Source organism: Jaculus jaculus, chromosome 2 (genome assembly GCF_020740685.1).
Source record: "Jaculus jaculus isolate mJacJac1 chromosome 2, mJacJac1.mat.Y.cur, whole genome shotgun sequence".
NCBI classification, from domain to species: Eukaryota; Metazoa; Chordata; class Mammalia; order Rodentia; family Dipodidae; genus Jaculus; species Jaculus jaculus.
This window is the reverse complement of record NC_059103.1, coordinates 38,614,564-38,686,652: the sequence shown is the minus strand read 5'-3', so window position 1 is coordinate 38,686,652 and position 72,089 is coordinate 38,614,564. Positions and strand designations below refer to the sequence as shown.

Below are 72,089 nucleotides of genomic sequence, written 5' to 3'. Positions count from 1 at the left end.
GAAGGGCATAGTATGCAGTAGGAAGCAATGGTCTCCAAAGTGGGGATGCACACCTAACAGATGCATTAGATGGCCCTTGGGGTAAAAGGGATAAAAGCATAGTCTGTCTGTAACTGGAATACTGGAGCTCATTGCTGCTCATGACAGGAATTGAATCCTAAAGTTCAGCTTTATTTGGAGAGTGGGCAACCCAGGAAGACAGTGGATTAACATCCTAAAACTCTGTTTTCCAAGTTAAAATTTAGTTGAGAGACACAGTTTAAGCAGACATTTATTCACCAAAGCAAAGCATTGGCTCCGAAGAGAGATTAGGGTAGGCTATCCCAAAGGTGGGGGAGGGAGCATCTTGGGGCCACTCAGTGGTTCTGCATTGTGGATTAAAAAAACAATTATTTATTTAGTTAATTTACTTGTAGGTGTGCATGTGTGTGTATGGGTTTGCCAGAGTCTCTTGCTGCTGCAAATGAATGCCTGCCAGGTTTTATGTGGGTGGCTGGTGAACTGAACCAAACCAGCAGGCTTTGCAAGCAAGTGTTTTACAATTTATTTTATTTATTTTTTATTAACAACTTCTGTGATTGTAAACAATATACCATGATAATGCCTTCCCTCCCCCCACTTTCCCCTTTGAAGCTCCATTCTCCATCATATCCCCTCCCCCTCTCAATCAGTCTCTATTGTATTTTGATGTCATGATCTTTTCCTCCTATTATGATGGTCTTGTGTAGGTAGTGTCAGGCACCATGAGGTCATGGATATCCAGGCCATTTTGTGTCTGGAGGGAGCACGTTGTAAGAAGTCCTACCCTTCCTTTGGCTCTTACATTCTTTCCGCCACCTCTTCTGCAATGGACCCTAACTAAGCATTACTGTTGCAGTCTGGTTCGCATTGCTGGTAGAAATCAACCAACCAAGAGTAGCTTCTGGAAAAAAGAGATTTATTTTGGCTTACAGGCTCAAAGGGAAGCTCCACAATGGCAGGGGAAAATGATGGCATGAGCAGAGGGTGGACATCACCCCCTGGCCAACATAAGGTGGACCACAGCAACAGGAGGGTGTGCCAGACACTGGCATGGGGAAACTGGCTATAAAGCCCATAAGCCCGCCCCCAACAATACACTCCCTCCAGGAGACATTAATTCCCAAATCTCCATCAGCTGGGAACCTAGCATTCAGAACACCTAAGTTTATGGGGGACACCTGAATCAAACCACCACACCTTGAAAGGTGTGAAAGAGATAGTACAGTACTGAGCACTCCTCTGTCACTTCTTTCCAGCACCATGATGCCTTCTGAGTCATCCCAAGGTCACTGCCATCTGAAAAGAGAAGGTTCTCTACCAAAAGTGAGAGTAGCATTAATATATGTGTATGAACATTAAGAGAAGTGCTTACTGGCAGTTTGTTGAGCATAATATATACATTTAGCCAGACAGCGGCAGATGTTACACCCCTAGGGCTCATGACAACCCCTGTTGTAGGTTTTCAGTATTAGGGATGAAACAAGCAAGTGTTTTTTTTGTTGTTGTTTTTGGTTTTTTGAGGTAGGGTCTCACTCTAGCCCAGGCTGACCTGGAATTCACTATGGTGTCTCAGGGTGGCCTCGAACTCATGCCAATCCTCCTACCTCTGCCTCCCACGTGTTGGGATTAAAGGCGTGTGCCACCACGCCCGGCACAAGCAAGTGTTTTTAACCACTGGGTTATCTCTCTAGCCTCTGAACTGTGATTTTTAAAAAAATTTATTTTATTTATTTGTGTGTGTGTGTGTGTGAGAGAGAGAGAGAGAGAGAGAGAGAGAGAGGGAGGGAGGGAGGGAGGGAGGGAGGGAGGAATAGGCAGAGAGAGAGGAAGAGGGAGAGGGAAAGAGTCAGAGAATGGGTGCATCAGGGCCTCCATCCACTGCAAATGAACTCCAGATGCACGTGCTACCTGTGTTATCTGGGTACTGGGGAATCATATCCGGGTCCTTGGGCTTCACAGGCAAATGCCTTAACTGCTAAGCCATTTCTCCAGCCCTGCACTATGGATTTTGTTTTCATTTTTGGAGGTAGGATCTTGCTCCAGCCCAGGCTGACCTGCACTTCACTATGTAGTCTCAGGATGTCTTGGAACTTACAGTGATCCTTCTACCTCTGCTTCCCGAGTACTGGGATTAAAGGCATATGCCACCATGCCCGGCTTCACTGTGGATTTTTTTTTTTAACTCTGTATAGCTATTTATGGGGTGAGTGGTATACTCAGGGGATTTGGTGACCCTTTTCCCTCCCAAACTATGGTAGACAGGATCTCCCTTTCAGGATATTTCCTCCTATGCTCCACTAAAAAAGTCTCACAAGCTCGGGCAGGGATATCAAAACCACAGAGCAAGTGATATTATAATAACGTCAGGTCTTTTGAGGCTGCAGACCCTTCGTTAGTGCACACCGTTTCTAATATAGTGTTGACAACTGTAGCCTCAAGGATATTTAATCACAAAGTGACATTCTCACCACCAGGAGACACAGCTCTCAAGATCAGCTGCAGTTTTCTTGAGTTACCCATCTAACTTTGTGTCTATGCAGTATCACATCCATGTAGACTAGCATTTCATTCCAAAACCAAAAGAGAATACTTGCCTGCAGTGTTGTTGATGCTGATGGACCCTGGAGCCCTAAATTGTGTGGATAGAGGGTCCTAATGACAAGGACATTATAAATGCATGGGGGTGGGGAGATCAATAACCTGCAACTTGTATATCCCCAATAAAAGTCTCTCTCTCTCTCTCTCTCTCTCTCTCTCTCTCTCTTGCAACAACAAAACATCCTCTTCTTACTTTCTGAGAAGGGGATTTTGATAAGGCTGTGGTATGTGAGGGCACAGGAGCTGGCAGCAGGGGTTGAAGCTGTGGGGCAGGAAAGAACTGTAGCCAGTCCATGCTGGGGAGATCTACAAGCAGCCCACTGTAGACCAGGGCTGCTTATACACTGCTTGTCAGGCCCCCCAACCATCTTACTCCAAGGGCAGCCAGGGAAACTGAGCCAGCACCTGGTGGTTTTGAGCAAAGGGCCTGTGCAGAAGTCACTGGCCAGCAGGGTGAATTCCAGTTGGCAGGCATCTCTGCCAATTGCACCCTCCTATACACCTCATGACCATTTCTTTTTCTTTTCATATGTATACTTTGAAAACCAGAGGCAGTCACATGACATCAGATGCAGCCATAATGGCAGAGTGCCCAGTGCCGTGCAGGCCAGGTAGTGAGAGGGTCAGTGTTACAGTCAGGTTCGCGTTGCTGGTAGAAATCACCGGACCAACAGCAGCTTTTGGGGAAAAATGAGTTTTTTTGGCTTATAGGCTCGAAGGGAAGCTCCATGATGGCAGGGAAAATGATGGTATGAGCAGAGGGTGGACATTATCCCTTGGCCAGCATAAGATAGACAATAGCAACAGGAGAGTGTGCCAAACACTGGCAAAGGGAAACTGGCTGTAACACCCATAAGCCCCCCCCCAAAAAAAATACACTGCCTCCAGGAGGTGTTAATTTCCAATTAACATCAGCTGAGAACCTAGAATTCAAATCACCTAAGTTTCTGGGGGACATCTGAATCAGACCACCTCCGTCAGCATCCTTATGGGGGCCCAAAGCATATCTACATGCATCCAGGCCTCTCAGTCCTGAAGAAGGGCCTCCTGTGATGTCAGGGTTTACGCCTGCCTGCTTTGGCTGCCGGTGAAAAATCTTAGAGCTGTAACCTGCGTGCAGCCATGGGGGACTGGGGACAGCCGTAAGCAGCTCCTGCCTGGTCCCAGCACAGCTGCAGCTGGAGCTACAGCAGGGGGGTATGAGCTTCGGTGCCCACTCCCCCTTCTCAGAGCTGCTTTGCAGGGGCTCAAGCTTCGTCTTCAGAGCTCATCATGGTGCTTTTTACTAGTAGGACTTAGTTGCCACAAAGGGCTTCAGAGAACTGTTGGGAGCTGCGGGGGACAACAGGCCACATGTGAAGTCCAGATCTTCCATCACCATGGCCTCCCTGGCCACCATGCTGCTGGGCAGGCAGGCAGGGCTAGTGGATGGAAGCCCTTTTTCATCCAGGCAAAGTATCAGGAAAACCACAGAGGTAGTGCTGGGCCTAAGGGCCAGGGCGAGACAAAGGGGAGGCTGAGCCTGGAGGAGTGGCCAGCATCCTGGTGGAAGGATGATGTTGACGGTCTCCATGGGAGCTGTTCTCTGCATACATATCTATGTGCACTGTGAACCTGAATTTAGGAATCTAGATTCAGACCTCGGTGCAAACTCTGCTCCCCTGCTCTGTAAGCTGCTTTGGTGCTCTGAGCCACCTGTAAAATAGGGACAATTGCATTGTATTTTTCATTCTGTCCAGGACAACTAACTGAGCTGCAGATTGGGTATCCTTTATCTGAAATGCATACAACTGGAAGAAGGTCATATTTTCAAGCTTTTTGGATTTTGGAATATTGATATAGACCTTAGGGAGTTGTGAGCCACTGATTTTCAAAATCTAAAACATCCAAGTTGTAAACTTTTTTTTGGGTTACTTTTTTGTTTGAGAGTGACAGACAGAGAAGAGGCAGACAGAGAGAGAGAATGGGCGCACCAGGGCCTCCAGCCACTGCAAACAAACTCCAAACGTGTGCACCCCCTTGTGCATCTGGCTAACGTGGGTCCTGGAGAATCCAGCCTTGAACCGGGGTCCCCAGGCTTCACAGGCAAGCACTTAACCACTAAGCCATGTCTCCAGCCCAAGTTCTAAACTTTTTGATTATCATGGCTGAAGTCCCTCAAACATCACAGCAACATGGACTGACCTGACATTTCAGTCTCTTCATAGTGAGGCGAGTGCCCTCCCAAGCGGGTGTGGGGGTAGGAAAAGGAGGGACTGGTGCAGCTGTGAGCCAGCAGGGTGCGGCAACATCGGGTTCATCCCAGGCTGGTCAGAGGTTCTGCTCTTGTGAGGTATGAATAGCCCTAGGTGCCCCAAATGCAGTAGCTGCACAGATAGCATAATGGGCAGCCACCCCCTTCCAGACAGTCCCAAGTTGCTGCAGATGGCAATGGCCAGTGTACAGATCCCTCCCCTCCCTGTGCAAGGCATCTTGGGTTCTGCTTTCTTGGTTCCTCACTCAATCTTTACTTTTCATGCTCATGCATGTGTGTTCATGTGTGTGCAGATGCATGTGTATATCCAGGGGCATGCGAGGTTGGAGGACAACCACAGGAGTTGTTCCTCAGGCACCATGCACCTGTTTTGAGACAGGATCTTTCACTGGCCTAGAACTCACCCAATAGGCTAGACTGGCTAGCCAGTGAATCCCAGGAATCCATCGGTCTTTGCCTCCTCAATACTGGGATTACATTCATGTGCCACCAAACCAAGCTTTGTTTATGTGTATTCTAGGATCAAACTCAGGGCCTCATGCTTGCAAGGCAAGCACTTTCCCAACAGATCCATCATCCAAGTTCCTATTTATTCCAGCTTTCATCAGAAATTTACTCTCAGAAGAGCCACAGACAGACTCCACCTTACAGCATGGGTCTGGCCACCTAAAGCCTGGGGTCCACTCCTGGCCCAAGTCCATTCATGCGTGGTCTATGAACTAAGAATGCTGTTTGCACTCATAAACTGTTGGAAAAAAAGTCAATAGAATAGTGTGATGTGGAAATCCTATGGAATTCCAATGCTGGCGCCCAGGAATAATGATTTTTTTCTGTTGTGTTGCCCACTGCAGCTTGTGTGTTACAAAGGCAGGTCGTTGGTAGGGACTGCAAAACCTAGAATATTTGTTTTGGCCTTTGTGGAAAAATCTGGCTGAAAAACAAAACAAAACAAATCACGAAACAGTGGGCCGACCCTGAGTTAGAGTCCTGGCTTCCAGGAGCCTCTGCACGGCTCACACTCGTGCCCTGAGCAAGAGACAAAGCACTGATGGTGGCAATCCAGGCGCATAGCTGTGACAGCTGGCTTCCTCTGGATCACTTTAAAAGGACAGTATGGGCCGGGCGTGGTGGTGCACGCCTTTAATCCCAGCACTCGGGAGGCAGAGGTAGGAGGATCGCTGTGAGTTCGAGGCCACCCTGAGACCACATAGTGAATTCCAGGTCAGCCTGGGCTACAGTGAGACCCTACCTCAAAAAACCAAAAAAAAAAAAAAAAAAAAAAGGACAGTATGGGAGCCATTTGAGTCAGGTAGCAGGCAATGTCAGGCTGTAGAGAGGTCTGAGTCGGGCAACAGGAACCCTGGCTTCTCTTTTCAGCTTTGACTAACAGTGTGATCTTGAGCAAAAGTCCTTGCCTGTGAGGCTTCACTCTGCTATGCTCAGCCACCCAAGGACTACTCTCTTGACCTGAAAAGGGGAGAAAATATGTGGGAAATGTCTTGAGACCCAAAGGGTCACTGAAACATGGAAATTAACTAGAGCATCCTGCTAAGGTCTAGTTCTTTCCCCCAAGGCAAAGATGTAGTGACTCTGTTCTCAAAATCCTGGGTTTGACAACACTATTTCGGATCCTTGGCATTCATGTGACACTTCAGCTAGTCCCTAGCAATTGAGACCTTCATACCCATCTAGCCAAAGTACAAAGCTGAGTTTTCATCCACTCCTAGTGAATGTAGGATTGGACTGGCATCCTGCCCCAGGACAGCTAGGTGTTATGTCCTGGCTATGGAGGACACAGGACCTAACAAGTATCTAAAAATATCCTTTGTTTAAGAGCTCTATGTTCATAATGCTGGCCCTCCTAAGGGACTCTCCATGAATAGAATAGCATGGGCCTATACTCAAGTATTTATTTGCAATAAGGGACCCTGGCTTGTGGCTGTTTCTAGATACTAAGATGACAACTACAGCTCTGGGAGGGGCTGGCTTTTACGGCAGTCTCAGCTCTGGTTCCTGGAAACTGCAGCACCCGATGCCCACTCGTTACCTGAGGGGCCTTGCTCAGGAAAACATAACAGGTACATTTTCTTTGGATGCTAAAGCAAGTTGCAGTTTGAGTTGCAACCACAGGCTGCAAAAGTCCCAAAAAACATTCAATAAAGAGCAGAATTGGAACCTGGCTCTATTTCTGCTGCACTCATGGTGTGTGCGCCCCTGAAAATGCAAATCTGCATCCGAGTTCACACCAAAGACAGCTGTAACAATTTACATCACGTGGATTTTTGTTGTCATTTATAATACTCCACCTATGGTCAGCAGTGGCATCCACCCACCGAGTGCTCTCTTCAACCCTCCTGGCGCTGGTTCCCCATTTTGTGTCAAGGGAATAACACACAGCTGCCCAGAAGGAGGGAATCCTTTCAGCTTTAGCAGTCCTGCTTCCTAAGTCCCTGGGAAGAACTGCGTGGTAGGACCCAGCTAGCCAAGGATCTGAGTCCTGGCTGAATGGGGGGTTCAGCTGACAAATGTCAGTGGGAGGGAGCAGTGGGGGAGTAGGATGCATGGCAAGGAGAGGCCTAGGAACGAGGCGGGATGCAGGGTGGAAGCACTTCCTGTGGGTTCAGCAGGGTCAGAGTTTTCAGCTGCTACTCTCAAAAAGCCCCATCGGTCTGCTCAGCGGGGTCCATTCGTCCCTGGCCTAAAGGGCTGCAGCGCCCAGTCACTGCCCCAGTTCCCGTGCCTGCCCAGAAAGCCTCCCTGTCCAAACTGCTATCACTGCTGCTCTCGGCAGCCAGGTCTGACAGCTGGGTATAAGAGCGCCTGTTCTCGAACATTTCCTGCCTGGGCACTTCCCTCTCCTGAAAGCCAGTAGTTCCACTCTGTGCACAGGACTGGGTTAACACACGCTCTCCACATGGCCTGCATCTCTCCCAGGCCTAAGAAGAGCCATGCCTCTACCAGTGCCAGCTAGTCAGAATGTGCCATCCATGGACCCCCATGGATCAGTCGGTGGCCCAAATGTCCTACAAAAAATGAGGATTCGTTTGCAGTGGCTGCAAGCCCTAGGATGCCCATTCTCTGTCTCTCTCTCTCTCTGCTTCTCTTTCAAATAAACATTTTAAAAAATCAGATAATCAGGAGCCAGATATGTTGTTATGCTTTTAATCCTAGTATTTAGGAGTCTGGGGCAGGGAGATTTCAAGTTTTAGGCAGCCTGGGAAACTTAGTGAGTTTGAGGCCATCCTGGGCTACTTAATAACACTATATTGAAAACTCAAGAGAAAAAAAAAAGAAAATTCAAAAAGTATGTCTGCCACAGGAAACAAACAAACAAAAAAAACCGAGGATAACAGGCTGGGGAGGTGGCTCAGCAGTTAAAGGCACTTGCTTGCAAAGCCTGATGGCTTGAGTTTGATTCCCTAGTACCTATGCAAAGCCAGGTGCATAAAGTGGTGCGTGCCTCTGGGGTCGGCTTGCGGCAGCGAGTCCCTGGTGTAATATGTTTATATTCTCTCTCCCCCCACTCTCTCTCTTCACAAATAAAACAATAAAAATATTTTTTAGAAGCTGAAGCTATCAAAGCTCAGAGTGTCTTCTGGAGGCATCAGCATGGGGTCAAGCTCATCCTAAAAGAGCCCCACGTTGTTTTGTACCTGCGAAGGGGATCAAGCCAAACATCCCAGAAAAATAAGATTTTATGTGTGCAGCCACGGTGCACAGGAACGGTCCACTACTAGAGAACGGCGGACACAAGCATCCCGGAGCCTGATTATAATAGATGACCCAGAACAGACAGCATTTTGTGATCAAATAGTTCACACCTAAAGACTTTTACCATTGTGGTGGTTGGAGTCAGGTGTCCCCCATATATTTAGGTGTTCTGAATGCTAGGTTCCCAGCTGATGGAGATTTGGGAATTAATGCCTCTTGGAGGGAGTGTATTGTTGGCAGCAGGCTTATGGGCTTTATAGCCAGTTTCCCCATGCCAGTGTCTGGCACACCCTCCTGTTGCTGTGGTCCACCTTATGTTGGCCAGAGGGTGATGTCCACCCTCTGCTCATGCCATCGTTTTCCCCTGCCATCATGGAGCTTCCCCTCAAGCCGTAAGCCAAAATAAATCTCTTTTTCCCAGAAGCTGCTCTTGGTTGGGTGATTTCTACCAGCAATGCGAACCGGACTTCAACAACCATGGTTAGTATAAGCTGTGAAATTTAAGTGATTTAAGTGCAGGAAACATTCTGAGAAAAGGTAAGTTGGCTCTGGGTGGGGGTGGCCTCAGCTGCTGACACTACAGGCTCAGGGCTTTCCGTTCAGGCAACTTCCAGAGTCTCATCCCTATCCTATCTGTGGAGTGAGGAGACTGTGCCACCTCATGGATTGGCAGGAAAGCCAGTGTAATGCTATATGGGGTTCTTCCTGGGCTGGATGAACAAGGAAGTGAGGCTTCTAATGTGGAGCCCCAAGTCTGAGAATTTAGGTTGGAAGAGACTCTCCTTGTCCTGGCCTTAGCATCTCCTCCTGATAATGGATGGCAGCCTTTTTCCATTCATGGTTTTTTTTTTTTTTTTTTTCCTGGTGAAAACATTGTTTTAGCCTCATGCTTTTGGGTCCTCTCTTACTTGTTTCTAGAAGTCACTGTAATCCCTAGGCCCTGGCAGGCACTGATTCCAACACCATAGCAGCTAGACATACATAGAATACTAGCCAATGTCTTCTTGTGATAGGCACAGCTTCTAAGGCTGAGGACAGGAGGGCTCTTAAGGAGATGGTCCCAGCTACCTTCAGCTCAAGAGTAACACACACAGGAGGCATACAGGCATCCTCCTAGGTGTTAGTTTTACTCTTGAAAGATTACATGGGGAGTTAAGTAACTTAAGGCAGTTTAATATGAAAAATGGATGTTTAGAAAATGCAAACTGTTCACTGATGGAAGTGAAACATGTTTTTAAAGACATTTCAGGCTTGTGGTCAAAAGCAGGCTTGGAGAGGTGACACCCTAACTCCCATAGTCCTGCCAGGACCCCCCATGACTGAGTTGAGACCTCTTGAGGGTAGGCTCCAGTCCTAGCTGTTGAAGGGGCTCCCAGGTGATTTCAATGCTCAGGAAAGTTGGGTGGCACTGGCTCAAGGGGTTGTTTGTTCCTGGGATTTTGAAGCATATGTCCTCAGCACTGGGTCTGTGCTCTGTGTAGGTGACATAAAGTGGTTTCTTCAAGATCTGATACAGGGCAAATCCACCTGGAGCTTGGCTGATCAAACCTAGGTTAAAACCAAAAATCTTAAGAGGATAATCTGTGAAGTTAAGTCCACAGTCTTGGTCTCGCCTCTTAGTGTGTCTTGAGACTGGGTGAGAAAATCTGGCAATGAGGTCAAGGGTTCACATGTGGGTGTCTCCATCATTTGACAATGAAGAAGTAAACTAAGGGTTTTGTGCTCAGCCACGGAGGATTTATCCAAAGACCTCTGTTCCTTCCTGGGAAAGAGCCAAGGAGAAAACCAGAGGAAAGTGAGACTTCCTAGAAAAGTGCAGAGATCCCAAGTTTTAAGATGGCTTTATGGACAAGCTCATTCTTCACTGTTCCATAAGCAACATACAAACTGGGGGCAACTTGATGGGCTGCAGCTGCCAGGAACTGGACCTGTCTCAGGCAGGGAGTACAGCGGGTGGGGCCTGACTGTAAAGGCTCACCCTTCAGGGGAGGAGTCAGTCAGCTTGGCAGCAAGGAGTTATCCAGAAAGTGCAAAAAACAGACTGCAAAGGGAGCCCCAGGCTCAAGGCGCATTGACTGCAGCACATCATGAGGTGAGTAGCATGAAGCATCAGAATCCCACAGACCTGGGCTGAATGGCCTCCTAGCTAGTCACCTTTCAATAGTGCTGAAGACCAAGCCTTCAACAAATGAGCCTTTAGGGGCATGAAACATTGGAACTACATCATCATGCCAAAAAGCAGGCAAGCCCATCTCTTCTGGAAGAGGGCGTACTGCTTTCACAGTTTAAGGATTTTATGTGACAGTATAGGAAACATTTAGTGGCATCCATAATTGAAGTAGTCAAAGTGGTGATTTCAGCCCATTGAAAATTGTTTTTTTCACTTATCCATGTTTCAAAGTGACTATTTAAATGAGGACTTGATTTTCCATCGGATTAAAGTAGTAGTTCTTGGGGAGGGGTAAATTATCCTTTAGGGAATGACAGGCGTCAGGCTTTTTTAATTTTTATCTTTTCATGAGAGAGAGAGAATTGGCACACCAGGGCCTCCAGCTACTGAGGTGGAACTCCAGATGCATGTGCCACCTTGTGCGCATGTGTGACCTTGCATTACCTTGTGTGTCTGGCTTTTATGGGACCTGGAGAGTTGAACATGGTCCTTTGGCTTTGTAGGCAAGCACCTTGACTGCTAAGCCATCTGGCCAGCCCAGAAGGTAGTTTTGATAGCCATACTGACTGTGTGCTACTGACATCTAGAGGGTAGAAGCCAGGGATGCTGGAAAACCCCTTCTCTATACAGGACAGTTCCTGCCCAGCTCTCTGCCCCAACAAATTATCCAGCCTCAGATGTCAGCAATGTTGAGGCTGAGACCTAAAGTGCTGACCAGATGGGGGGATGTGGAAACAGGCTTTAAGTGCAGGATCTGCCAGCATCTGAAAACTATACCCACCACCCCAGGAAGAGGAACCGTCTTCTCAACTGGGATACTTTAATCAGCTCTAACTCAAGGCTAAGTGACAGACATGAGACTCAAGACTGGTCAAAACTGATTTAAATAGCTTTTTGGCAAGATGTTGTGTGTACGTGTGTGTGTCTCTGAAGGCTTGGTCTCTAGCTGGTTACACTATTGAGGTGATTGCTGTGGCAGGCACTAACCTCAAATGTACCTTAACCTGCAGATGAGGTCACAGTTGATGGACTTTTGGGAGGTGGGCTGGTCAGGAAAGCAGGCATTCTAGGCCGGTCCTCTCACCGCTTCCTGTCTACCATGAGGCTGGATGTGCTTCACTGGATGCTATCTACCATGTCTGCCTCATCATTAATTCGCAGAAGAATCAAGTGACCTTGGGCTGGAGATGGCCTAGTGGTTAAGGCACTTTTCTGCAAAGCCAAAGGACTCAAGTTCAATTCCCCAACACCCATTTAATCTCAGATGCACAAGGTGACACATGTCTAGAGTTCATTTGCAGTGGCTGGATGCCCTGGTGTGTACATTCTCTCTCCCTCTTGCTCTCTCTCCCTCCCTCCGCCTCTTTCTCTCAAATAAATAAAACATGTTTTTGAAGAGAGAATCAAGTAACAATGGACTAAAACCTTTCAAGCTGAGCCAAATGAAACTTTTCCTCCCAAGTTGCCCCTCCCCGCCAAGGTAGGAGCTCACTCTCGCCCAGGCTGACCTGGAATTCAACTATGTAGCCTCAGGCTGGCCTCAAACTCTTGGCACTCCTCCTACCACTGCCTCTTGAGTGCTGTGATTAAAGGCGTGAGCCACCATGTCCAAGTTGTCTATGTTGGGTATTTTGCCATGGCAACAAAAAGCCAGTTAATTACCAGAGACATGAAAAAGCAGTACAGCAGGGCGTGGTGGCTCACACTTTTAATCCCAACACTCAGGGAGGCAGGGGTAGGAGTATCACCATGAAAGGCCATCCTGAGACTCATAGTGAATTCCAGATCAGCCTGGGAGAGTTTAAGACCCTATCTCGAAAAACAAAACAAAACAACAATGACAAAAAAACAGTAGAAAATTGGAGGATCAGACTAAAAACAGCTAGAAATTGAAGTGTAGTCTAAGAAAAAAAAATCGGGCTATCAGTGGTAGTCTACTCATTCTTAATTTTTTTAAAAAATATTTTGTTTGAGAGGAGAGGGAGGGAGGGAGGGAGGGAAAGAGAATGGGCATGCCAGAGCCTCCAGTGTAACCAAACTTCAGACACATATGGCAGCTATGCATCTGGCTTACATGAGTCCTAGGGAATCAAACCTGGGTCCTTTGGCTTTGCAGGCAAGCGCCTTAACTGCTAAGCCAACTCTCCAGCCCCATTCTTAACTATCTAGGATAAGGTAAACTAAACTCTGAAATTGAGTCCATCAGAATTTGTATAGTTCTGAAAAAAGACAAATGCCTTGGAAAATCAATAGGTATTTGGCTAGGCCAATGTTTGTTAAAGTTCACCTAAAAGCTGAACTACCTAAAAGTCCCGAATGGCAATTCTGACACTTCATTTGCTTGACAGGGCATTTCAATACCCAGGGAGCTCACAAATCAATTCTGAAACAAGAATGGGTGCCTGCTTCAAGGTAGCACAAGTCCTTCATTGCCATTAGACTTGAGAATACAAATTAACCTTATCATGTTAAAATATGTGCTGAAACCTTTTGATATGTTCAAGAATTAAGAGGACCCCCAAGTTCAATGAAAAAATAAAGTGGCCAGGCAAGAAATGAGTTCCCATGGAATCTTAAAAATGTGCTTAGATTTAGGGATTTTAAATTTTTAAAAATATTATTTATTTGCAAGCAGAGACAAACAAGAGCAAATGGACACACCATGGCCTCCATGAGCTTCAAATCAACTTCAGATGCATGAGTCACTTTGTATCTAGCTTTACCTGAGTACTGGGGAACTGAACCCAGGTCCTTAGGTTTTGCAGGCAAGTGCCTTACCTGCTGAACTCTCCAGCTCCGGGGATTTTAATTTTTAACTTAAATCAGTTAAAATTCTTGAGTCCCAGACTTACAGCAAGATGGAGGTAACAGCTCCCCTGTGGTGGCTTGAGTGGAAATGTCCTCATAGCCTCACGTGTTTTGATTAAGCTTCCTACCCAGTTTTCTGCTTGCGGAGCCTTGCCGGAGTTGTTTCTGAGGAGGATCTACGAGTGAAAGGGACATGGCGTGGATATGATGGCATCTTTTTCCTATGGGATTACACCAGTGTGTCCAAATGGTGATGGTAGTGGAAGGAATGCCAGCAGGATGCTATTCCTGGGAAATATTTAAAAAGTTCTCAATTCCTCGTAAAAGAAAATAAGAGGGGCAAGAATTAAAGTCACCTAAAAGGTTAAAGAAACCAAACAGGAATATTAAGAAAGGCTTATTTGTCAAGAAAGCAAAACAGACTAAAATCAGTACGCTGCAATTACAACTTTTAACATGGGAATGTATTTTACAAAAATAACTAGGATTCACTTGCTTGGGAAAACAAGATATGACACCAGCCCCCAATGACACCAACAGTCCAGGGAAGCACCATTTCAGTCTGCTTTGTCTAAGTCACATGAGAGGGCAGCCTTCCCAGTATGAATTCTGGGAAACCTCAGCTATTTGCTGAAAGATACACCTAGGATCTGTCCAGGCTTTCGATGAGAACATCCTGAAGCCATCACAGCTGAAGCACTTTCTCTGGATGACTTAAACATGGCAGGCTCTTCTCACACTCTCATGCACAGGAAGGAAAGCTGGTGTTTAATTCCAACACAATCAAGAGCCTTCAGAGTTCAATCTTAGTTTTTATCAGTTTCTAGTTATAAGAGAAAGGTCCTTAACAAGGGGCAACATAGGCTGTTTTAAGAAAGTAGCTTCAAGGGCTGGGTGTTTGGCTGGTCTGAGGGCAACTTACCTATCTCTACAAGGTGCTGGGTTCCAACTTCACAGTTGCACAGACCAACCCACCTAGGCAGCTGTAAGCAGAATCCAGTGATGCACACCTGTAATCCTACCACTCAGGAGGCACAGGCAGGTGGACTGAGTTTGAGGCCAGCCTGTTTTTTTCTTCCCCTTTTTCAAAACAAAAAAGTGAGGTAGGTGGAATAGCTTTAGGAGCTGTTTCCTGACACCTATATACTTATTTAAAAATAAATTTCTTAACATTACTTCCAGCAATTTTTTGTAGTCTCCAAGAAAAAAATGAAATAACCTACTCAGTTTTCCTGTGGGTTTTAAAGTGGGTCTTTCAGGAGGAAATTTTATCAGTAAAATGGAAAAAGGAAATCTTATGAACAATATAAACAACTTAATGACTACTTAACTCTGCTGCTTAGGGCTAAGCATATCTTTTTTTTAAGATTTATTTTTATTTATCTATTTGAGAGAGAATGGGTGCACCAGGGCCTCTAGCCATTGCAAATGAACTCCAGACACATGTGCCACCATGTGCATCTGGCTTACATGGGACCCGGAGAACTGAACCTGGGTCCTTAGGCTTCGCAGGCATGCACCTTAACCGCTAAGCCATTTCTCCAGCCCTCGTTTTTGTTTTTTAAGGTGATAAAAAAAACTTATGCTTTAATTGCAATCCAACAAACTTCAGGCTTTCAATGTATGTTTACAAATGCCCATTAGCATTGGGTAAATACTCAAGTTATCAGGCATTCCCTTCAGTCTTTGAGATTTTAGACTGCACTTACTTATAACAGTTTCTGCAGTTCAGCAGTTTATATATGACTTAAGTAACTTCAAACTACTGTCTCATGTGTTTCATTATGCCTTGGTAACCCCCTGAACTAGTAGAGAGAGAGAGAGAGATCTGGCCAAAGTCTTCCTGACTATGATTTAGGGAAATGTTCTAGAAGCAGTAAGGAAACTTGGTGCTTTTAAAAAAAACAACGGCACCTACAAGTTAATTTCCAGTGTTACAGTTTCAGGATGACCATGTAACTGAACAGAACCTCCACCTGTCTGTGGTGGAAGTTGTCTTGTATTTAGGAGGTTTTGTGCAGCCTTTAAGAGGACTTAACTCTTCACATCCTGATGCTATTAATAATATATGTAGTTAACACTGCTGCTAACAGTTGCTGGTAGGCACTGCCCAGATTAATATAATCCTAATCCCTATTTATTGTCCCTTCTTTAAAGAGCATTAAGTTCTTTTCAGTTTTGTTGGAGTGAGTTTGGCTCAATACTGCTCAAGCTTTCCACCTTCAAAAGGAAGGTATTTACATACATACTGTTACAAATATCGAAGATTTTTGTACTTGAAGGCAGCGGTTGGAAGTATTTTTATAATTCACTTAGTCCTAAATTACAAACATTCCCATTTACCAGGAGACATGAATGAGGGTTTTAAATCACCAAGGGCTAGGAATGTGTGCTTTCCTAGAGTCACATTTCCTGCTTCATGATCTCTATCTCTGACCAAAGAACTCTATTTACTTGTTACAAATCTCAGGCCTGGCATGGTGAACCACATGTTTAATCCCAGTATTTGGGAGGCTGAGGTAGGAGGATCTTCATGAGCTTGAGGCTAACCTGGAGCTACAGAGGTCAGCCTGGGCTAGAATGAAACCTTGCTTCCTCCCCCTAAAACAAAACAAAACCAGTATCTGATCACTCATCCACCTACTGAAGTTCTTCTCTTGTGTTGTACAAACATTATCTCATAAAATGAGAAAACATGAGTACAAAGGCAGCAGAAATTTCAATGGCAGGAACAGGTAAAATTTGCAATTTTCAATTATTCCACAAGGTTAGTTTAAAAATCAAGTAGGAATAATATGAGATATTCTAATAAGGAACTAGTCACTGTAAGAAATGTTAAGATATAAAAGTAGAATTTTGTAAGGCTTCTCAATGTCCTTGCACATACTGTGTTCCATTGCTTATAGTCATTCATAAATGGCTGTTATAAAAGTATTACTGCCACTATTAAATTGTTATGGAAGTAGACTGACATGAAAAAATTGTCATTAAAAAATATTTTTGTGTGTGAGTTTTTTTGAGGTAGGATCTCACTCTAGTCCAGGCTGATCTGGAATTCACTCTGTATTCTCAGGGTGGCCTTGAACTTAGATCCTCCCACCTCTGTCTCCCAAATGTAGGGATTTATTTAAAAAAAAAACACAAAACAACTATGTATTGTAACAAATTGACTATGGATACACCAGGGCCTCCTGCTACTGCAAATAAACTCCAGATGTATGTGCCACTTTGTACATCTTCCTTTACAGGAATTGTGAGGAACAGGAGCAGGTTGGCGGGTTTACAAGCAAGCTCCTGTAACCACTGAGCCATCTCCGCAGCTCCAGATACTATAAACACCCCAACCATCATATTTACAAAAGCTTTTACAATTGTGAAAAGTACTGAAGGGGTAGAGGTAGCAGGTTGAGAATGGATGTCTGGTTGGACAGGAGATCATCCACAGAGGACAGTCCATAAGATCACACTCATAGCACCCATTCTGTACTTGCTTTCTAGACCCAATTATTTTAGCCTTTTCTACTTTTGCTAAAAACTAAAGTTTGCATAGGGATTCTAATAACATCTTAATAGAAGTACATAGCTTCAGGGTTTAACTAAACTAGGAGAGGTACACCAAATGTCTTCAATGTACTATACGTACCTACCCAGGTTGTGAAAACGGAATAATGAAAAATTGTCAAGGAGTTTGCTGAATTCCTCATTATTCACACTGGGATTATGTAGGGCAGGGTGGATATTCTTGGTAATAAGGTACAGATTTCCTGGTGTTTTTATTTTTGTCTATATGTGTATGATACATGCACGTGAGTGCAGGTAGGTGCACACTTGTGGAGGCCAGAGAATGTCAGGCACCCTCCTCTCTGCATGCACCTGCACACACACACACAAACATGCACACCTCCCCGACAACATGTACTTCATCTAAGAATTGATTTTATAGGGCTAGGAAGACAGCTCACTGATCAAAGAACTGATTTTACAGATTTGGTAGTAAAGGTTAAGAATCTGTACAAAAGAAGGCCTATAAACTGAGTAGAATCTAAATTAGATTCAGTTAACTTAAATGTTTTAAAAATCATTTACTATTTTATTTATAATTAGACCAGTATGATTATTTGTGGTTAACTACACAAACATGAAACTAAATCTAAAACCAGCTAAATCTCCAACTCATTTTAACATAGCACTCACTCCAATAAAAAGCTAGATGTCACATTTAGCCTCAGCAGCACACAAGCCATTCACAAAGACACTATACTAAAGAAGCCTGAACTGACGTGAAGTTTTAGACAACCTGGCAAGAAGAGCTGCATGGTTTTGTAGCTCCCTTTAAGATCAACTTAACAGTTCTATAAAAAACACCAAGGAGAATACATTCAAGTTAATGGAAACAAGTCTTTATTAAGTAACTTTTAATATCAGAAAAATAAAACTCTTATAATTCTCTTTACAGCAAATATATAATATCAGTGCTTTGGCCATCTTAAGTTAAAGGCCCTTTATCATAAAATATATGGTTTTAAACTTTACTCAAATTGAATTTATAATCCCTATGACTTCCCTACATATACATAACAAAAGAGTGTAGTAAAATTAGCAAATACTAAACTATATTGATAATTTATCATTCTTAGTTTGTGGTTTTTAGAAACAGTACACGCACCTAATATATGTCGACTCCTTGGCTTATTAGTTGCAGTGTACGATGCAACAAAATACAAAGTACATGCTTGGTGAACATTCGTTCATATCTACAAGACGGTAGCTAGAGATTAGGTTTCAATACTGACATTTAACTATCCTACAAGCAATTAGCATTACATCATAATATGCCATCAAGGCAACTTTTTTTATACTGAAAAAAATCAAAATAAAAACCGTTATTTGTAAACTTTTATACGAAATGTAACTCTTCAAGTGGAAATAAAAAATAAAATTTGTCTATTTACTATTGAATACATGTAAGATTTCAATTTTTGTTATACTGAGAAAAAAAGCTCTTTTTGTTGGGAAAATAACGCTTCAAAAAATAATTAGTACAAAAACCCACCAGTAAGTTTGTCCTTTCAATGCCAGCAGAGATTTGGGGACATACTGAGGATGAAGACATCCACAGGTGAAATGTACAAGTGTATTTAAAAGAAATTTTTCCTTGTGATTGGAAACAGTTTTGAAATGAAGTAAACTGATTGGAGGTTGTCACAGCTGCTTTCATGAATTATGCCAAGGGCATTATTATCTCCCTCCCCTTCCCCTAAATTACTAAAAAATAAAAAATATATTTATAATGTGCAAGACAAATATGGATTGAACATAAAATGTTTCACATTTTGATCTATAGTCTAAAAATTATTTAATAGCTTGATCAGACTAAGGAATGGAATGTTCACATCCTCATTTTCAGCCAATACAGATGCATCCCAAAGCCTATCCTGAAATGGGAAAACCCAGGTGGCCATTCCACATTCACCAAGGGAGGTAATGGGCAGGAATTCACCATGGAGACAACTGTAATTCCTGATCCACTGATCAAACCAGCCTGGAGCACTCTGGGTGAGATGAAAGTCAATGTAGCCGTTTTTTCCAAAATTATAATCAGTGATCTAGTCACCTGCCACCAGCCCTATTGTTACCAGTAAGTAATCATAATGCATTAAAAAGTTACTTGCAATCCTGCAGAATTAGGCATAAGTTGTTGTAAATAAAAAACAAACAAACCTGTTTTGTCAAAACTGGCAGTGTAAAGAAGGCAGCACTGGAAGTGTCTGAGTCATCTGTAATGCCAAGTACCCTCCATCAACTCTAATGTGGCTGGGCTTTGGGACCCACTGTCTGGGATCTCAGATGTATACACTGCTCATAGGTCACACAACCTATGGTCTTCATTCAGCCAAGTTCAACTTCAGCAATTCTTACACAAGCTATGTCTCTGAGTCTACAGGATAGTATTAATAATTCAAGAGACCACTTAGGTTTAGTGTTACCATAGCAGCCTTTTATAAGTTTACTAACAACTTTAGCCTAATCCCAATAAAGCCTGATAACAGTCATAAGAATTCATTAGGAAGTTTACTGGGGGTACCATTATACCCATGCCTTTACGAGTCCATATAGAGATATAGTATTTATGTATATATATATAGTTAAGAGTGAATTTGGATTGCCTGAGTAACAGCTGTCTGGCAAACTGGACATGATGGCGTTCTCTTTTCACAGATCTTGTTGGCACATTCCATGCAGAAGAGGTTGTGGCCGCATGGAACTAGGGCAGCAATAACTTCATTTTCAAAGCAGATCACACAGTCGTGCTTTCTTCTTGATTCTGGAGGTGAGCTAGAAGTGGAACCACCATTGGAAGAGGAGTAACTATTGGTACCATTAGAAAAAGCAGGGATATATATTGGAAGGCCAACATGGTTGCCTGTACTAGGCGGGTCGCTCCTAACTCTCCGAGCAAGTGGGTGTTCTATGCTCTCAGGGAAAGTAGGAGACAGACGAGGAGTAGATGGCTGACTTCCTCTACGCTGAGTCTTCATGTTACCAGAAGGATCACTCCCAAAGCCAGAGAGTGGGTTAACTGGTTCAAATGGAGTCCAAATAGTTTGGGCAGATGTTGGTAAAGAGTCAAAGGCAGGAGAGTCAACAGCAAGATCTTCTGAGCCTACAGATGGTAGTGTATCTCCAAACCAAAAGTTTCCTGTGCTAAATGGGCTTGTTGGACTAAAGTCGGCCAGCCTATTGCTTCCAAAGTAGGAATCTGTGGAACCACTTCCTAGAGAACTGGAGCTATCATTTCGATAGTTGGAAATCATTCTTGCACGGCTAGGAGGAACTGGATTGGAAGAGAGCCATGCAGAGCCCAGACTGCCACCTTCAAAGCTCACGTCGGTACCATTGTAATGGAAATCGTTTTCTTCATTGAGCTCTATGTAGTTTCCTGTACGCATGGCAATATGCATTTCTATTTCTTCCCGTGCTCGATCAACATTCTCTGGCATCCCTGTCACTTCAAAGACAGGCTCCTTATCTCTGCTTGGAGTTACAATGTATGTGTGGGTCTGCTGCTGAATTCTCTTAATTGTTGCTCCTTTGGGTCCAACCACTAATCCCACCACACGATAGGGGACCCTGACCTGGACGGTGGTTTGGCCAGGCAGATTAGGACTACATGATAACCCTCCCAGGGCAGGGCCATTTTTGTTTCGAGATGCACGAATCATGGAGAAGTGCTCTGCAGCTGAAAGGATTTCTCTTTTGGCCATGGCAACATCTTCTTTCCGTCCAGTGACAACAAAAATGGGCTCTTCACCACGAACAGGAGTCTTGATGTACGTGTTTGTCTTGGCTCTCAGTGCTTTAATTTTACAACCTGTCAAAAGGAACATATTTCAGAAAAGTCAATACCTACTTACAAAATATATGTAAAGACAAACCACAGAAAAGTGCTTTTCCCTACTTCCACTTTACTGCAGCTAGATGTGGAGGTGTACTTGTCTAGTGGTCTCATTGGGAAGGGGGGCACCTCTACTATGAGGCTGCAACTCAGCATTCTGACTGCTGCTTCTTACTAGTCATTTTAAATGTTGCACAGTCATCCATGCCATGAGTATATTTAATTTTTAGAATACTAGTAATTTATTACGGTGCCAAGGTGTTGATGGCACAAAAACATCTGAGTGCACGAGAGATACTTAATTATTGTGTCACTCGATCTACAAAGTAACTGGTCAAGAACAGGATCATTAGATGCATTTTACTACTAAGGAAACTAAATAGAAGTTCAGAAAACAAGTGTAACATGTCAAAGTTCTAGTAAGTGGCAGAGTCAGAGTCAAGCCCTGTTCAAAATCCATGGTCCTTTCATTAATGCAAGAACTTCTGTTTTCATGTGCTCTATGAAGTTCTTTGTCTTTTACTTACTTATCTTACCATGTGAACTTAGTATTACTTTTGAAAAACCCAACTGATGACAACAAATAAATGTACAGCTAGCAGGCCATCCTACTGCTTTTCCCAGTTAAATTATAGAGTTTATTAAGGATTGTGGCTTATTCCCACCTAGTTTATGCTAGTTTCATTCAAGTGAGTAAATTATTTATGTTAACTTATTAGAAATTAGAAAATTAAAAATCTAAAAAGGCACTTGTGTTTCTATGAAAATTAACTATAGTTTTTTTTTGGTTGGTTTTTTGAGGTAGGGTCTCACTCTGGTCCAGGCTGACCTGGAATTAACTCTGTAGTCTCAGGGTGGCCTTGAACTCACGGCGATCCTCCTACCTCTGCCTCCCGAGTGCTGGGATTAAAGGCGTGCGCCACCACGCCCGGCAACTATAATATTTTTAAAAATATCAATAAAATGTGTTTTAGGAGAAAAAGCTGCTGTTGAATTATGTCTGAAACAAACATAAAAGATTAATTTAAGAAAAGTAACAAAGATTTTTGTGCCCTCTGTGAAGTTCTTGATCCATTCAAAATAAATACTGAAAATTATAGAAAGCTGCAAAAAGGACTAACTACTCTGACTGGCAGACCCAAGCAGACAAATGGCCTTTCCCAAATTCTAAGTGTAAGTTAAAATGAAACGTTGAAGACATACATTTAACTTTTCATAATTCCCAATTTTTGAGTAACCATGGAATAAAAGTGCTAACTATGCAGACTGAGGTCTTCAAACTGCCAAATACAGGGTGGGAATATATGACTCTGGGGTACGGTTTTCAAAGATCTTAACATGAAATTTGGAGAAAAAGTTATTCCACCTTTCCCTCTCCTTTATTTTTTAAATTTTATTTATTTAGACAGAGAAAGAGGGAGAATATGAATATGGGTGCACCAGGGCCTCCAGCCGCTGCAGAGGAACTCCAGATATATACACCATTTTGTGCATCTGGCTTTATGGGGTACTGGGGACTCAAACCTTTGTAGGCAAGTGTCCTAGCCACTAAGTAATCTCTCAAGTCCCTCCCTCCCTTTTATTTTGTGATGTGTGTGTATGTATTTGTATGCTTCTCCTGTGTACACACAGCAAAGACTAGAAGATTATGTCGGGTGCTCCCCTCTACTGCTCCTCTGCTTATTTTTCTCAGAGCTGCCCAGCAATCCTGTTTTTGCCCCTATCAGTACTGGGTATAGGCTTGTGTGGCCTTGCCTTCCTAGGTGCTTCATTTTTCTTATATTTATTTTATACCTTCAGACAAGGTAAAGTATGTTCAGAGTGGTATGGCCATAGGGCATTTTATGCTTTCAAAAATCTTTCTAATGGCTACATAATATAAGGAAAGAATTTAGGGCTGGGAAGACAGCTCAGCTGATGAAGCACCTTCCTTGAAAGCATGAGATTCTAAGTTCAATCCCCAGAGTCTATTGGGCATGGTGGTGTACCATACCCTAGCACAGGGGAGGGAGAAACAGGTGGGTCCCTGAGGTTAGCCAGTGTAGCCTAACTGATAAGCTCTAGCTCTTTCTACAGTGAAAGACTCTGTATCAAAAAAGGTGAACAGGGCTGGAGAGATAGCTTAGCGACTAAGGTGCCTGCCTATGAAGCCTGAGACCCAGTTCAATCTATCTCCAGATCCCATGTAAGCCAGATGCACAAAGGTATCACAAGCCTCTGAAGTTCAACTGCGGTGGCTGAGATCTTGGCTTGGCAATTCTTTCTCTCTTAAAAACCAAACAAACAAAAAAACCCAGGTGGACAGTGTACTTTAAGAATTATACCTGAGGTTGCCTTTTGGGACACACACACACACACACACACACACACACACACACACACGCAGAATTTGAGACTTAAGTTACTAAAACTACATCACACATATAACTTTAGGGCTATATTCCACTGAGAAGATTATGGAGGGGAGAAGAACCAAAACCAGCACTGTTAAGCAAACCACTTATCGTAAGGGCTAATGGGAAGGGAGGTGGTGATGGGAGGTCTATCAAAGAATAACAAGTAAAACTGAAGCTACTATAAAATGAGAAAATGTGAGTACTGTGGTGAACTTACATCTACAATGAGGTATAGGTAATATAATAGGTACTGTAGGTTTTTATTTGAGCAAAAGAAGCGTTAGATTTGCTTTTATTCTACAATAGAAAGTGAACATGGATGTGCTGGAGAGATGGCTTAGTAGGTGCTTGCCTGTGAAGCCTAAGTACCCAAGTTCTACTCTGCAGATCCCACATAAGCCAGAAGCACAAAGGTGAGACAAATGCAAGCTCACACATGCCCACTACGTGGTACAAGTGTCTGGAGTTGGATTATAGTGGTTGAGGCCCTGGCACACCAATTCTCTCTCTAATATAAAACAAAAAGATAAAAAAGCGAGTGTGGACATCACAGTAAGAAGTCTTAGATTTACACAGTCAAGTCTTCCTTATTTAATAAAGTAGGTATTGCCTGAAGCTGAGAACTGAGATCACATTCCTTGGCTAGTGATGTAACTGACAGATGCCTAAGACTGAAATCAAAATGCCTAATGGTTCACTTACTCAGGGAGTTGTGATTATTACTTACTTATTAGAGTTTATACAGCGACAGACGTCAAGAAGACTATCTGCTACATTACTAGTTACAAGGTATCCCTGATCATCCTGTGGAAAAACACTGGGCAATCCCCTTTTAAATTAACCAATTTAGTGCATATATCATGTGTTGGGGAGGGGGTCAGAGGTCAACTTCTGGTTGGGTCCTTGCTTTCCACATTTTGAGATAAGGTCTCAATGTATAGTTGATCCTTCCGTTGAGAAATGTCTGAGAAATTCTCCCTTCTCTGCCTCCCTTTTGTAGTAGGCATCCTGGAATTACAGAAGCCAGTTACTCAAGAGTTGCATGTATAGTGCTTTATCCTTTGAGCCATCTCCCAGCCACACACACTGCAATTTCTTGTAGGCGCGTGCGCGCGCACCCACACACACACAAGAATCAGTTTAAGAGTGTAAGTTTATTTCCTTTCAGCCTTTCCTAATATCAACCAACTGAAAACTGAATTAACAAATCTCTCAAAAAAATACTATTGAGGTCTAGGACCAGAGCTCAGTGTAGAGTGCTTGTCTAGCATGCACCAGGCCGTGAGTTTAACCTCTAGCACCACAAACAAACCAGAAGAAAACAAAACGGACACTAAGTAACTTAAGTACTTGTCAATCACAAGTCAGAGGTGAGGAGGACACTCTCTGGCCAATGACTGGTACTAATAAGTATTTAATATGTGGCTTGTTGAAAAGACAGAACAAGGAAACTCAGGAGGAGAGGACAGGTCTACCTTATCCGAATGGGTCTGGAGGTAGGAAGAAGACAGTACAATCAACCCTTTAAAGGTATTGCCAGTAAAAACAGAGGAAGGTATTTCTCTCTCCCAAAATTGTATACAAGTTTTATATAGTTTAATATAGATTAAAACTACACGAAACTCATAATACTCTTTTGTTTGTTTTTAGAGGTAGGATCTTACTCTAGCCCAGGCGGACCAGGAATTCACTACGTAGTCCCAGGTTGGTTTTGAACTCACAGTGATCCTCCTACCTCTGCCTCCCGAGTGCTGGGATTAAAGGTGTGCATCACCATGCCCAGCCTCATAACACTCAAGTTATGAGTTCCACACAACATATGATTCCAAGCATCATGTCATAAAGTTGCTGACTTTATGAATGGCAGTTCTAAAATAGAGGAGAGAGAAAGAAAGAGAATGGGCACTCCTGGGCTTCCAGCTACTACAAACAAACTCCAGATGCATGCACCACTTTGTGCATCTGACTTCATGTGGGTGCTGGGGGATCAACCCCAGGTTGTTAGTTAGGCTTTGTGGGCAAACACCCCAAGCCAACTTTCCAATTCTGAATGGCATGTTTTAAAAGATGACATTAGAGCCTAGGGAGATGGCTCAATGGTTAGACATGTGCTTGCAAAGCCTGTCATTCTGGGTTCAATTTCACAGCTACCTACATAAAGCCCGACATTCCTGGCACCCACCCACCCCTACACACAAATAAAGTCATGAAGGTACTGTTAAAATTACAGTAAACTTAAAAGCAATCAAATTCACTTACATAGTAACTGAACTGTTATTTTCACTCTGAGCTTGTCAAAGATCAAAAGTTGTATAACACTACAGAGTAGGGACAAAAGCCCTCACATATAACTGGAGAGGTTATGGATTATGCTGTCTGGAGGGAAGTGTATCAGGATAATCTCATGCCCCACAATTCTATTTGTAGAGGTGAACCTGGAGTAACACTGGTACAGATGCAAAAAGTCCTCAGTATGGTCTTACTTATTGATAAACTAAACATACAGAGCTGTATAAAGGAATATTATAAACATACAACTAGTTGACTTAAAGAGACAGGGTTATGAATGAGGTTTGCTTTTTTTTAAATAAATAAGCATAGCTGGGCATTGTGGTGCGTTTTTTTAAAAAAAAATTTCTTTCATTTTACTTTATTTGTAAGCAGAGAGAGGGGTGGAGGAGGGAGGGAGGGAGGGAGAAGAGAGAGAGAGAATGGGTGTGCCAGGGCCTCCAGGCACTGCAAATAAACTCCAGATATTGTGCCCCTTGTGTATCTAGTTTATGTGGGTACTGGGGAATCGAACCTGGGTCCTTTGGCTGGGCAGGCAAATAAATGCCTTAAGTGCTAAGCCATCTCTCCAGCCTTAGATTTACTTTTCACTGTATACTTATAAAGATATATATTTTATTGTTCTTATATCAATGGCTAGTACTACTGCCATTATTTATATGAATTACAGGGCAAACTATTTCATAATCTCAAAGTTGAAGCTTTGCAACTTTAAGATGTATAAACTAATATTTTCTGATAGCTACAGATAAAAAACAACACATAGCAAGCTGTATTTGAAGTAGTCAGTGGACAGAAATCTAGATCCAAGATGTTCTCTCTCTCCACTTTAAAATTTTTTGTTTATTTTTATTTATTTATTTGAGAACGACAGAGAAAGAGGCGGGGGAGGAGGAAGGGAGAATGGGCATGCCAGGGTCTCCAGCCACTGCAATTGAACTCCAGATGCGTGCTCCCCCTTGTGCATCTGGCTAATGTGGGTCCTGGGGAATCGAACCTTGAACCGCGGTCCTTAGGCTTCACAGGTAAGTGCTTAACTGTTAAGCCATCTCTCCAGCCCCATTTTCTTTTTTGAAGCATTACTTTTAAATTTTTTTTGATAATTTTCATATATGTACATAATGTATTTTGATCACAATCCCCTTCCATTACCTCCTTTTGTGCTTGCTCCCTCCAACGATCCCCCCTTTTATCAGAGGGAGACTATCTTTTTTTTTTTTTTGAGGAAGGGTCTCACTCTAGTCCAGGCTGACCTGGAATTCACTTGGTAGTCTCAGGGTGGCCTTGAACTCACGGTGATCCTCCTACCTCTGCCTTCCAAGTTCTGGTATTAAAGGTGTGTGCCACCATGTCAGGCTTGAGACACTTTATTTGAACATAAGTGATTTAGCTTGAAGTTAGTTGTCCTAGGCCACTATTTAACTTCTTGGGAAAGGGAAGAGAGGCAATCTTTCTACACAACCATCTACACTAGGTGGTTTGCCTATGTTCTCATCAATCCTCCGAACAGCCCTGAAGACAGGCATTACTGTCAGGGGAGGCAGTCGGAGGTAGAAAATGAATTAAAACAAAGTACAATGATACATGAAATATAAAAATATGAGACACACGAACATGTATGAAAATGCTCTAACGAAGCCATTATTGTATATACTAATTTAAAAAAAGTAATGAGGATTAAATAAAAGCATGGGCTGAAGAGATGGCTTAACAGTTAAGGCACTTGCCTGCGAGCCTAAGGATCCAGGTTTGATTCCTCAGTACCCATTGAAGCCAGATGCACATGGTGGCACATACATCTGGAGTTTGTTTGCAGAATGGCATGCCCATCCTGTATGCCTCTCTTTTTCTCTCTCTTTAATAAATAAAAATATTTATTTTTAAAGGAAGAAGAGAACACAGAGGCTTAGTTCCCTGGGACCCATGTCTCTGCCCTCAGCTCCTCTTCCATTGCCTACATTTTTTATATCCTTTTATGTTTGTTTTTATTTTTTATTTTTTGAGGTTATGTCTCACTGTCGTCCAGGCTGACCTGGAATTCACTCAGGGTGGCCTCGAACTCAGTTTTCCTCCTACCTCTGCCTCCCCAGTGCTGGGATTAAAGGCGTGCGCCACCATGCCCAGCTTTCATATCCTTTTTTAAAAAAATGATATTTATGAGAAAGAGACAGCGGGAGAAGGAGGCAGAGAGAGAGGGAGAAAGGGGGAAGAATGGGTTCACCAGGGCCTCCAGCCATTGGAAACTAATTCCAGATGCAGCGCCACTGTGTGCATCTGGCTTATGAGGGTTCTGGGGAACTGAACCTGGGTCCTTAGGCTCACAGGCAAGTGCCTTAACCTATAAGCCATCTGTCTAGCCCTTTCATATCCTTTTATAGAAACTAGTAATTTCCTGAATTCTGGGAACTATGCTAGCATAGTAAATCTAAAGATGGAGTTGTTGGAATCCCAACTTACAGCTGGTTAGTCAAAAGCAGACATCCTAACTTGGAGTTTGACTGACCTTTGAAGTGAGGGTGCTATCTCCAGGTATACAGTGTCAGAACTGAGTTTGAGACATACTCAGTTGGTGTGTGATGATAGATATATCAGAAGTCATATGCTGAAGCTGGGCGTGGTGGCACACGCCTTTAATCCCAGCACTTAGAAGGCAGAGGTAGGATTGCTGTGAGTTCAAGGCTACCCTGAGACTACATAGATGATTCCAGGTCAGCCTTGGCTAGTGTGAGACCCTGCTTCAAAAAAAAAAAAAGGAATTGTTATGCTGAAAGGTACGCAAAAGTAGGAAAAACACTAGGTTTTCTTTTTCCTGATAATCTAGACTCCCAGCACCATGTTCTACCTTATTGTTTTGGTAAAAACTACAGAAGTACGAACAAATTTCCATAGCTACCATCGTATCTCAGTTTGGAAGTAAATTCCCCAAAGTTTCTAGCTCACCTTGGCGGTTCAGGAACCTATTTTCCCTTTCTACATCACTGTTGCTGAAGCTGTCTTCTAGCTTAAAACCCTTGAACTGTAGCCAGAATTTGGTCCTCCCCACCTTGCTATACTCAAGAATTCTACCTTGCTTCTTGGGGTTAACAGAGCCTTTCCCAAAGTGTGGAAGGCTAAGACGGGAGTTGAAATGAAGAAAAGGAATTAAAATGATTGTGTCCCTGTGATACTTTGTATGCAAAGGGTCACCCCAAGCCTCATGGTTTGTTATGAAGCCTTGCAGTTGGATCCCCAGTTGGTGGTAATCTGGGAGGTGGAGGAGGTGTATCACTGGGGTGGGTCTTGAGGTTTATTATCCCAGGTCCAAGGCCAGTGCTACTAAGACTACTTCTACCCTGAGATGTGATGCCCAGCCTCTGCTTTCCCCACTACAATAAAAATAAAGCTTCCCCTCCAGACTGTAAACTGAAATAAACTCTCTCCTCTCATAAGCTGTATTTGATTGGGCATTTGTTCCAGCAACAAGAAGGTAACTGCTATATGCTCTCAACTGGTCACCTAAGCAAGATGTGCCCACTAGTGCAATAGTGGTCCGTTATGGGGGTAACCAGACTCTCTAATTGGATTTGGAGCCTACTCCATGGGACAGAATTCATGCCTCGTACTGAAAACCTAGTCAAATGGACTGAGAGGGTCATAAGCCCTAGGGGGAAGTTACTGTAATTGTTTGGCAAAATGGATATACTATGCTCACCAAAATGTGCTCTATACACTGATGTTTGTTGTTCCCAATTGTGGTTAGAGAAGTTTCTTTTTTTCAGATAGTTACTGCTAGGGGAACTAAAAAACAAAACAAACAAAAAAAAGACAATATAGAAGATGAAAGAGGGGATTCAGTGGAGGAAGGTGGGAACAAATTTTTAAAAAGGTTTAGTCCTCAAGTAGCCCATTAGAAGGTGGTAGAGCATTTGTAAAATAGGGCCTAGAAGGAGGGAGGTCCCCAGAGGGGGTTTTCTTGAAGGGAATTGTGGTACCCTAGGGTCATCCTATCTTTTGCTTCGTGGCTATGAGGTAAATAATCAGGATCTGCTACTTGTGCTACCTTCACCCAAGTGCAAACAACTCCTGAGCTTGAGTTAGAGTCTCTAAAATTGTGATCCCCAAGTAAACTTTCTTTTATTAATATTAATTAATGAAATAAAATGATTGTGCCTTTGGTGTTTTTCACAACGTGAATTGCATTATCAGTTTTGTGTTTTGCTATCAGCATAAACAAATACAGGGCTAGAGAGATGGTATAGTGGTTAAGGCACTTGCCTGCGAAGCCTAAGGACACAGATTTGATTCCCCAGCACTTGGAAGGCAGAGGTAGGAGGGGATTGCGGTGAGTTCAAGGCCACCCTGAGACTACATAGTTAATTCCAGGTCAGCATGGACCACAGTGAGACCCTACCTCGAAAAACCAAACACACACACACACACACACACACACACACACAGAGTGTGCATACATGCACCAGCATCTCCAACTGCTGCAAATGAACTCCAGACATATGTGCCACCTTGTACACCTGGGTTATGTGGGTACTGGGGAATCAAACCTGGATTCTTCAGCTTTGCAGGCACGTGCCTTAATCACTAAGCTAGCTCTCTAGCCCTAATCTCTCTCTTTTTAAAAATTTATGTATTTGCAAGTAGACAGGGCAGGGGAGGGAGGAAGGAAGGGAAAGAAGAGACATATAGATAGATGTGCCAGAGCATCCAGCTAGTACATATGAACTCCAGATGCACACGCCACTTTCTACATCTGGCTTTATGTGGGTACTGGGGAATTGAACCCAGGTCAGTAGGCTTTGCAGGCAAGCACCTGAATCTCTGAGCCATCTCTCTAGTCCTACAACTTTAAATTCTTGATCTTTCTGTCTTACCCTGTCTAGTACTAGTACAGGTTGTGCCACAATGCCTGGCTGACAGGCAGAATTCTAATAGCTTATGCCCCAGATTCCTAGCCATTGCGTACACACACTTTCAGTAAATCAAACGCCAATACAGGTATTCCTGGCAAAGTATTTGGTAAATGTAATTATGGTCTAAATTAGCTATTTTACTTTTAACATTTTATTTATTTATGGGGGGGGGGGAGACAGAGAAAGAATAGGCCCAACAGGGCTTTCAAACACTACAAAATGAATTCCAGACACGTGTGCCATCTTGTGCATGTGGCTTTACGTGGGTACTGGGGAATCAAACCTGGGTCTTTTGGCTTTGCTGGCAAGTTCCTTAACCACTAAGCCATCTCTCCAGCCCCATCAGTTTTTTTAAACTGCAAGATTATCCAGATTATCTGGGTGGCATTGACTCATCTTTCTGCGGGTCTCGAGGAGGAGGAAGTCAGAGATGTGGGCCTAGCCCACCACTGCCTATGGTGACCTGAGTGTGGGGAACTTCGGTGGCTTCTAGGAACTGGGAACTGGAAGAAAAGTAGAGACCCCTCCATCCTCCAACCCCAAGGGAATTAATTTGGCTAACAATGGGTTAGCTTGTGTGAGGATGTGAGCCCTTGATGAGGACTACATTCTTGGCTAACACTTTGATTTTAGCCCACTGAGACCATGAACAGAAAATTCAGACACACTTCTGACCTACAGAAACCAAGGAAATAAATTTGCGTTGTTTTAATACAATAAATTACCAATAATAATTACACAGCCACAAAACACTAGTATAGCTCTTAAGCAGTTTAAAGGGCTCCATGACCACAGCCCTATAAGAGCCAATAAACATGCCTGTGCTACACTCAGTGTTCTGCAAGACAGCCTGCAGGGCTTTCAATCAGAAACAAGCAGTAGTTTTAATACATAATCCTGTATTAATAAGGTATCATATAGAACTGTCATTAGTTCAATTAAAGCCAAGAAATATTTTTTTTCTGTTCTTTAATTGACTGATGATGCCATGAGTTAACACAAATGATCGCTTTAACAGCACAAAATTATTCTAAAATCACTTTATATCTGTACACATGTATCTGTTACATAAGTCTGACATGGGTTTCAACGACCTAATGTCAAGGTGTTAACAGGGCTGTGTTTCTTTTTGGTAGCCCCAGGAAATGATACATTTTCTTGCACACATGGATTGGCAGAATTCAGTCGCTGTGGTTCAAGGACTAACTTTACTTGCTGTTAGGGATAGACATTCCTTTATTTCATCCTCACTTCTAAGTCCCTTTGCCAACATGTTCAGTTGTCTCTTGGGTGTGGTGGGCAGATAGAATTGGACATTTTGGGATGTGTAGGATTACTTTGCCAATCACATTACCCTTTTTGGGTACATTTTTAAAATTTGAGAGCATGCTAGAGAGAGAAGAGGAAGATAGAATGGGTGTAGAATGGGTGTGCCAAGGGCTTTAGCCACTGCAAACGAACTCCGGACACATGCTTCACCTTGTGCATCTGGCTTATGTGGGTACTGGGTAACTGAACCTGGGTCCTTTGGCTTTGCAGGCAAGCACCTTACACCGCTAAGCCATCTCTCTAGTCCCCTCCATTTTTTTTTTAAAGTATCTCCTCCAAGTACCAGCTTTTGAAAGAAGTATTGGTTCATGGTAGTTATAGATCCCAATTTGGGAAAAGCAACCAAATGGCCAAGACAGAAGAGATAATGGTCAGGGAGAGTCTCTTTGATGAAACATATATTACAAGAGGATGACAGGATAGTATTATAATTATAGCAATAGAGCTATAAGCCAGGTGTTGACAAGGACTTAGTAAAGTATGTTCATGTTGAAGTGAGTGGGAGACAAATAAAAGTTGGTCTTACAGATTTGTCTGAAGGGCTTTGCCAGCCAAGGCATTCCTAGCTAAGTTATTCTTTCTTGGGCTCCAAGGCCTTTTATCCATCCTGTGATGAAGTTCAGGTCAATGCCTGAGCTTATTCATTCAAATATGAGCCTACCCCCAAAAGGTACAGGTGCTGCTTCCCAAGAGTATATAGAGCTGTGTCATTTCTACCTCAAGGAGCTCATTGACTGAATGGAAAAGTCACATGAGCAATACTGACATAAAATTGGACACTTTCATGAAAACAGGCTTACAAATAAGTGGATGCATACAAAAGGCTGTACTATTCACAGAACATGCAAAGGCATTAGAAGTAAGGCTTGAAGAAAGTGGTTTTGTCAGGTAGAAAGGAGCAGAGAAACTGCAAATGTAAAAGCAGGGAATCAGGAGCACAGGCTGGTACAGTGGGCCAAAGCTAGTTCAGTATTGAGAACTTCAAGTGACTGGGGAAGAGGCTGTACAGGGAGGCAGAAGTCCTCAATGTCAGACAAGAGAGCTAATTTGTAGGAACAAAGAATTTGGGGAGAGGAATAACAATCAGATGTTAGACTGACGGAAGCACTTATAAAAAGGTCCATGTGATGGATAATATTGTGAACTTGACAAAATCTAGATTCAACTAGGAGCCAAATCTCTGGGCATGCCCGTGAGGTTGTTTCTAGGGTAGAAAGACCCATCATATATGTGGGCAGCTAGGGACAGACTGAATCAAAAGAAGGAAGCTGAGGGCTTGGAGAGATGGATCAGCGGTTAAGGAGCTTGCATGCCAAGCCTAATGACCTGAGTTCAATTCCCCAAGTACCCATGTTAGCTAGATGCACAGAGCAGTGCATGCATCTGGAGTTTGTTCGCAGTGGCTAGAGGCCCTGGTATGCTCATTCTCTCTCCCTGTCTCAGTGTATTACTCTGTTGCAAATAAATAAAAAAAAAATAGTATTTTTATGTGCTTCCCTAGGCCCTGTAAGCCAGTTGAAGAGTAACTCAGCCAGGCTTGTTACAGTTTTCTTTAAAGGGTTAATACAGATAAAAGTTTTAAAAAAATTAAAAGATAAAAGAGGAAGCTGAGCACAGCCCACATTTCTCTCTCTCTCTGGTTTCTGACTGTGGATGAAATAACAGCTGCCTTCAGCTCCTGACTCCATAACTTACTAGTCATGGTGAACTGTACCCTAAAACTGTGACTCAAGTATTTTCTTAAGTTTCTTTTGGCAGGTGTTTTGTTGCAACAATGTATTACAGTACACACACAAAGAGACTGGGAGACTTACATTATCTGAAAAAGTATAACAATAATCAACAGAAAAATAAAAATGTAAAACTGAACATTCTATTATGTAGACCACAGCTACATCCTACTACTTATATCTGGTATTGCTGACTTTTGACAAAAATGAGTTTGCTTCCCACAAGTGCGAGCGCGCACGCGTGCACACACACACACACACACACACACACACACACACACACGCACACGCACACGGTGACTTAGTAACACTCAAACCCTTACACACTGTGTCTGTGTGCACATTTTAACTTTTGGTAGTCCTTTAGGTATCTTTCTAAAAGATGATAATTCTTCCCAAAGGTTTTGTTTGAATGAGGAAAAAAATTTCTACTTGAAAATCATTACATACATTCTTTGGCAAAAATGGGTTAAACCTGAATAGCTCATTTTACTTTCAAGAAAAATAGAATCCCTTGGTCTGAAAGTAAATTTCTTTTCCACTCCACATTAAATGGTAAAACTACCTTCTCTCATGTTTCATCTCCTAAATATGCCTTGTTCCTCTTCCATGTCTGATCAGATGTTTTCTCAAATAACCTCTATGACCTTCCCAGCAAACCCCTTCCTTGGTTAACAAAATGGCCACTCTGAAATGTGGAAATTGTGTGTAGTCTCTACAAACTCAAGAATAGTACAAATATAGGAATTACTCATCATAGCTACAAATATGAATCTTCTAAGGCCCAGTTCAAAGAAAGCAGCAGAAACCCTAATCATCCACAGGAAAAAATTCTAACTGCTTCCTAGTTTGGTCATTTAACCTGCAGGTAATTTCCAATGCTAATCCTCTTGGACCAAATTCCTCCTCTAGGAAACCCCTTATCCTTCTTCTCTTGAGTCTAAAAAGCACTTTGGCAATTCAGGTACTAACCATACCTCACATTTATGTATCTATTCTTTTCCTCAATAACTGCTTGTCAGAGTAAAGACTGAGAGTCTTTTGTATTGTAATCTTGGCTCAATTAAGTTGTGTGTAAGAACATTCTCTTATTGGGATATGGATGAGAAATGAAACTCCTTTTGTATTGCAATCCCAGTTAAAACCATTCAAGACTGTAAAGAGACCACCATGAATCAGCTTAAAACAGGTCATTAAACCTCTACCTCTTCTTCATGCTTCATTAATTGTTGAAAAGATTATTCAAAATACTGTACTAAAAATGTTTACTGGTCTGGAGGCACACAATGGTACAGCAAGTCTTAAACCATGCTTGAGGCCCTGGATTCATCCCTAGCACCCTCCCACATTCAGCCTCTGGAATAATTCCTCATACTCCATGTTTTCCAGCAAATACTTGCTTTCAACTCTTTCCCTGTAACAACATACCATTTTACATGCTTCACAATGTAACTAACAAGGTGAATCACACTATTTAATGATTTTATAAGGTCCTTGTCCCCTCAGCAAAGACTCAACTATTCAAAAGGTCCTTTTATGTCCCAAGAACTCAATTTCAACCTATCTTTAAAAATTGATAAATATTGTCAGAGGACAACCTTGTGTGTTGGTCCTTTCCTCCACCTTGTTTGAGGCAAGAACTCATGTTTGCGGCTAGCATTTGAAACAAGAGCTTCTGGAGATTCTCCTGTCTCCAATGCCCATCTTGCCACAGAACACTGGGATTACAGATACTCCCCACTGCTGTGTCTGGCTTTATGTGGGTTCTTGAAATCCACATTCAGGTCTTCAACACTTTCACAGCAAGTGCTTTATCCACTGAGCCACCTCCCAGCCAAAATTCAACATTTTAAATAATAAACTAGCTTAAGAATGCAATACGTTTTGGCTGGGCATTGGTAGCACATGCCTATAATCTCAGCACATGGGAGGTTAGCTAGGAGGAGGGTCAATTGTTCCCAGCCAGCCTGGGCCACACAGTGAAATTCTGCCTTAAAAAGTCAACTTCAAATGCACAATATAGGAATAAAACAGCTTGCCTTTCTAGGGCTCAAGGTTTTTGTTTGCTTGTTTGTTTCTTAAAGCTCTTTTAAGGTCAAAATTTTCTGAATTTTTTTTTGTTCAAAACACTTTATTCTCACTTTAGGGATCACTGTTAATAGTACAGGTCCACTTATATGATTTTAATTTGCTTATTATGAACATTCATGAGGATATTTAATGCCCTTAATCAAGTAGCATCTATTATCCTTCAAAAAAAAAGCTCCCAACCACAAGATCAACAGGTTCCTTGAATAATGGGTTGGGAATAAAGGCATAAAGGAATACAGTATGGAAGGCAAAATGGCAAATAGTAAAACAAGTTTCTAATGCAGCAATTTGGCTGAAATAAACAGCAGGCTACTACTTATCTCAGGTACTTTAACTGGTATTAGGGATGCAAAGATGACCAAGATTCAGCGCTGCTCCCATTACCTTGTATCATCTCCAGACATCAGAAAGATACAGTGTTTGAGATCCATTTCTCCATGCTGGTGTTTGCTGATGGTTTCTCCTTATCTACAGTTTACTGGGATAGGAGCTTGGAAGTCCCCTACTAGTAGCTTAAGACCTTGAGTAAGTTGCTTATATTCTACAGACCTGTTTTTCTACCCTTATGGTAGAAATAGGCATAGATCAAATGAGATTCTGCACAGTGCTGGGCACACTTGGATGTTATTAAAAATAAAGCCAAGGACTAAGGTTAAAACATTTTTAAAGATTTCCTCGATATAAAACATTGAGATTGTTAAAATATGACAAGATGTTATAAACTCTGCAGAGCCCAGCGGTGTGCAGTTGATGTGACTAGTAATTTGAAGTCTAGCTAACTTTTACGTGATTTTTAGGGGTTCTCTGAGCAAAACTCAAAATATAACATATGTACAAGATCAAATACTTCAACCTCATTTTACACATAATGAAAAGTGAAGTTAGAATTGCTCAATGTTAAAAAGTAAATAAAATAATTCCCAACTCCAAAACAATCTGCCTTATTTCCCTAGCTGATTTTAGGGGTACTGTAGAAATAACTACACATATACAAGGTATTTAAAGAAATACAAATTAGTTGGGCGTGGTGGTGCACGCCTTTAATCCCAGCAGTCAGGAGGCAAAGGTAGGAGAGCTGCAGAGAGTTTGAGGCCACCCTGAGACTACATAGTGAATTTGAGCTAGAGTGAGACCTACCTCAAAAAAACAAAAAACAAAACAAAACAAAACAATCTAAAATTCCCCTTTTTTCCCTTAACTACATTTGACAAAAAGATCAAAAACAATAAAGAGTTTCACACTTGTCCTTTATTAAGGCCAAATAACAATCAGTAGAAAATGGAAATCAGAGAGAAAAGACCATTTTCCTGACTAAGGAGTGTGATAATCATGTTCATGCCCTTTAGAAAGTAACAGAAATCTTAGAATTACCAGGCTAGGGTATAAATTCAGTAAGGTTTAATCTACATGGATGAAGTCCTCAGCTCCACCAATAAAACACAACAACGTAAAAATAAAAATTTAAAGTCATCTGTCTAAGTACCATATAATTGAATCAGGAATTTTTAAATGATTATCTTCCAAACTAATTCATCCTTTACCAGAAAATACATTTCTCAAACTCCAAATTTTATTTATCTTTAAAAAATACTTTGTTTGAGGGAGAGAGAGAGAAAAAGAGGCAGATAGAATGGGCTTCCAGAGCCTCCAACCACTACAAATGAACTCCAGATGCATGCACCACCTTCTACCCCTGGCCTATGTGGGTAATGGGGAATGGAACCTGGGTCCTTAGGCTTCGCAAGTAAAGCACCTTAACTGCTAAGCCATCTCACCATCCCCCAAATTTTAAATAAAATCTAACACATCTTATAAACTTCAAAGTCTTCAATAATTTGAGTTTAACTAATTTAGTGGCATACTATAGAAAAACTTACTAAAATTACAATTTTAGATTTCATCTAAAATTTGTTCAGCATATAAAAGAACTGTAGTAGTTATAAAATTTTTTATAAGCAGGGAACAGGCATTTATATGTAGTTTAAGTTTCCGGGGAGCAGGAGGACTGGGCCCAGGAGCTTAATGTCAGCCTGGGCTACACAGAGAGGCCCTGTCACTTTTAAAAGCAACTGAAAAAAACAGGGTTTTAACCTTGATGTTTGGTGCTGTCTAAAGCAGCATTTCTCACTGGTACTAACGGGGGATGGAACCCAGAGCCTTGTACATAGCAGGCAAATGCTTTACCACTAAGTAAAACCCCAGCAAGAAGCATTTTTTTAAACTGCCAAACAGTGACAATCATATTGTTTAAAACTACAATTCCATAGATCATGGTTGTAATGAACTTTCCAGCCCATTTGAAGTTGGTGTAGACAGCTGACTGATTAATGTAATGTAAGTGGTTATGGTATTACTTCTGGGTCTAACATTTAAAGACTTGTGTGTACTATGCAATAGTGTGTCACTGCCTGGCACAAACACTTTAGACGGTGACTGTTCTATTAACCTATATTCCTGGAATTAGTAAAATGAACAGAACCCCTGTGAATGATATATGACTGGTTGTTCTGTTGAAATGTTGGGTTTCTCTGCTAACATAGCAGAAGTGATAGGTATCTCACATGCTCTCTATCACCACTGGTTCTAGTTCTGTGGCACTGGAAGAATATAGTGTGAGAAACTCAAGACTGAGGAATGGTAAGCAGTGCTAAACAGAATGGTTCAAAACATTTGAGATTTATTTTAACAAATGTACTTATCAGTTTCACACGTCAATTTCTGTGTATCATTCAGTCTCCATGATAGGTATGATTATTATACTCACCTGCAGAAGAGGAATCCCAGAAGCCTAGGGGACTTAAAGGGACTGTCAAGATCACAAAGTGAATTATTGGCTCAGAGTAATCAGAATTCAGAAACATCTATGGACTGCTGGCTCCTTTCAGTATACTACTGCTGAATAGGGACCATATACCACTTTGGTATAGTTTTATGTTAAAACATACATTCTAAAATGTTTTTACATTTAGTTTAAGGTGAAAGTATTACGCTTCCCATAAATCCTTCGATTTACATAAGCATCAAAAATACTCAAAACCCAGCCAGGCATGGTAGTGCATGCCTATAATCCCGAGCCTGTAATCTCAGCACTTGGTAGGCAGTCCAGGCCAGCTGGCGCTGCACAGCTAGATTGTCTCAAAAACAAAAACACAACAACTACAAAACAACAACAAGAACAAGGAATATTCAAAACCAAATCAGCAATATATTGGAGTGTTATCTTATATCAAATGCTACATTTTCCTGAAAACTAAACATGTGGCAAATAACAATCTAGAGTACCAATCCATAAACATTATTGGAAATTTTTCTGAGCTGAAATCTCAGAGTAACAATTCTCAATTAGGAGGCTACTTTAATCATTTTTAGGTTGTTTATAATCAAGGAGGCAGAAACATACAACCTTGATTTACTACTTTATTTCCCTTTTCCTGTGGTAAATCACAGTAGTTCATCAGCTAAATAGGGAAGGAAGAAAAGACATTAGATTCCCCATCCATTTGTATATATAGCAATTGGACCCTACTTAATGGCTCTATAGCTAATATACACAAGCTATTATATACAAAATTTAAATTTAAAGCTCAAAAAGTTATAGTATCTAATTTTTAAAGCTAATGTACACAAATTAGCTGAGTTATAAATAGTGATTTTTAATTATGCAAATTAGAACTGTATTAAAATAAATGTGGCTTCTGTAGAAGAAAAACATCAAAAAGTTTTTTTTAAGCAAACTAATGTAGATAGCAATTATGTGTACTAGAAATATGGTTTTCTAACTCAGATGGTGAGGATAGAGCCTACTGTTCCAGAGCAGAACACACTTCAAGATGGAGACAGCAATGAAGAGTGGAAAAAATTTTACTGTTGATGTCAACCAACTGGTGTAAATCCAGATTCCATTATGTGCACAAATTATCTTTTGGAGCCTCAGTTTCTACTTAGTGGTGGCACTGGGGAATTAGTAGTCTCTGGCAAGGGGAAGGTTAACAACACCCTTTCATCCCTTGCTTTCAGTATTATCCTGAAGTTTTCTTCTACAGAGTTGTGTATGTAGTCTTTAAAATTTTTACTTTATTTGCAAGCAGGCAGGCTCCCCCCTGCCTGCCCCAAACACAGAATGGGCATGCCAGGGCCTCTTGCAACGCAAATGAACTCCAGATACATGCACCATGTTGTGCATCTGGTTTATATAAGTGAGTGCTGGGGAACTGAACCTGGGCTAGCAGGCTTTGTAAACAATCACCTTTAACTGCTGAGCAGCCTCCCCGGCCCTGTACATGCATTTTGAATGGGAAACTGAGTAAAGCAAGTTTTCTGTTTCTCCTGATAAAACCCACATGCATTTTATTATTGTTGTGTTTAAGAACCTGAATGATGTGTTCACTACAAGCAACTGAGACAAACTGGTACAAGTATATACTGTAGACACATAGAAATACACACACACACACACACACACACACACACACACACACATATGTATATATGTATATATATATAAACACAAGTCGGGCATGGTGTCATTTGCCTTTAATCCCAGCACTCAGGAGGCTGGGATTGGAGGATTGCTATGAGTTCATGGCCAGCCTGAGACTATATAGTGAATTCCAATCAATGTGGGCTAGAGCAAGACCCTACCTCAAAAAACCAAAAGACAGCAATTTATACTACCACTGAAGATCAGTGGAGCAAAGTAGTTTAATAATTAAGGACCAACTTCTAAATGGTGGAACATAAAATGCATTGTGTAACAGAATTAAACAGGGAAAAAAAACCTCTAACCCCTTTATTTTCAGCTACCTCAATTCATTAAAATTTCTGTATAATGAATAATACCTTAGCATATTTATACATAAATATTCAGACACTGGGGAACAGAAAGTTTATTTTTAAAAATATTTTATCTGACAAATACAGAAAGAGGCAGATAGAGAAAGAAAGGGTGCACCAGGGCCTCCAGTCACTGCAAACAAACTCCAGAAGCATGTGCTACTTTGTGCTGACATGGGTGCTGGGGAATTGAACCTAGACCCTCTTAAGGCTTTGCAGGCAGATGCCTTAACTGCTAAGCCATCTCTTAGCCCAGAAACAATTTTTTAAGAGTATATAATCAAAAACAGCTAAGACAGCCGGGCATGGTGGCGCATGCCTATAAACCCCAGCACTCAGGAGGCAGAGGTAGGAGGATTGCTGTGAGTTCGAGGCCACCCTGAGACTCCTTAGTGAATTCCAGGTCAGCCTGGGCTACAGTGAGACTCTACCTCAAAAAAAAACAAAAACAGCTAGGATAACCTTTCTAGACTTTGAAGTTAATGAACATACACCACCAATTAAAGTTGTAAACAGTTAAAAGTGAACATTTGTCTTAAACAGTTATATAAAGCTTTCAGTTCTAAGTCTAAATTACTCTCTGACAGTTAATATTTATAGTACAGTTAAGAATGGGTCTAGGAAGAACGGAGAGATGGTTTAGCAGATAAAGTGCATGCCTGCAAAGCCTAAGAACCCAGGTTTGATTCTCCAGGTCCCACGTTAAGCCAGATGCACATGATGGCGCATGCATTTGGAGTTCTTTTGCAGTGGCTAGAGGCCCTGGTGTGCCCATTCTCACTTTCTCCAATAAATAAATAAATAATTAAAATTTTAAAAAGTAGAATGGGTCTAGGAGTTCTACTTTAATTCACTTTTGGTCTCAATGCCTAATGACTACTAATCAGAACAAAACCTGCTGATTTTAAACCTGTCAACCACTGTTGAAGTGTCTTGCAGGCATTACACTTTAAAAAATAAAAGGGCCAGTTTACCATGTAGGCCATATGCTACAGGGGAGTAAATATGAGGTCAAATGCTCTGCTAGTTTTCATCACTATCAAAAGCAGTGGTTTGAGGCTAGGTATAGTGGTGTACTCTTGTAAGCCCAAAATGCTGGGGCTCAAAGGAAGATGGAGAATTGAAGGCCAACTTGGGCTACATGGCAAGATACTGTGGCAAAACAAAACAAATTTAAGAGCAGTGGTTTGTTTTTTCTGAAAGACACTGAAACCAGAGCTGAAGTCATCCATATCTCCATCTGTGACATAACTATGTCCAAAACCAATTAAGAGATGTCAAACAGAAAATTATGACGTTGTAATTAATGAATGAATGGCAAGAATGGGTGATTCTCCCTGTCCCCCCAACGTAGGGTCTCACTCTAGCTCAGGCTGACCTGGAATTCATTATGTAGTCTCAGGGTGGCCTAGAACTCAAGACCATCCTCCTACCTCTGCTTCAAGAGCACTGGGATTAAAGGCATGGACTACCATGCCTGTCAAGAATGGGTATTTGTCTCACTCTAGCTCAGGCTGACCTGGATTTCACTATGTAGTCTCAGGGTAGCCTCAAACTCATGGTGATCCTCCTACCTCTACCTCCTGAGTGCTGGGATTAAAGGCATGCATGACCATGCCCAGCTAAGAATGGGTAATTCTTAAGGATGAAAATTTAGGCTCCCCAAAACACATAAGAAAATGAAATGATCTGCCCAAGTTCACTTCAGACAGGTTTTCTCCCGAAGGTAAATTTTCATACTGTCAAAGGATGAATGTGAGTGAAGATTGTAAGTTTTACATTTAAAGCCGGGAGGCCTGCCATGAGTTCAAGGCCACACTGAGACTACACAGTTAATTCCTGCTCAGCCTGGGCCAGAGTGAGACCCTATCTCGAAAAACAACAAAAAGATAGAAGTCAATTTAGTCCTCCACAGAAGGAGTGAATATCTCACAACACATCTATTTACTAGCTGCTGGGTGTGGGATGGCAAGGGGTCAATGATCCACTAATGGATGGCACCAAACAGGAAGAGGGCAAGCCGGCTCAAGATAAGATAGAGGAAGATGACAAACTCCTAACAGCACTGTCAACTCTGGGAGAACATCAAATGCAAAAGAACAGTCAGCAAATGGTATTCATGTTCTAAAACATAAGTAGTTCACATTTATTAACCACTAAGCACAGCCCTACGAAAAACTAAGTTCACCTGATTTGTAAGCCCAGAACAGATGACATAAAATGTAATTCAGATGTATATAAACACCAAAGTACACAGTTAAGAACCACTGTATAGTGCTTTTAAGGGTATAATATAACACAGGACAAAAAAAAAAGTGTTGAATTGAACCTACAAGCTATACCATCAGGTCCTGTAGGAAAACTGACAAGTTGACATTCTTTTCCTAGCACCATAAGCGCACGGAAACAAGCTGTATTCACAAAGTGTTATCCTGCATGACATGCATTCTGCCCAACTGTCGCTCTTCCAGCCTTTTCTGGTCACTTTTTCCTAAGTATTAACAAAACCCTAGGTGATGTGCACATCACATCCAGAAGTTATTGCTACACACTTTCCTCATAATGTCAGTAAATATTTGCATCTTTGGCCAAGCTCCTGCCCATTCTCCAAGGCAGCCTGTGGTTTATTATACTGTAGTTAGTACCATTACTATTACATTAGCTTAGTGCTAGCCTATATAAAACTCCCAGTTTCAATAAATGAAGAAAGTTTGTCTGAATCAAAGTCACCGCAGACATTAACCTGGTACACAGCAACTCTGGATGTTCTGACAAGCCAACTCATCCTGGATCTATACATGAAATTATTATTTTTTTAAATCTCGTGCAAGTGAAAATTCCCAGCGGCCATCATACTAAATAGCTCCAAAAACTGACGAATAATGCATATGAAACTGATTAGTCAAGCGACCTGAATTAAGCTATTTTCTCTGTCCAGACTTCAGATAGGTTTTATCAAAATCTCAGAAGTGAGAAGTAAGCCACTTCTTCTACATGGAGCTACTGTTTCCGCAGACCTCTTATTTATGTGTACTTTTAGACCACTTGGGGAAATGAGATCATTCGGGAGGCAGCGCCATCCCAACATTGCTGTCAACCTAACAGTGAAGAGGCATGCATCAAACCAGGCTAAATGACATTGTAATAAGGCTGTGGTAGGTATTATTTCTTCTCTTCGTAAAAGTGGGAAAAGCTACATCAAAGAAATAGAACACTAAAAACGTTGGCTAAAGAGGTACTCTGGGCATCCCCTTCCCCCACCTTCACACACAGATCTACTCCTGGAATCCGAGACATAGATCCTTTGTCTGAACAGTGTGGGAGGAGTCTGTCTGCAGAACTGGTGTGCTGGCAAATGAAGAACAAAATTGAGTGAAAACTACGTGAACGCATAAAGTTCCTTAACTATCTTACTGTCCAGTTTTCCTTCACCGTGCACACTAAAGTGTCCTAGAAAGACCAATAATGTGCCTTTTCGAAAGGAAAAGAACGTCCACTGAGAACGTAAGACCAACAGAGTTAGTGAGTGGGGCTCTCGTCTAAGGCTAAGTTTCTGAATAGCGGGCGAGCGAGCGGGATCCCACTGGACCATCTCCTTCCTTTCGAAAAAGCTTCTACATACCTCCATTCTGTCCATTCTCATCTGCAGAAGCCGACGCTTCTACGGGACACTCGCCTATGCAAACTTGCAATTTCGGAGCTTTGCGGGACACAACCCCGAGCCCACAACTCCTGACACGGTGTCTTTAACCTTAACCTCGCCGAGGTCTCGGCTGCCACGCCAGCCTGGTGCTTCACGAACACACCGAGAAAAGTGACCGCCACCGGACTGCGTGGCCCAAAAAACTTAACACTTTTCTACCGGGCAGCCCGAGCGGCACAGCGTGGTTTCCGCAAGGTGCCCACTTCATCTCCCGGACGGCCCTCGGTGGACCCGGGGGCTCGCTCGCTCGCTCGTCCGCCAGGCCGTCTCCCGCCCACGCCGGGCCGTGCCCCCACCGACCTCTCCCCGCGCCAAGTGCTCACCCTGGCGTCCGACAATCTCGGCGACGTGCTCGGAGCTGGGCACCGGGACGCACTCGGTGGTGTTGACGCTCTTCCTCCGGAGCAGGGCCGCCTGCTCCCCGTTCAGGGCCGCAGCCGCGGCCGCCCCGCCGCCCCCGGAGCCGTAGGCGTGGGACAGCATCGCCGCCATCATGCCCGGGGCATCGTCCCCTCCGTAGAGCACCCCGGCCGCCGCCGCCGCCGCCGCCTCCCGCGCATCGAAGCCGGCCGCCGGCAGCAGCACCGACCCCAGGGGCCCGCCCGGGATCGGCTGCGTCTGGGAGGCGGTGGCCGCGGGCGGCGACAGCAGCAGCAGCGACGGCCGGTCCTCCTCCTCCTCCTCCTCGGCCTCCTCCAGCTCCTCCTCCTCGTCCTCCTCCAGCAGGTCTCCGTCCAGCTCCGCGTCGTCCCCCTCCTCGTCCTCCTCCAGCTCCAGGTCGGCCGTGTCCGAGGCCGCGGGCCGGCCGGGCTGCGCTCGCTCCTCCGCACACAGTCCCGCCGCCCGCCGGGCCGGGCCCTGCGCCGCCGTCGCCGCGGCCCTGAGCGCCGGGGCTCCGGGTTCCGCCGGGCTGGGGTCGTCGAGGCCTAGCGCGGCCAGGCGCTCCCGCAGCAGGAGCCCGTCCGCCTCGAGCTCCGGGCCTCCGGCGGGCGGCGGCGGGGGCGGCAGGGGCGCCGGGGCCGCCGCCAGGGCCAGGGCCGCGGAGCTGCCGCTCGGCATCGCGGCGGCGCGCTGTCAATGGCGGCGGCGGGCGGCCGGGCGGGTCAGGCGCGGCGGACGGCGGGCCCCATGGCGGACAGGGCCCCGGCCCTGCTCAGCGCACAAACACCTTTCCTCTGGGGAAGCGGCGGGGCCCGCGACCCGGGCGGAGGAGCGCCAGGGCCGCCCGGAGAGCCGAGAGGGCGGGGTGCGGGGCGGAGGGCCGGGAAGGAGGCAGAGGTAGGTAACTAGGTGGGTGGGTGGGTGGGGACGGCGCGGGGAGGGCGCTGGAGGCGGCCGCGGTTCCCCTCTCAGCCTTTCTTTTGTTCCATGGCCCGAACCAGCCCCCGGCGCGCGCGGCGGCGCCGGCCACGCCCCACGCCGCTCTGCGAAGGTGGCCGGCGCGCTCCTATTGGCTGCTTTCAATCTCGGGGAGCCCGCCCTCTTCTCCCGCAGCCTTCGCACTCCTGCCCTAAGCCCCACCCCCACCCTCTTCCTCGAGGGCCCCGCCCCGCCCCGCCCCGCAGCACTCTGATTGGGTGACGAGAACCAGCCAGTCTCCGAAGCCCGCTCGGTCTGTCCCCGCAGTGTCGCGAGCACAGGCGCTGTGATTGTTGGCCTCGCACGTCAATTTTTGTGACGTGCTCCTCAGGTGGGCCCGGGGAAAGAGGCGGGACGCAGGCGCCGGGGCCCGAGGAAGCCGCGGGCCCGGCGGGGCGTGTGCGCACGCGCGTACGGCTCTGTCGCACACGTGGGCTCTTTCCCCGGTGCAGCCGCGTTCTTTAGCCCTCCCGAGGCGGGTCTGTCAGGAACGGCGCGGTCCTGAGCAGCCTCGGGGTGAGTGCGAAGGGAGGGCGCGGTGTGGAAGAGAGCGCCTGTTTCAGAGCAAGGCAGCCGTCGAGTGTGCTGCTGTCCGCGCGCGGGGATGGCTTCCTGAGCCGGGGCCGCGTGGCTCGGGGCCTTCCCCGCCAAGACCCGGGAGTGCCCCTCCCTCGGCCTGGGCCCTCGCACGACCTGCGGGAGCGCTTCCCCGGCCCGCGGGCTCGGCCGCTTCGAGGGCCTGGCAGGGCCGAATTTCCGACCTGTGGGGCTTCCTCATTTCCTGTTCTTCTCTTCCCACCTCGCCCTGAGGTACCAGTTTGTCGTCCCCAGTTTAGTCTTACCCGCGAGGCAACAATTCTTTCTAAAGTTTCCAGAGGCCCCATTAAAGAATGAAACAGCTTTAATAGATACAGTTCAATACATGCAAATACTGTCATTGCAATACATAAGCAATAGACAATTATTTTTATTTTACCCTTTTATGCTAAGGCTGAGAACAGTGTATTTATTGCTTGGCATATGTCAATTCGATTTGCTTCGCACACACCACATTTCAGGTACTCTGTGTGTTGTGTGCGTACCCATGTGCAATACACTTGTGTTCAAGAGCGTGGGAGGCCCGAGTACAAGCCCTGTGTTATCCTCAGAAGCACCATCCACATTTTATTTTATTCTAGCCAGTCTGGCCTGGAATTAACTAAGTAAGTCTGAGGATGGCCTTGAATTTATGGTGATCTTCCTACCTCTGCCTCCCAAGTGCTGGGATTAAAGGCATGCACCACCACCACACCCCCTTTTTTTTTTTTTAAGACTTATTTTCTTTGGCACAGGGTCCCTCAGTGTCTTAGAGGTCTCCACTTAGGCTTCACTGGCTAGCCAGTGAGTCCCAGGGATCTTTCTGTCTGTACCACCATGTTTGACTTTTTAATGTGGTCATTGGGGATTGAACTCAGGTCCTTGTTCTTGCAAGACATACACTTTCCCCACTGAGTTGTCTGTCCAGTCTCCTCTTGATTCTTGAAGTGTAATTAAGCCCATTTCTTTATTAGATTCATTTATCTTTTGTTGCCTCAAATTTGTTTATGAGTCAACTTCAGTAGTCCAGATTAGACAGTAGTGGAAAAGAAGGCCAACCTACGGTTTCTGTTTCTCTATTTATTATTATTATTTTTATTTATTTGAGAGCAACAGACAGAGAAAGAGGCAGAGTGAATGGACACACCAGGGCTTCCAGCCACTGCAAATGAACTCCAGATGCAGGTGCCACCTTTTGCATCTGGTTTATGTGGGTACTGGGGAATGGAGCCTTGAATCAGGGTCCTTAGGCTTCACAAACAAGCCCTTAACTGCTAAGCCATCCTTCCAGCCACCTTTCTCAATTTTTGTGACCAAAGAGCTATTTGTATAAACCTTCAACTTTCTACCCTGTCCTGTCCTGTTATCCCCACCTCCCCACCATGTGCCAAAGGCCTGAAGAATTACAGTCAATAGTAAACCTTCCCTATTAATCCAAGATTTTGAATGCTAGCTATAATATAAACTTGAATGTAGCCTTTAGCTCTGGAACCGTGAGTCTCAATCCTGTCTGTACCACATCAAGCTGGGCTTTAAAAAGGGAATAGGGCCTGACTTTGTGATGCATGCCTTTAATTTCTGCACTTGGGAGGTTTTGATAAGAGGATTGCTGCTGTGAATTCAAGGCCAAACTGAGCCAACAGAGTGAGTTCCAGGTCAGTCTGGGCTGGAGTGAGACCTTGCCTAGTAAAAACAAAACAACATTGACAACAAAAGATACAAAGCCAGCATGATGGTATATGCTTGCAATTTTAGCACTTTGGAGGGAGATTGCCTTGGGTTTAAGCCATTTGTAGGGAGAGCTTGTCTTTAAAAGCAACAGCATATAAAACAAACCATGCAGACAAGGAGAGGGCACTCCAAATTATTTGGATTTACTACACCTGGGTAGAGAGAGGTCTAGTCCTAAACTGGACCAGGGTTGAGAACATTGTTCTAGAGTTCGACTTTTGAGTTTACAGAAATCTTGCTAGTAACATAAATGAAATGGGATCTTACCTACTTTTCCAATTAGGCATAATTTTCACTGATAAAATGATTTTCACATGTATGCTTTTGAGCTATGCCCTAAGGACATTTGTCAAGGGGTCTAATAAGCGTAATAAATATACCAGTAAATAATAACTAGACATTCACTTTCAAGGTATACACTGTGCTTGATATTATGTTATTGTTTGATATTTCAGTTTATTTAAAGGGCAGGGCTCTTACAAAAGCAAATTCAGTCAAGGGAGAGAGCCAAATAAACCACATGATAATTATTCTCCAAGGCATATTGGTCTTTGGAAGGCAACATGTAATAGAATTTAAATTGGAACACTTGGCAACCCCTCTTTTCATGCGTTGTCATTTAATGTTCACCCCTTAGTATTAAATTCTCTTCCCTAGAAGCCAAAGCAAAAGCTGTAGCAGGAGTGTTAATCCACCACTGAGAGGAGAAAATTGCGAAGAATAATTCATGAATATTATCTACACAAAGATAAGATTCACTTCAGATTTTTTAAAATGCTAAATGGTTGAATTTAGATGTTCATAATATAAAAAATTGCTTTCCATTTCTCTTTCACATAATAAATGAGGCTTCATATGCCCCCCAACACAAATATATACATTCATGCATTAATTTATATGTAATCAATATTGTGATTTATGAACATGGCAGGAGATATTGAAACTTACCAACATTCCCATTTGGGTCTAAATTTATTGTCTTGTATTAAATCTTGCTTATGAAGCAATTTTGAGATTTGCTTTTGCTATAAATATGTGACTGGGCTCTTACATTTAAATTCATCAAACAACTCTTCTATTATACAGTTGTTTTAAGGGTCTTAGAAATCCCATAATTGGCCACGCTTTACAAAGTAGTAGGGTGACTGTTAAACCTAGCCTATTAAGTCTCTTGTTTTAATATTAAAGTTGGAACGATTGTACGTCAAACAAACCTTAAGAAGATAATTGCCTTCCTAAGGAAACAGAAAATTAGCCAGGTGTGGTGGCACACGCCTTTAATCCCAGCACTCAGGAGGCAGATGTAGGAGAATTGCTGTGAGTTCGAGGCCAGCCTGCGACTACATAGTGAATTCCTGGTTAGCCTGGGCTGGAGAGAGACCCTACCTTGAAAAACCACCAAAAAAAAAAAAGCCCCAAGCCATTGACAATAGAAAAGCTTGAAATAACATCTAGCCTGTTTCAAGTGCATAGTGAAAGGTTCTTCTGGAATCCAGAACTAAACATACCTTTTTTTTTTTTGGTCTTTTTTCGAGGTAGGGTCTCACTCTAGTCTGGGCTGGCCTGGAATTCACTGTGTATTCTCAGGGTGGCCTCAAACTCACAGTGATCTTCCTACCTCTGCTTCCCAAGTGCTGGGATTAAAGGTGTACACCACCACACCCGGGTTCATTCTCCCCCCCCCCCCATAAAAGGATGAGTTTCTTCAAGGTAGGGATCAACAGTGCCAGGTTCCAAGCCTTATCACAGCAGGCCCCTAGAAGTAATTTTCCTCCTGATTTATTGGGAATGGCATATCCTACCTGGGATTCCGGGCCTTTCACACTGGTATATGCTCAAAATTGTCCCACAAGCATACTCAACTCTGTTATCTAGAAACTTTTCCTTGATAACACACCCTCTCTTGTCAACACTTCTTTTTTAAAAAAAAAAAAAAAAGAAAGAGACAGAGACGGACAAAGCATGCCAGATCCTCTTGCAGCTACAAATGAACTCGACACATGTATTACTTTGTGTCCTTGGTTTTATGTGGGTGCTAGGGAATCAAACCTGTGCCAGCAGGCTTTTTGGAAGCACAAACCTTTAACCACTGAGCATTCTCCAGCCCAGTTTTTTTAAAACTACATCCTGCAACATGACTTTTGATGTGTCACTCAAACTTTTCTCACTGCATTCCTAAAATTTAGTGATCTCATACAACATGATCTCATACAACCTAGGCTGACCTCCAACTTGATATACATCCAGGGATAACCTTTTAACTCCCAATCCTACCTCCTGAGTGCTAGGACTACAGGCAAGTGCCACCACACTTTATGCAGTGGTAGGCAAGGCTCTTTCAATTTAGCTACATCCTTAGCCTTTGGTAATTTTTATCTGTATGGAGTTTAACCTTTCCATTCGAGATTTGATACTATTGGCTGCTCCTGAAAGCACTCACTGTCTCCCATGTCTATCCAGCTTTATGTGGCTGGCTGGGGAATTAAACCCAAGTTGGCAGGTGTTACAGTCAGCTTCACCCACCCAAAGTAGCTTGTAGGAGGAAAGGGTTGATTTTGGCTTACAGACTCAAGGGGAAACTCCATGATGGTAGGGGGAAACAATGGCACGAGCAGAGGGTAGACATCACCTTATGAACATCAGATGGGTAACAGCAGAGTGTGCCCAATGCAAGAGGAAACTGGTTATAACAACCAGAAGCCCACCCTCAATAAAACACTGCCTCTAGGAGGCTCCAGTTCCCAAGCAGGGGACCTAGCATTCAGAACACATAAATTTATGGGGGACATCTGAATCAAACCACTGCATGACACCCCTGGCTCTCCACTGCAACCCACGTTCATTCTCATGGCTCCATTGGGCTCCACACAGGTAATCCAACAAGCCTGCTTCACATTAATCATGGCCATTTCCAAAAACGAAAACTGTTGCAAATTCAATGACCCTCTCTTTCTGCATTTGTTATACTCTATAGTGCCAGGTAGGCAAGCAGCTTATTAATCAGGGGGACAAAGCAGACTTTGAAGAATAGGACACACCTTCAGCATTCAGGCCTCTTCAAAAGAATCTTCCTTCTTTCTTTTGTCTCAATGTAGATCATCTGGTCCAATCTCAATGATTATAGTCTCTCAAACAACTGAAGCTGATAGAGCATCAGTTTCAGTCCAAATATTTCTTTCTTTCTTTCTTTTTTTTTTTTCTGTGCCATATCCCTCAGCTCACACCATTCATTCCATTTCAATGCAACCCTGCACAAGTTCTCAGGACAGGGCATAGTAGCAAGCCTCTCACACAAAGTGCCTTTAGCCCAGTCGAGACAAAATGCTTTCTACAATCCAGTTTGTACTGCATTCAGGTCTTTCTACTCTGACCAGAATGGTCCATCAAGCTGGTTCATTGCAGGCATCTTTTAGGCCAAGGTTTCAACTCCTTTCACATTCCTCCCTCAAGTCAGTCCCCAAAAGGCCAAAAGCCACAAAGGCAGGGTTCTAGCAGCAATGATCCTACTTTGGGTACCAACTTTACTGTTTCAGTCAGCTTCACATTGCTGGTACAAAGAACCTGACCAAAAGCAGCTTGTATAGGAGGAAAGGGTTTATTCTGGTTTACAGATTTGAGGGGAAACTCCATAATGGCAGGGGAAAATTATGGCATAAACAGAGACTGGACATCACCTCCTGGCCTATATCAGGTGGACAACAGCAGCAGGGGAGTGTGCCAAATACTGACAAGGAGAAGCTGCCCATAATCCACCCCCAACAATATACCACCTCCAGGAGGCTCCAGTTCTCAAATTGCCACCAGCTGAGGACTTGGCATTCAGGACACATAAGTTTGTAGAGGACACCTGAATCAAACTACCATAGTAAGCTTTGCAAGAAAGTGCCTTTAACTACTGAGTGATCTCCCAGGTCCTAAAAGCCCTCTTTTGAGTTTGAAATATAACATTCTTTTTCTGTACATATGTTATAGCAGTTAGGTTATCTTAACTAAATTAATACACCAGGCAAATAACCCCTGGCTTGTAAGAAAACATTAAAACTGGAAGTGATCTGCAGAGGGGAAGGAATAGGGACAATGAATGGGTGGCACATAATGGATGTTACAACTATTGTTTTTGACATTGTACAGGTGGATTCAGGTCATTATACATTGGTCAAAATTCAAAATATGTAGCATCAAGTGTACATGCTAGGTGAACCATGGACTTTGGGTGGTAACAATGTCAGTGTAGGGGATTGTAACGGATATAACACTGTACTATGTGATATTGATAATCGTGGTGACCTGTGCCTATGTGGAGAGAAGAATATATAAGAACTCTGTATTTTCTGCTCAATCTTTATAGATTTCTAAAACTGTTTTAAAAATTAGTCCACTGATGGGCTGGAGTGATTAAGGCACTTCCCTGAAAAGCCAAAAGACCCAGGTTTGTTTGTTTTTTTGTTTTTTGTTTTTTCGAGGTAGGGTCTCACTTTGGTCCAGGCTGACCTGGAATTAACTATGTAGTCTCAGGGTGGCCTCAAACTCTCGATGATCCTCCCACCTCTGCCTCCCAAGTGCTGGGATTAAAGGCATGCGCCACCACGCCCGGCAAGACCCAGGTTTGATTCCCCAGGACCCAGGTAAGCCAGGTGCACAAGGTGGCACATGCATCTGGAGTTCATTTGCAATGGCTGGAGGCCCTAGTGTACTCATTCTATCTGCTACTTTTCTCTCAAGTAAATAAAAAAATTAAGTCTACTAAAAATCAAAACAGAATTATGGTTTATACATTTAGAATATTTAATTTGGATTACTCATGTGCTCAGTCTCATGGAGCTACAGAGATGCTTTCAAGATGAGGATAAATCCATCAAGATAATATAGCTATCTCAAATATGTATGCTGCAAACAACATGTGCATGGGAAATATACATGGAAAATAAAAACTAAAATGTGACAAATTTGAAAGGAGAAGTAGACAAATCCACAATTGTACTCGAGGACTTCACTATATCCTTCAGTAATTAGTGGAACTATTATTAAGTAGAAAACTGAAGAGCAACATAAAGGAACTGAATAACAGCATCAGCCTACAGTATTTATATATACATATTATTTCACCCAATAACAGAAAAACGGCTATTTTCCAAGTGCAAATGCAACATCCATATGCACAGACTATATCTTGGTTTGTATAATAAGCCTTAGTAAACCTGGAAGAATTGCAATTTTATGGGGCAAGCTCCCTGACTATCATAAAACTAGAATTTAATAGTAGAAAGAGAATAAGAAAAAAATAAATGCATGGAAATTATGTAACGTATGCTGTGGTAGTTTGAATGTGAACACACATGGTCTCATGTGTTTGTGATTAAACCACATACTTAATCCTTAAGTGGTGGCAATTTGGCAGGTGGTGCCTTGTTGAAAGAGATATATCACTGGGGGTGGGCCTTGAGCCTAGCACTTAAACAACGTTCACCCCAGTATATGACAGCTTGTTTGTGCCAAGCTTTTCCTGACATAGTGAAACTTCCCTTCAAACTAAATCTGAGGGCTGGAGAGATGGCTTAGTGGTTAAGCACTTGCCTGTGAAGCCTAAGGACCCCAGGTTCGAGGCTCGATTCCCCAGGACCCACATTAGCCAGATGCACAAGGGGGCGCATGCATCTGGAGTTTGTTTGCAGCTGTAAGTCCTGGCATGCCCATTTTCTCTCTCTCTTTGTGCTTCTTTCTCTCTGTGTCTGTTGCTCTCAAATATATAAATAAAAAATTTAAAAAAAATTAAATCTGATATAAACCTTTTCCTTCCATCAGCTGCTTGTGGTTGGATGTTTTGTCCTAGAATGAGAAAGTAACTGCTGGATCACTGAGCTGTCTCATGGAAAACAAAAAACAAAGTGATTTGAATGGACATTAAAAACTTATATCAAAATTTGTATGATAGAAGTAAAGCATAGCTTAAAAGTTTGTGGCATTAAATGTTATTTTAGAAAAAAATAGCTGGGCATGGTGGCACATACCTTTAATCCCAGCTCTTGGGAAGCAGATATAGGAGGACTGCCATGAGTTCAAGGCTACTCTGAGACTACATAACCTGGGCTAGAGTGAAACCCTACCTCAAAAAAAAAAAAAAAAGGAAAAGAAAAGAAAATAGAAGTCTCAAGTTACTAACTTCAGTTCTTACCTCAAAAATCTATAAAATGAGGGGTTGGGGAGCTTGCTCAGTGGTTAAGAGTACTTATCACTTTAAAAAGGGTCTCTCTCCAGCTGAAAGAAAGCTGGAAAAAGCCACACTCCATGCAGTTCAATGGGAGAGAGAGAGATCACTAGTGAAGATACCCAACAGTGGACACTGCAAGCCTTATATTTGGCCAGCCAGGCCAAATGAGGCAATGTGTGCAGTAGTGGCACATCTGTTATGGGGGAACCCAACTACCCTCTAATTTGATTGGAGGTCCACTCCATAGGAGGGAATATATCCCTAATACTGAAAACCTACAACAGGGATAGTCATGAACCCTAGAAGTATAACATCTGCTGGTGTCTGGCTAAATGTATGTACTATGCTCACCAAACTGCCCAGTAAGCACTTCTCTTAATGTTCATACCCATATATTAATGCTACTCTCACTTTTGGTTAGAGAACCTTCTCTTTTCAGATGGCAGTGACCTTGGGATGAGTCATAAGGCACCATGGTGCTGAAAAGAAGTGACAGAGGAGTGCTCAGCATTGAAATATCTCTATCACACCTTCTAAGGCTCAAGGTCCATTGCGGAAGAGGTGGCAGCAAGAATGTAAGAGCCAAAGGAAAGGTAGGACTCCTTACAACGTGCTCCTCCAGACACAAAATGGCCTGGACATCCATGACCTCACAGTGTTTGACACTACCTACACAAGTCCATCATAATAGGGAAAGATCATGACATCAAAATACAATAAAGACTGATTGAGAGGGGGACAGAATATGATGTAGAGTGGAGTTTCAAAGGGGAAAGAGGGTGGGAGGAAATTACCATGGGATACTGTTTACAACTATGAAAGTTGTCAATAAAAATAAAAATAATAAAAAAAGGGTTCTTTCCTGCCAGAGTCTGTCAAGTTCAACTCTTTAGAACCCATGTAAAAAGCTAGGTGTGGCCACACACATCTGTAACCCCAGTCTGTGTATTTGTGGTGGGGCAGGGGCAGAGAACAAAGAGTCCTGGGTTTGTTTATGGATATTGGCTCTGGATTGAGGGAGAGACTCTGTCTTAAATAAATATGTGGATGAGTGATTAAAAAAAAAAATAACCCATCCTCCTTTGGCCTCTACGCTCGCACATGGGGCACATTCATCTGCACACACATGTATGCACCACATATCACTCACCACAGTCTACACATTCTCTAAGCACACTTGCACACACATACACATGTGAACAAAAAGAAGAACTATAAAACAAATAGCAAAATGAGCCCATAAGAGGAGGTGCAAGGAACTAAAAGAGCAGAAATGAAATTCACAACAGGAAAACAGCAGAGAAAATCAGTACACAATGGCAATTCTTAGAACAAAAAAAAAAATCAATGAAATTGACAAAACCTTTGTCAAGACTGACACAAATGAGAGAAGGCAAAAATTGCCAATATCGACAATGAACTGACACATCAGTAGAGAACCTGGAGCCACTTATAGGCAAAAGAAGACAGCAGACAGCTTTGTGTTCATGAACTCCACAATCTGGGAGGCATAGTCCTTTTCCTTGAAAACCATAAACTGCCAAAGTTCAAACACGATGAAATATACATGTGTATAGTCCTGTTATGATGTAATTAACTTATAATTTAAAAGCCACCCCCAAAGAAGTCTGCAAATTTCATTAGAGGATTCTAAATTTTTTTTTCATTTTTATTTTTTGTTTCTACAAGGAAGGGTCTCACTCTAGCCCACTCTGACCTAGAATTCACTATGTAGTCTCAGGGTGGCCTTAAACTCATGGCAGTCCTCCTACCTCTGCCTCCCAAATGCTAGAATTTTTAATGAGCCACCATGCCAGGCAGAATTCTAAATGTTTAAAGTGGATCAAACAGAAAATTTCTATAATCTCCTGCATGAAATGGGAGAACACTTTCCATTTTATGAGTCTGGTGCCAATACTAAAAACAGTCAAAGATAATACAAATGAGATGAAGCAAAGCTATACTGAAATTCTTCATGAAAACATGCAGCAATCTCAACCAAGCATTACTAAATCAAACCTCACACAATGTATAACAAGTATCATATGCCACAACCAAGACTAATTTATTTCAGATATTTAATATCTGTCATTTAATAGGTAAAAGTTCATCAAAGGTTCCAAGTGTGGTGGTAGATGCCTGTGATCCCAGCTACTTGGGAGACTGTTTGTGGAAGGAGGATGAGAAGTTTGAGGCCAACCACAATTACCTTAGCAAGACACTGTTTAAAAATAAAACATAAAGGGCTAAGGCTGTCCCTCAGTAGTGGAGTGATTGCCTAACATGCATGAGGCCCTGGGACTAATGTGCACACACACCATCAATGGCAAAGACAAGTACTTGTGCAGGGAATGCACTCACAGCTTTATTCACAGCAGTTAATAAAGATCCCAAATGAATTGATTAATGGATAAGCAAAATGGAGCATATCCATAATGGAATGTCATTGAGCTATACAAATGAATGAATTGCTCATCTAGGTACACAGGCAGGTGAACCCTGACAACATTTTGCTAAGTGAAAGAAATGTCATAAAAGCCCATCTACTGTGATGCCATTGATATGAAATACCAACATTAGGCAACAAATGGAACCAGAAAGTAGACTAGAATATGCAAAAAGCTGAAAAGTAGAATGAAAGGGAATGACTGCTTTTAAGTACAATTTCTTTTGAGAGTGATATGTTCTGGAGTTGGTGGTGATGGTTCAAAACCTTGCAAATACATGAAGAACCATAGAAGTAACCACTTCAAATGGGTAGATTTCATGTGAATTATATTTCAAAAACTCACTGTACTCTGACATGTCATCAGACTAAAACGAACGAATCTTATCCCTTTCAGGAAAAACCATATAATGAAGTCCATTCATAGCAAAACCTTTCAGAATATTAGGAATAAAGACCTTCCTCAACTTATTAAAAATCATCTAAAAACAGCAGCAGCAACAGCTAACATTGTAGCTAATGGTGAATGTTTTCTCTCCAGATTAGGAGCAAGGAACAGGTTCTCTGCACTCTTTACTACTCTTTTCTTTTTTAATTTATTTGAGAGAGAGAGAGAGAGAGAGAGAGAGAGGGAGAGAGAGAGAGAGCGCCAGAGCCTCTAGCCACTGCAGACAAACTGTATGTGCCACCTTGTGCATTTGGCTTTATGTGGGTACTGAGGAATCAAGCCTGGGTTCTTAGGCTTTGCAAGTAAGCACCTTAACCGCTAAGCCACCTCTCCAGCTCTGTACTCGTACTACTCTTACTTAACATAGTACTGAGTTTTAACAGAGCAATAAAGCAAGAACTAGAAATGAAGGACAGATTGGAAAGAAAGTAGTATTATTGAGATAAAATTATTAAGTATAAATAGAATTAGTTGAGAATCTAATGGAGAAGGTAATCTGAATTTTTTTTTATTTTTATTTTTTATTTTTATTTTTAAAAATTTTTTATTTATTTATTTGAGAGCGACAGACACAGAGAGAAAGACAGATAGAGGGAGAGAGAGAGAATGGGCGCGCCAGGGCTTCCAGCCACTGCAAATGAACTCCAGACGCGTGCGCCCCCCTGTGCATCTGGCTAACGTGGGACCTGGGGAACCGAGCCTCGAACCGGGGTCCTTAGGCTTCACAGGCAAGCGCTTAACCGCTAAGCCATCTCTCCAGCCCGGTAATCTGAATTTTAAAAGTTTGGGTTTTAAACCAGGCATGGTGGCACACGCCTTTAATCCCAGCACTCAGGAAGCAGAGGTAGGAGGATTGTCGTTAAGTATGAGGCTACCTTGAGACTACGTAGTGAATTCCAGGTCAGCCTGGGCTAGAGCACATCAGACCCTACCTTGAAAAACCAAAATAAATAAATAAATAAACAAACAAGTAAATAACTAACTAAATAAATCAAAAAGAGAAAACATCCCCAAATTTAAAGGTAACCAATTTAAAAAGCTCAATATAAATGATTAGCAACTACAAAAATACAACAAAGTAAGGCCACATATAATCACAAAAGTTAGGAAAACAGAAAATATTTAATTGTCTAAATAGCTAAAACTGTTGAAACATAAACTATGGTGGGGATTGTATAAAATATATTAAAGAAGAAAAAGTTAGAAAAATCAAAGGAAATAAAGTGAAGATTTATAGGAGGCAAGGAAAAGAAAAAATACTGAAATTAGTCTTTTTTTTTTTCCTCAAGGTAGGGTCTCACTGTAGCCCAGGCTGACTTGGAACTCACTCTGGAGTCCCAGGCTGGTCTAGAACTCATGGTGATCCTCTTACCTTTGTCTCCCAAGTGCTGGGATTAAAGGCATGTGCCAGAAGACCTGGCAAAATTAGTCTTGAATATAAAGAAATAATACTTGATAGAAAGACTAAGGAAATGTATATGATTGAAAAGGAAACTTAATAATATATAAACATGATTTTGATGCATTTAAATTTGTGTATAATAAACATTAAATTACTACTGATAGAGACTAAGAGCAAGGTAGCCTTTTTTCTGATAGGAACTGGCCCATAGAAACACAGATTGCCTACTCTGGTAAGACTAGAACCCACATCTGATCTAGTCCCATCCAAGACATGTGCAAGCAGCAACTCCTCAGCAACAGCTTCTTGCTTCTTTCTCAACTTTTCCTAAGCTTAACACACCCGTGGACTACTGGCTTTTGCCGAGTCAGCCTCTGGAGCCCACCAACCAATCAGGTCCCTCCCTTACACACATGAATCTGATGAGAAGGCTCATCTTAATTGGATGTTTGGTTCAGCTAAATGGGTCTGAAACACATGTGTAAGCCTCTTGGCCCCTTTGTAAGCTCTTGGATCTTCTGGTCTCTCTTGACCCCTCTGACCTCTCTCCTTCTGTTCCCTTAGCCCCTATGTGAAGGGGATCTTCTTAGTCTCCAAACTGAGAAGGATGTCTTTTTACCTGGGAGCTTTCTAGCTTCCTTTTGAGTGCTCTCCTGCTTGCTTCACATATGTGAGCCTCTTCCCCAGAGAGGACTTCCTTTTTGTGTGAGGGAGATTTCTTCCATCTCCTCCCTCTACTAGCCAGGCTGGGAGGGAGAGGGATTTCTCTTGGCTTGGCTTTACTTCTTTGCTTTTCTTGCGAATTCTCCCAAAGATAAATCTAATAATCCATAATTTACTCTTCTCTGAGCCTGTGTTTTCAATTCTGTGATAAGTTGGGCCAGGACCCAAAGTTGGGGCCCATGGGCCTGGGCTCCCCCACATTTTTATGGAGATACAGTCCCTCTGAGCCAACCCTGCATCACTTCTAAACAGATTAGATTCATTGTCACACAACTGATCACATTCTCTTTCTGATTTCTTTTGTAAAATTATTTAATTTATTTGGGAGAGAGAGAGAGACAGAGAGAATAAGAGGCAGATAGAAAGAGAGAGCATGGGCACACCAGGCCTCTAGCCTCTGCAAACAAACTCCAGATGCAAGCAGTACCTTGTATATCTGGCTTACATGGGTACTGGGGAATTGGACCTAGGTCTTTAGGCTTCTCAGGCAAGCACCTTAACTGTTAAGCCATCTCTCCAGACCCCTCTTTCTGATTTCTACCCTCCTTTTGGATACCAGCTGACTTGGATATTTTAATATTTTATTCTGCATTTAACTGGATGCCTATGTTTTAATGTTTAAAGTATTTTCCTAGCAAATTCCTCTTTCTCTTTTTTCCTCCTCCTTTTTTTTTTTTCCTTCTACTGCTCTTTTTCCTTCTCTTTTTGAGTCAGTCTCATGCAATTCAGGCTAGTGTAGAATCATTTTGAACTTCTGATCCTACTTCTTCTACCTACCACTTGCTGGGTGGGGTTACAGGTATGTACCACCACACCCAGAAGGTTTTCCTAACTTCTGAGGTTTACCAATTCAACTTAGAATCTCTACTAAAATTGGGCTGGAGAGATGGCTTAGCAGTTAAGCGCTTGCCTGTGAAGCCTAGGGACCCCGGTTCAAGGCTCGGTTCCCCAGGTCCCACGTTAGCCAGATGCACAAGGGGGCGCATGCGTCTGGAGTTCGTTTGCAGAGGCTGGAAGCCCTGGCCTGCCCATTCTCTCTCTCCCTCTATCTGTCTTTCTCTCTGTGTCTGTCGCTCTCAAATAAATAAATAAAAATTTTTTTAAAAAAAGAATCTCTACTAAAATCTCAGTTTTCCAGAATAACTTCAACTACAGAATGTTTTATTTATTTACTTATTTATTCATTCATTCATTTAGCAGAGTGAGAAAGAGGTAGGTGGAGAGAATGGGCCTTTAGCCCCTGCAAACTGCAGACACATGTGCTACCTTGTGTATCTGGCTTTGCTTGTGTGCTGGGAAATTGAACCCTGGTTCTTTTTTCTTTTCTTTTCTTTTTTTTTTTTTTTTTTTTTGTTTTTTCGAGGTAGGGTCTCACTCTGGTCCAGGCTGACCTGGAATTAACTCTGTAGTCTCAGGGTGGCCTTGAACTCATGGCGATCCTCCTACCTCTGCCTCCCGAGTGCTGGGATTAAAGGCGTGCGCCACCACGCCCGGCTGAACCCTGGTTCTTAGACATTGCAGGCAAGTGCCTTAAGTGCTTAGTAATCTCTCTAGCCTCATACATTGTATTTTTATGAGGCCCTGGAGAACATACACTAAAGAGAATTTGCCACTTTTTTAGCTTGACAAATCACCTACTTGGTCTGTGTCTTATCTTCTTCATTCCTTCACATAGGTAAGATTTTAGCCTTTACCAAGTCCCATTTGCTGTTCTAAGTATCTAGACCATATTAGTGAATCAAGATGAGGGGCTGGAGAGATGGTTCAGCGGTTAAGGCACTTGTTAGCAAAGCCTAAGGACCCAAGTTCATTTCTCTGTACTCCTATAAAGCCAGATGTTCAAGGTGGCAAAGGTGTCTGAACTTTGTTCACAGTGGCTAGAGGCTCTGGTGGGCCTATTCTCTCTCTCTCATAAATAAAATACATTTTAAAAAAGATATCCTTGGGTGGGAAAGATGGCTTAGTGGTTAAGGCACTTGACTGTGAAGCCTAAGGATCCATGTTCTATTCACCAGTTCACATGTTAGCCATACACACAAAAGGTGAGGCAAGCACAAGGTCGCACATGCCCACTAGGTGGCACAAGTGTGTATAGTTTGATAGTAATGGCTGAGGCCCTACGCCAGTTCTCTCTCTCTCCCTTCTTTGTCTCTAGCTCTCTCTCATATATATATATATATATGCTCCTATGAAGCTTACATGCTGTATAAGGAGGCTACAGAGATAGTTCAATAAGTAAAGCATACATTCTGTTATAATGTGATGACACTATATAAAACCAACTAGCCAAAAATCAGAATGTAATAGAGGAAAGAGGTACCAACTACAGTGGGGCAGGCTGAAATTCTAAGTATGGTGGCCAGGGTGGCTGGATTGAGAAGGCCATACCTGAGCACACATTTGGAAGTTAAAAAATTTAGTTAAGGGTTGTTTGAGGGTGGACCGTTTGAAGAAGTGCAAGATTTCCAGTGTGAAGACTTAACAGATCTTTCAGTTTATAGGCCACTTGCAGGACGTTAGCTTTACTTTGTGTGAATGAGAAGCCATCCTTGAGGTTGAAGCAAAGAAGTGACATCACAGAGGTGCTGAAAATTGACTATGGGAAGCAGGGGTAGAAGCAAGTGATAAAAAGCAAGGGGCAGTGGCACACGTACTTGAAAACATGGCCATGTGGCTCCAAAATTGTTAGCCTGGACAAATGGAAGAGTGATGTTGCCATCAATGGTAGGAACTGCAGGTAGAACAAGTCTGGGACAAAGATTGTTAGAAGTTCCAGGGTTTCATGGTTGTGATATCTGTAGTTTGATTCTGAAGATTTCTTCTCTGATTTAGTATTTCTCACCATCTCTACATTCAACCCTCCTTTTCTTATTTGTAACCCTCTGGTTCTTAGATCAAGGGCTGTTCTAAGATACCTGTTTGCTGGTTCTTGTTACCTGTGGGAACCTAGGTGTAAGTCTATCTACCAAAAGTATGTCTCTGGGGCACTGTTTTTAGAGGAAATGTTCACCACTTATAGTTGAAAAATAAATCCTATTTTCTTTTTTTCCTTAAAATTTGTTCTAAAATTAGTTATTTCTTATAGTAATTTACTTTTTGAACACAAATTTGACAATCACTTTGCAATATTAGAGGGTTAATTTCCCTAGGTAAGAATATGAACACATTGCTTCTTCCATTGTACTGTAAAATATATGAAAGGGCCTGGTTAAAAATTCCTCTTAAGGGTGAGCATGAAATAGTTTCTTTATCAGTCTAGTCTTTGGCTTATTTGTTTTGGGTCATGTGTAGGAGTCATTGAGTTCACAGTGTATAAAATGAGTTTTAAAATATGCCAACTGTCCACTAGGGCCTGGGTTGAAACTATTAACTTCTTTTATTCAGGTCCTTGAGTAGTTGTGGTAGAGACATTGGTCCCTCTGGTCAGGTTTGCATTAAAGACTGCACAGCAAAACTTCCCCAAGGCCACATTTTTCTGTTTCGTTTTCAGGCTGTTGGTGCCATAGGAACAATTAAAATTTGTGAATAATGTATTTTCTCCCTTGATAAATAATGAGGATGGCCTGTGGTCTGCTCACATTCCTGGCCAGGGAATTAGCAGGCTATTGTGTTGGCAACAATGTAAACATTTATCATCTCCAGCAGTTCATGTGCTATTCAAAGCAATGTCAGTTGAAACAGATGCTCCCCCACATACAAACCAGTGTTAAGATGATTTTTTCCACATTCTCCAAAACCACCTTGCTTTTCAGTAAATTCTATTTATCACATGAAATAATTTTATAAAATCTGTCAGAAAGCAAATAGTAATGGATAAAAAGTTTAGTAATGTCATATAATACTGATGTCTTGTTAGATGCTATGAACTTTTTTTTAATGTAGGGTCTCACTCTAGCTCGGGGCTGACCTGGAATTCACTATGTAGTCTCAGGCTGGCCTCAAATTCATGACGATCTTTCTGCCTCTGCCTTCCAAGCACTGGGATTAAAGGCATGGGTCACCATGCCAGGTTCCTAAACTATTTTTAAGGTAGATTTCCCAAACTTCCCATATAGTAGAAATGTAGTAATAAATTCCCTCCCCATGTCTAGTAACATGTCTATTGTAAAGCAAACTAAATTCATGTAAAGAAGATTTCCCAATGTTATATATAATCTTAGAATTTTATGATTATTATTATCTCACTCATGAATCACTGATCTTACTTGGAAAGTCCAAAGATTTGAAAGTCTTATGATTTTTTCCAGTGGCGGGGGACTCTTAAGAATTATTATGACTCTGAATGCATTTAAGAGGAGAAGGACATGTACTAGTAAGCTGGCTAGTTTCTTCTAATTTTTTTGAAATGAGCATGTGAGGGAAGGGAAGAAAGGTAAATCATGGGTTAGATCACAGGAAGACCTAGGTGGAAGAATGGTCAAAACCTAAAACACAGGAGGGCATAGAAAGTAAAATCTGAATGGTTAAATGGGCATTAGAGAAACATATTTTAGATATTTTGAGAAGAAAAACTATTTTGTGAGATAAGATTTTATGGAAGAAATGAAAATGCAGGGCTGGACAGATGGCTTAGCGGTTAGGGTGCTTGCCTATAAAGCCTAAGGACCCATGTTCAACTCTCCAAATCCCACATAAGCTAGATGCACAAAAGATGAGGCAAGTGCAAGGTTGTACATGCCCAGTAAGTGGTGTAAGTGTCTGGAGTTCGATTTCAGTGGCTGAGGCCCTGGTGTGCTAGATCTCTCTTTCTCTCTCTCTAAAATAAAAGAAAAAAAATGTAAAGAGATTTAGATGAGATGAACTCTAAATACAGTAGTCCCCCCTATTTGTGGGGTTGCATTCCCAGATCTCCAGACCACTGAAATATTATATATACACTGTATTTTTTCCTATACATACATTAGAGAATTCAATTTGTAAGTTAAGGGCAGTAAAATATTAAAAATGAGTACTAATGAAACAGAACAATTACAACAACATACTGTCATAAAACTGATAGCGTCACTACTCTGTGCCCTTGGGTTATTTGCATGTGTGTGTCTTTATGGGTGTACTAAGGCCTCTTGCCACTATAAGCAAACTCAAGATGCATGTACCACTTCTACCATCTGGCTTTGCAAGTACTGGAGAATCAAACTCAGGCTAGTAAGTTTTGCAAGCAAGAGCCTTTGACTACCAAGCCATATCCTCAGCCCTTCCTCACAACTTTTCTACTTGAAGATAAATCCTCACGGCCTGTTTGGATACAGAAGTTGTCATCATAGGAGAAAGTCTGGTAGAAACATATGAAACCATATAGAGACCATAAGGGCTTAGAGGAGAGACAGAAAGATTTAGGCTTGGTGGCATTAAGATTAATTTTATTTCCTAAGGCCCACAGAATTGCCCTGATTTCTGCCAGAGAACTTTTAAATTTCAGTGAGCTAAACACTATCTTTTTTTTTTTTTTTTTCAGGTAGGGTCTCACTTTAGCTCAGGCTGACCTGGATTCACTATGTAGTCTTAGGGTGGCCTTGGAGTCACAGCAATCCTCCCATCTTTGCCTCCGTAGTGCTGGGATGAAGGTGTGCTCCACCACATCTGGCTGCCACTATCTTTTAAGTTAGATTGTGAAATACCAATAGATTTGACTGTATAAGTTAAGTTTCTGCAAGCCAAAATATGGCCAAAAAAATCAGCCTGAAACATTTGGGACAAATACAATATGACAACAGGGCAATTATCCTTAAAGAATGGGATGTTTATATGTTAGCAAGAAAATATTAGTATTCTAAGAAAGAAGTGACCAGAAGCCATCAAGAAGCTATTTGGAGAAAAAGAAATACCATGAATAAAAATAAGTCTGCCTCAATGACAATTTAATATAAACCAAAATAGCAAAGTAGGAGATTCCACTAATCATATTGTAAAGGTTTGAAATATACTACAGTAATATTTGGGTACAATGCATATATGGGGGATATCTCACTTTTCTTGAGGGTTTTCTCTATTACATGTATCAACCGCCTTAAAATGTGCATAAACTTTGGTGGAATTATTCCACTTTTAGGAATTATTCTAAGGATATAAATAAACATCCTTATATATGAATCTCAATTTTGTGCATATATGTACAGAGAGTCATACAAAGATGTTCATTCAGTGATATAATCTAGATAATTGGATAATGGCTGAGATGAGATACTTTTTGTCATTGATCCTGATGCCTGATAGCACTAGTGGTGTCCCAAGAGTTGTCTGGTGCCATTCACATAGGAGAATAGAGAGAGAGAAAGGGAGAGAGAGGGAGAGAAAGAGAGAGACAGAGAGAGAGAGAGAAAGAGTTCTCACTGTTACCCTTGCATGAGGTTGTGTATTTTCCCATGGGGAGAGTGAGGCGGGGTGAGAAGAATGCCAGACCATTACCTCCTCCACTCTAAGTCTCTGAGCTGCAGATAGGCCTGGGTTCAGGGAAGGTAGAAGCATTACCTTGATATAGATTGACGTGGACTTAAAAATTTTTATTTTTGTCTGTGTCATATGGGTGTGCATGTGCACACATGTGGAGGTCAGAGGACAACTTTGAGGTTTCTGAATTTTTTCTTGAGACCTTGTTTCTTGCTGCTGCAAATGAACTGGATGCATGCACCACTTTGCATCCGTATTTACATGGGTACCTGAGAATTAAATCTGGGCTGGTAGGTTTGCAGCAAGAACTTTTAACCTCTGAGCTGTATCTCCAGCTCCATGGGCTTAAAAAAGTTACTGGGACTTTAATATATGAACATGTTGCAAATTAGTCATATTCCCATTAGGCTATCCTCTTATGTCCCCTTTCCCCTGCCCCCATTCCATGGAAGGCTCTCTTCAATGGGGGAGGGGTATGCTACTCACTGTGGGGTTATGGTTACACCAGCCAGTTCCTGTGGGAGGGACATTGTCTTACAGTACACCTTCCCATCCCATAGCTCTTACATACTTTCCATCCACAACATTCCCTGAACCTTGGAGGGCATGTTAAAAGTTTAGTGTTGAGTTCTTGGTAAGCTCTTATTTCTTGTTTTGATGTGTTTTTGAGTCTTCTCAGTTTCTACTGCCATCATACACTTTTCTTTTGTTTGTTTTTGTTTTTCGAGGTAGGGTCTCACTCTAGCCCAGGCTGACCTGGAATTCAATGTGTCATCTCAGGCTGCAGCATGGACAGGAAATGGATTCAATCAGGCTCACATTGCTGGCAGGAAACACCTGATCAAGAGCAGCTTGTGGGAAAAAGGTTTATTTTGGCGTATAGACTCGAGAAGAAGCTCCATGATGGCAGGGGAAAATGATGCATGAGCAGAGGGTGGACATCACCTCCTGGCCAACATCCAATGAATATCAATAGCAGGAGAGTATGCCAAACCCTGGCAAGGGGAAACTGCCTATAATACCCATTAGCCTGCCCCCAACAATGCACTGTCTCAAGGAGGCATTAATTCCCAAACCTCCATCAGCCAGAAACCTAGCATTCAGAACACTTGATTTTATGAGGGACAACTGAATCAAACCAGCACATTCTGCCCCTGGTCCTCAATAAATTGATAACCATTCATGTTATAAAATACAATGTGTTCAGTTCAACTTTAGAAGTCCCCAGGTTTTTTTTTTTAATCAATCCCAATGATGTTCAAACATCTTTTTTTTTTTTTTTTTTGAGGTAGGGTCTTACTCTAACACAGGCTGACCTGGAATTCACTATGTAGTCTCAGGGTGACCTTGAACTCATGGCGATCCTTCTGCCTCTGCCTCTCAAGTGCTGAGATTAAAGATGTGCACCACCACACCCGGCTTCCAAGCTCTTTTAACTGAACCATAATACCTAAAAACAAAAACAGAATCAAAACATTCAAAGAAAAATAAACCCATAATGACACAGAATAAACATTCACACTGCAAAAGATGGCATTGGGTATAGCAAAGAAATATTCAACCAATACAAGATTTAAAACAACCAGGGCAAACATTAAACTCTGTAGCTCCAATTCCAACAACTCTAGTAAGTGACAAATCTCCAAGTCCAGTAATTCTAACCAGCATCAAGTCTCTGGAGTTCCAATTCCGCGCCCTTCAGCTGGGTTGCTCACGATCCTGGAAAACTTCATCTGGGCTGGCAGCTCTCCTTAGCAGCTGTTTTGTAGTCCTGGCATCTCTACTGGGTCTCCACTGCAACCCATGGTCCATCTTTATGGTTCCATCAGGTCTCCATGCAAGCAACCGAGCAAACCTGCTTCACACTGCCCATGACCATTTCTAAAACACAAGGCCAAGATTTTAAATCCTTCCACGTTCCTCCTGCAAAGCAGTTCCCAAAGGTCAAAGCCACATAGTCAAGTTTCTACAGCAACAATTCCACTCTTCTGGTACCAACTTTACTGTTACAGTCAGGTTTGAATTACTGGCAGAAAACACCGGCCAAAGAGCAGCTTGTGGGGAAAAAAAAAAAAGGTTACATTGGCTTACAGACTTGGGGGGAAGCTCCATGATGGCAGGGAAAAACAATGGCATGAGTGGAGGGTGGACATCACCTGCTGGCCAACATCAAATGGATACCAATAACAGGAGAGTGTTCCGAACACTGGCAATAACAACTGTAAGTAAGCCCGCCCCCAACAATACACCACCTCCAAGAGGCATTAATTCCCCAATCTTCATCAGCTGGAAATCTAGCATTCATAACACTGAAGTTTATGGGAGACACCTGAAACAAACCCCCACAAACACCCACCCCTAAGAGAGGAAAGCTATAGGACCTGCCTGAACCTAAGGGCTGAGGATGGGAACTGAAGGAGGCAGTGTGTGGGGTAAAACTTCTTTATCTTTGTTCTCCATCAGACCCGTCCTGTTAACACTCATGCCTAACTTCACCTATAAGGGTTGCAAAAGTACATGAAACTATTATCTCCAGTCATCTCTGAAACTTATAGACATCATTATTACCTCCTTTATATTTTTCTATATAGTTTTCCAAATATATGTACTTTTACAATTAACCACCATCAGGACAAAAACAAAGTCAAACAAGCAGAACATAATAAGATATTAGAATTAAATGATAAAATGAGACAAGAAAAGTAACAAGATGAATTGTTACTGTCTAGCAGTTGCAGAGCTGGTCCTTGTTTTCAGCCAGTTAAGAATGAAAGGGAAGAACCAGTTGCGGTCACAGCACATAGCCTAGGTTTATTGCAAGCAAAAATACACACACAGGGTGTGGGGGCCCACACCTTTAATCCCAGCACTTGTGAGGCAGAAGCAGGAGAATCACTGTGAGTCTGAGGCCAGCCTGGGACTACAGAGTGAATTCCAGATCAACCTGTGCTAGAGTGAGACCCTACCTTGAGGGATTTTATATATATATAAAATTTGTGTATGTAATATATATATATATATATATGTTATATTTATTATTATATATTTATTATATTATATTATATTATATTATATTTATTATATTATATTTACTATACAGAGAGAAGCAGAATTCCCACAAGAGAACAGGATCCAGATTTGGAGTCTGCTCTCTTAGTTACAGGTCCCAGGTTTTCATACATTTGAGACTTAGGGACGGTGCTTGTGGGGTACAGTGTGCATCTTTTCCCTATCAATATTGGTCTGGTTTTTGAAAGAGAGGCATGCCAGGAAACTATGCTCAGGGGCTTGTTGGTGGCCAGAGCTGTCCTTGTTCAAGGCTTCTCTAGCCTGCAGAAGGAAGATCCTGGACACATAGAAAATGCATGGAGTCCTGGGAGGGAACGCTCAGGGTTATGCACCACCTTGTTTCTACCTACAGCCAATCCCTTTATCTACCAATACAAAACTATCTCCTAAGGTCCTCAGACCTGACAGGAAATAGCTCCAGAAAAAAAAAAAAAATCCAAAAAACAAAAAAACAAGGCCAGTGTTTAAAAGTGAAGTGATTTATTTTCCTCTCATATCTAACGTGGTTTGTATTTCTGTTGACATGCCCGTCTTTCTTCTCACAACTCCCACACTATGCTGACTCTTGCTGCTCACCCCTCCTTGGAAGCCTCAGTGAGCTCATCACTGACAGGGATTCTGCCTGTCAAGCTCCACACCACTGACGGCCATCTTAAATATGCTCTCCTAGCTGTTCATCTCCTGGAACTGGTCCAAAGCACATCCCTGACTTGAGTCAGGCCAATGCACAGTCTGTCATCAAGGACCAGGGAGATTACGCCAACACTTCAAAGTACTTCTCAGTCTATTTAAATTGTCACTATTTCCTGGAGCTCATCCTGGCCCTTCCTTTTCTCAATTGAGGACAGCAAACACTTGGTTGTGTAAACAGAATTCTCAACTTTTTCATAAACAACCATAAACTCCTTTAGTGATGGGACCTTCCTGTATATTTTTTGTGCATATATTCTTGTGATACACTAAATATTGTTTAAGACATAGTCTCAAAAATACCACTGATTGATTATGTCCAAATGTTTCCAATAGCCCTGTTTAATCTGATCATTCATTACCAAAGCTACTAGACTCTGGAATGTAAGTCCCTTTAGTTCCTGTCATGAATTTGTTAAAGTTCTAGATCATGTTTTGCCTTTTCTTGTTCACTTCAGGTTGAGGCCATGTGAAAATGACTTGACATAATCATATCTTAGAGAGAACATGATAGTAGACTTAGAAAACAGGAGTAAACATGTTTTAAATCCATCTGTATTTGCAATGAAAAGAAATACTTTTGTGTCATTATTATAAAAATTCCCACTGGATGTGGTGGCACATACCTTTAATCCCAGTACTTGGGAGGCAGAGGTAGGAGGATCACCATGTATTGGTGGTCACCCTGAGACTACATAGTGAATTCCAGGTCAGCCTGGGCTAGAGTGAGACCCTACCTCAAAAAAAAAAAAAAAAAGAAAACATAGTGGGGTATAAGTGTGGCGGAGAAGATGGCTCAGTCAGTAAAGTGCTTACCATAAAAATAATCACCTTTTCAGTATCCAAAACAAGCTTATTAAAATATAGAAATTTTTTTCACACCTCCCACTCTACTGAAAGGCCCAAGAACTCAGAAGCCCAGAAATACTATTACGCTCCAAAGGGAGCTTAAGCGGGCTCCTGCATACCTCAAACTCCAGGCTTTACTCTCTGTTGAAAGCAAATAAAGAATCCCTCTTCTCATTATATCAGAGCCCGCTCCTAATATAAAACTAGGTAAAAAGGACATGAGATAGCCCTCAAGGATGAAAAATGAGTAATGAAGTGAACCACTTATTTGGTTTCTGTAAATAGCCTGCACCATAAGCCTTAGTAGCCTGCACCATAAGCTGTAGCAGCCTGCCTCAGACCACCAAGGTCATAGGAGACTGATACCACACTCTGCTACCCCCACCCAAGGACCTGCGCAAATGCTGACCGCCAAGGTCATAGGAGACTGATACCACACTCTGCTACTCCCACCCAAGGACCTGCGCAAATGCTGACCACCAAGGTCATAAGAGACTGATTGGGCCACGAGGGGCTTGAACAAATTAAACTAATTGGCTTAGAAACTATGGAGTGGCACAAACTGACTGGCTCTCACCCCACGGGCTCCTGATGTTAAAAAAATGGTCTAATGCACAGGCTTTGTTAAAAACCCTATCAAAACTGTCCCGTTCCTACATTCAGGGCTCTGCAGTCCTCTACCCCTGTGCAGTGTACGACTGTGGGCCCCAGCGTGCTTGGAATAAAATCCTCTTGCAGTTTGCATCAAGACCGCTTCTCATGAGTGATTTGGGGTGTCACCATATCCAGGCAGAGCGTGGGGGGTCCTCGTTTTGGGGGTCTCACATTTGGGGGCTCGTCTGGGATTTGTGACCACCCCCTCACACCCAAGAACTGACTTGGAGGTGATGGGGACCCCCCCCCTGGAATGAATGTGTGCTGGCCAGTGTTTCTGTTCTGAGTATCTGTTTTCTGGGACATCTGAATATGTTTTCTGGGATGCGCGCTTTCAGTTTTCAGTTTGCAGCTGTCCTCTCGGGCTGTAAGGAACAGAGAACTCTGATCAGTAGACGTGCTACGAGGATCACAGGCTGCCACCCTGGGGGACGCCCCAGGAGGTAAGGAGAACCAGGGACGCCTGGTGGTCTCCTATTGTCAGTCAGAGGATCGAGTTCTGTTGTTGAGGTGGAGGGAGCCTCCACGGCCGTCAGATCCTTTTGCCTGCTTGTGGAGGATGTGGACGGGCCACTGATGTCTGAATCTGTTAGTCTCAGTTGTGTGCGTTGTTGTCCTTTGTGTCTTTGTTTACAGTTTTTGTCATGTGACAGACAATGAAAAATGCCCTTAACTTGACTCTTGACCATTGCACTGAAGTTAAGTCTAGGGCCCATAATTTGTCAGTTGAGGTTAAAAAGAGACCCTGACAAACGTTTTGTGCCTCTGAGTGGCCAACTTATAAGGTTGAATGGCCATCAGAAGGAACCTTTAATTCCGAGACTATTCTGGCTGTTAAAGATATTATTTTTCAGAATGGACCAGGCTCCCGTCCCAACCAGGAAGGATTTGATGGACAACCCCCCGCCATGGGTCAGGCCGTGGCTGAATAAACCAAGGAACTCAAGCTCCAGTGTCCTGACTCTCGAAAATGCAAAAAAGCCCTCTCCTGAGGGAGCCAGACCTCCCCCTCGCATCTATCCCGAGATTAAAGAGCCTCCGGCTTGGCCGGAGACTCAGTCTTCCCCTCCCCCCCTTACCTAGTCCCAGGAGCCAAGAGAGGGCCCCTCCGCCCTTCCCAAATCTCCACCCCTCACCCTTCCCAAGCCTCCACCCTCCACCCTTCCCAAGCCTTTGCCCCCTGCCCTCCCCGAGCCTCCGCCTCCCAGCTTGCCCAAGCTTCCTCCCTCCACCCCTCCTGAGCCCCTGGAAATGGGAGGGCCGGCTGCAAAGACGTGGAGCTGGAGAGATGCTACCCCGGAGGGAGCAAATAAA

At 42.7% G+C, this 72,089-nt stretch overlaps 1 protein-coding gene across 1 annotated transcript; it reads right to left on the bottom strand.

The window, feature by feature from the left end:
• Positions 1 to 17,946: 17,946 nt before the first annotated feature.
• On the bottom strand, positions 17,947 to 45,292 carry Mex3c (mex-3 RNA binding family member C). The gene is made up of 2 exons (XM_004667489.3): positions 44,557 to 45,292; positions 17,947 to 20,934 (listed from the first exon to the last, which is right to left on the bottom strand). The coding sequence occupies exons 1-2, from the start codon at positions 45,290 to 45,292 to the stop codon at positions 19,709 to 19,711; spliced, it is 1,962 nt and encodes a 653-aa protein (XP_004667546.2). The 3' UTR covers positions 17,947 to 19,708.
• Positions 45,293 to 72,089: the final 26,797 nt, after the last annotated feature.

Bases quoted from the DNA above. Each gene is read 5' to 3' on its own strand.
- Mex3c (XM_004667489.3), bottom strand. From the start codon at position 45,292: ATGCCGAGCGGCAGCTCCGCGGCCCTGGCCCTGGCGGCGGCCCCGGCG. The intron at 20,935-44,556 runs GTGAGCACTTGG...TCCTTTTGACAG, and splicing joins CGAGATTGTCGGACGCCAGG to GTTGTAAAATTAAAGCACTG.